The sequence below is a fragment of the Salvelinus namaycush genome, chromosome 2 (genome assembly GCF_016432855.1).
Source record: "Salvelinus namaycush isolate Seneca chromosome 2, SaNama_1.0, whole genome shotgun sequence".
Classification (NCBI taxonomy): domain Eukaryota; kingdom Metazoa; phylum Chordata; class Actinopteri; order Salmoniformes; family Salmonidae; genus Salvelinus; species Salvelinus namaycush.
Window position 1 is genome coordinate 50,550,260 of NC_052308.1, and position 72,089 is coordinate 50,622,348.

General features: G+C 44.5%; 1 protein-coding gene across 1 annotated transcript; it reads left to right on the top strand.

The window, feature by feature from the left end:
- Positions 1 to 333: 333 nt before the first annotated feature.
- Positions 334 to 52,416, top strand: LOC120026495 (protein CBFA2T2-like). Its single transcript, XM_038971379.1, has 11 exons — positions 334 to 502; positions 40,005 to 40,157; positions 41,007 to 41,248; positions 41,975 to 42,064; positions 44,688 to 44,878; positions 45,145 to 45,398; positions 48,054 to 48,139; positions 48,778 to 48,985; positions 49,974 to 50,042; positions 50,284 to 50,474; positions 50,955 to 52,416. The coding sequence occupies exons 1-11, from the start codon at positions 475 to 477 to the stop codon at positions 51,273 to 51,275; spliced, it is 1,833 nt and encodes a 610-aa protein (XP_038827307.1). The 5' UTR covers positions 334 to 474; the 3' UTR covers positions 51,276 to 52,416.
- The last annotated feature ends 19,673 nt before the right edge of the window (positions 52,417 to 72,089 follow it).

Below are 72,089 nucleotides of genomic sequence, written 5' to 3' on the forward strand. Positions count from 1 at the left end.
CATGGATAAAATGTTGACAAGTAGCCTAATGACATTAAGACTACAGTATATGACCTATATGCATTGCCAAAAACCTAATTGATATCTTGATTTAAAAGAAATGGCTCCAAGCAAAAAAACATTTGGTCTAAACCGTGGATATGTGAGCATATTGTCGTGACTCGCGTTAATCATTTCCAAAACACTGGTGTCCGTATTTCCCTGCTGTTACGACAGTGTAATAACGCAGCAGTGTATTTGCTTTTTGGCGAAAGGATTACAAATAGTCCCGCCCACTCAAATATTCAGTGCAATCTTGCTACAGTAGCAGCCTATGCCCGGTGATACCTGATGCAGTGTTACGAATCACAGCGGGCTTTTATCTTTATTGAGAAACAACAAGTCAATGCGAGATATCAATCGACGAGCATATCATTTTAATTACAGTTGGCTGTACCTTGAAACGTGCACACTGTCATTCAAAGTGCGAAGAGCATGGTCGGGATTCCGGGTGCTTTTCAATGTAAGTAGCCTAACTAAACTAGTATCTATGTAGGCTAATGCTGTGGGGTGGTATGTTTTGGTGTTGTAAAATACACGCAACACGTGTTTGTGGGCGTTTTGGGTATTATTATTTGGATTATTTGTATATTATGCTATGACAATTTGTGTGGATCAGATGCGCTAAAATCAAAGATGGTGGATAAATGAAGATATATTACTCAGGTCGTTTACCATTGAATATAATTGTTCAGTTCCGGTCTACTTAACTGGGTCTGTCTCCCATAGACACCAATGCAATAGTAGCTCGGTCTGGTCTACGTAAATTTAAGGCAATGAACTAACCAGGAAAAAAAGGAAAACAAACAGGGGAGTGGGGTGTCTGGCTTCCTCTTCCGTCTCTGCTAATTTAAAGTGGCAGTCAGACTCATTTTCACCTCATTTAACACCTGATTTACTTAACAAAAGGCACATCTCAATAGGTGGTTAGGTGGTCCAGGTAAGTCAAGTGGGGGGGGCTTTCCTCTTTTGTTATCTATTGTTCCTCAAGCAAGGGGGAGGCCGATGACATCACAACTTCCCATCAAACCAACTTATCTAATGCTCTACTCCTTGAAGTTTGCAGTTGTGTCTCAAAAACACGATTTTTCTCAAAACATATTTTTTGACCCTTTAGTGTGCGTACTTTACTATATTTATACTTGGGATATCACTTTTCAACAGGAAAAGTGCAAAAATCACATAAACCTACGTCACCTACACCTGAGTCTCGCACACTCAGGACCAATGCGGAAACAGTCTTTTGTCCAGGGTGTTTTGTAGCCTAATGTAATGTTATGATGTTCAGCATGCAGACATTTTTCAGTTTCACCTCAATATTTTGACTGAAAGTGCAAACGTTCAATGGGACCAACATTTACCAAAATATTCACACATTCGGTGTCAATGCTAATGTGTCTCATTATTTCACCAAATACATTGTTTTATTACCTCATAACTTTCATCGTAAGTAAACATAATCAACCAGTTTCATTCATGTCATGGTTAGATAATTACATTTTTGTAGCCTAACATTAGGCTATTAGAACATGCATTTCCTTCTGTTGTGAGCTTTGCCCTCATATAGCTCATACTATCCTGCTATTATGCTCCAATTTGATTCAATAGCATGGCCGCCACTCTAAATGTGCCTTTTCATTGGAGGATTTGGAATTAATCCACCAGGCAAAGTTTTGCACCATCTGGAGTTTACAGCTTTTCAAGACAATAACACCAGGCGGTCGAAAGACTGCCAATCGAGAACTCCCACTTGTCTACTTAGCCTGTGGGACAAAGGCACAGTCATGCAATGCAAGTGGGGTCGCCAGTTCTAGCCAGAGCCTCAGGGCACAACTGTATCATTGTTTGACCCGGGGGCACCAATTCGTCTCCCTTTTTTCCCTAACGTCATAATAACAAACGATGGCCTGACAAAGACAAGACAGTAATGATGATGATAATGATGCTCATATTTTGTTACAGTAACCAGCAGGGAGCAGCAGAGGTCCTCTGGCAGCCATGTTAGAACTGTAATCGTTTTACGGTTCTTGGTGTTCTGGGATTTTGGTCCAAAATGTTGACCTGAATACATGTTAAATGACATCTAGGTAGTACGTAGTTGTTTTTTTGTAATGAAATTAACGGTTTTAGAGTATGGATGGGAGAGTTGTCTTTGCTGGGAGATAGTGTGCGATAACAAACGTGTCAAAGAGAGTACACCATCACTCATGTTCTTTCTCAATCATTCCCCCAAATTGTTGCTGTTTAGTCTCTTGATTAAATTAAATCCACTTGAAAACATGTGGCCAAGTTGGACGCTTCTACAATTTCCCCCTTTTTCCTTCTTTCTTTCTCGCTTGTTTTTTTTTGTGTGTGTGTGAGCGAGTCAGATTCCAATCCCCTGACTTTTAAAAGGGAAATAAATTACAAAGCCCTGCAGGTTTGCATTAGGCTCCTAATTGAGTTTGGCTCGAGTGGCTCGTCCGGGTTGCCAGATCTGGCCCCTTTGTGTTGTCGTGTGGGACAATTTCCCTGGCGCTGTGGAGAGAGAGCTGCCTGTAGCGGGAGTGAGTCAGCCCAGCATCCTCATTTCCTCTCATGTGCTGCTCTCTCTGGTCTCCGAGTGGGTCTTTTCCACCAGTAACACCTGTTAATGCTTTACTGGGCCCCACGGTATTGCTCTGGCTGGGGGCTCATCCAGCTCCGTCGTCAGGCACATCAGATTGGAGGAGGTTTGCTCTAAGTCTGGCTCCCATTAACTATCAGAGTATGAATCTATGTTTGATTCAGAAATGCGGGTGATTTGAGCGGGGTGGAATTGAAATGGGTTTGAGGTTTGACTCATCACTGATGGGTGATGACATTTTGTTCAATGTGTGTGCACAGGCAGATCATTCTTAGACATTTGTGAAGTGTTGTTATGAGTGGAAACAACTTGAGCACACTTTCATGCTTAGTGTTGAGTAATATCAGGGTGCCTCGCTATTCCATAACCTCATCAATTAGAGCCACAACAAAAACAATTATTCTGTTCCAAAGTCTTCTATTCAGTAATGAGGGTCATAATCTACTAAACTACTAAATACCAACTCCAAAAGTCAAATGAGAACCAACCTTTCACCCAAAATAAATCAATCTATTCCCTCACATCCATTTTGAAGTTGACCCATGTTTTGACAGTCATGACATCTACCCTAAATCTCCTCCACAAGGCTAAACACGACTCACTGACTCAATGGATCTCCCTTGACAGACCCTCATGTTACGTGTTTTCATGAGATAGTCGCCGTCCATCCATGCTCCTTATTGACTGCTCCTTATTTCACAAACCCCTATTACTTCAGCCTGTGAGGCAACCTAAAGTGAAGGAGAGAGAGAGACAGAAAGAGAGAGTGAGGGAGGAAGAGAAAAAAAGGGAGAGGAACGGATTAACTGTCAGGAGAATGTGAAGCTAATTGACGCCAGGTTCGCACAGCTGTTTCTTGTTGCTGCGCGCTGCACGGACCGGGTGGGAGGATTGGATCCAGATGTGGGCCCTGCTCTTCGGATCGCCCGCCAATAACAATCCTCTGGAATGCCAGTCTACAGGAGACGAGACCTATTAGCGGGACTGCGCTGGGGCGTGCTCCGCTCCTCTCTCCGCTCCTCTCTCCGCTCTCCGCTCCTCTCTCCATGTCAAACCCTTGGTTTGTTTTTCAGCAGACCGTCTTAAGATGATTACTTCTCAGGGTCTTTTTGTTATGGCGTTGAGTTGACTACAGGGCTCTCTTCGCAGAGCTGTTAACACTGTCATTTTGTTTGACTAACTAGCCTCATAATGTAGGTAGTGTCATTGTAGCCGCGTTACACATTGATATTATATGACACATTCAAGGGTTTGAAACCAGCTATGGGGTTCGGAATATGTTTAGCATATTTCTTAGGGGCTTTTGAAAGTTCCCCAAAATGGATTTGTGTCCTTTGTGTCCTGCTGTGAAAAGTGTTTCTTTCAAAACCGTCATTGGAAATGCATGTATCCTTTCTACCCAGCTGTATTTTCGGGCATTTGACTGGTGGGACGTGGGGGCCTTATTATATGCAGGCATTTATTTAGTCTCCTACATTAAGAGGAGGACATTGACCGAGAACAAAAGTACTAGTCACCCAGTAGTAAATTAGAGCGTTCACAGTGTAAAAAGGGAACTGAAAGGAACTTATCACCACATTATGCTTTTTTAATACCCGTTCTTCCCTCTTCCAGCCCAGACAAAGCCTAGTTAGGATTGGTTCCCCCTATTCTCCACGGCTTTCGGGGATATTCTACCCCTCTCGCTTACTCTCTCTCCTGGTCAATGGGGTTGGGGCTCAGCTGCAGTGGGCTTGTCAGCACCCAGAGGAGAGTTAAAATCCATGCTTGTATGAGTTTCCCATTGAAGACTGATTGTACAATATGGACTGGTTTTCAAATGAGAAACTCAAGTTTGGACAACGTTGCTGCGAACCTTCTCTCGCAAAGCATTCTTTACATTGTCATAATCGGGATATTGACGTGACACATCATTGGCTGTAAAAGAAAACATCAGCTCATGACAAAGAATGCGTAACACTGTCCAAGTCTGTCTTGTTATGTGCTTTAGAGCTCATGCTAACCTTTTCTGGCTAACCGGCTGACCTAAATCAAGGCTTGCGTCATGAAGGCGGATGATGAAAGATTCAGGAAAAGTCTCCCTTACAACTCTTCCCATGTGTCTCTGTTGTACGAGTGCTTTATGACTCCTCATGCTATCTCATCAAACTGCACCCCATCCGTCTCTGTTCTGTTTCCAGTCCTGCTGAGCCTCAGAGCCGCTCATGGATGGAGGTCTGTTCAGGGTCTGTAATCATAAAGTCCTGATCTAGGATCAGTCTTTTAGATCATACTGAATGCAGTTCTTATTTTACTGACTTTGTCCCCGCGGGGAAATTTTGTTGCGGTGTCACATACACTTTTAAAGTGGCGTTTAAATATAAAACAAATTGACAATATAACTTTCATAACAGTTACATACCAATAAAATGAGATTAGCCTGCTGGCCTTACTGGGTCGAGAGGAACATTAGCCCGAGCTATTTAGGAGGGATGTGACACATGGCACAAATGATTGTCTAGTTCTGTTTTTCCTGCCGAGGGGTGCCCTATACCTGCGCCCAGAGGAGTAGTTCAAAGTCCGGGGGTGGCTTGGGTCTAAACCCCCCTTGAAGCGGGGTTCTGACCTTAAAGATCTCATCCAGGCCTGTCTGTTTGACTCCAAGCACCTTGCTTGCCTTGGTGATAATCCTTCTTGGCGTATTTCTCTGGCTGACAGTGGCATTGCCAAACCAACAAACAACCACTCTACTGTTGTTCCGTTATTCATGTATCTCCAATTTACCAGACCAACTTGCTCTCAGTATGTTTTGTTGGAATGTGATCTATTCAGACCTATACTATATATACAAAAGTATGTGGACACCCCTTCAAATTAGTGGATTTGGTTATTTCAGCCACACCCATTTCTGACATGTGTATAAAATCGAGTATACAGCCATACAATCTCTATAGGCAAACACGGGCAGTAGAATGGCCTTACTGAAGAGCTCAGCGACTTTCAACGTGGCGCCGTCATAGGCTGCCACCTTTCCAACAAGTCAGTTCATCAAATTTCTGCCCTGCTAGAGCTGCCCCGGTCAACTGTAAGTGCTGTTATTGTGAAGTGGAAATGTCTAGGAGCAATAACGGCTCAGCCGCGAAGTGGTAGACCACAAGCTCACAGAATGGGAGCGCCGAGTGCTGAAGTGCGTGGTGCGTAAAATCGTCTGTCCTCGGTTGCAACACTCACTACCGAGTTCCAAACTGCCTCTGAAGCAATTTCAGTACAATAACTTTTCGTCTGGAGCTTCATGAAATGGGTTTCCATGGCCGAGCAGCCACACACAAGCCTAAGCTCACCATGCGCAATGCCAAGCGTTGGCTGGAGTGGTGTAAAGCTCGACACCATTGGACTCTGGAGCAGTGGAAACGCGTTCTCTGGAGGGATGAATTATGCTTCACCATCTAGCAGTCCGACGGACAAATCTGGTGTTGGCGGATGCCAGAAGAACATGCATAGTGCCAACTGTAAAGTTTGGTGAAGGAGGATTAATGGTCTGGGTCTGTTTTCATGGTTCGAGGTAGGCCCCTTAGTTCCAGTAAAGGGAAATCTTAACGCGACAGCATACAATGACATTCTAGACGATTCTGAGCTTCCAACTTTGTGGCAACAGTTTGGGGAAGGCCCTTTCCTGTTTCAGCATGACCATGCCTCCGTGCACAAAGCGAGGTCCATACAGAAATGGTTTGTCGAGAAGAACTGTCAGTGTGGAAGAACTTAACTGTCCTGCACAGAGCCCTGACCTCAACCCCATCAAACACCTTTGGGATGAATTGGAATGCAGACTGCAAGCCAGGCCTAATCTCCCAACATCAGTGCCCGATATCACTAATGCTCTTGTGGTTGAATGAAAGCAAGTCCCCGCAGCGATATTCAAACATCTAGTGGAAAGCCTTCCCAGAAGAGTGGAGGCTGTTATAGCAGCAAAGGGGGGACCAACTCCATATTAATGGCCATGATTTTAGAATGAGACGTTCGACGAGCAGGTGTCCACATACTTTTGGTCATGTAGTGTATGTGATGTTTATGTCTCTTTCCTCTAGTAGTGTTTTTTGTTCGTTTTACTCTTATAGTCACAAAGCCGAGGCAGGTGGGCTCATCATCCTCAGTCTGGGGGGTTTGGTTCTCTCTCTCTCTTTTACACACACACACACCTTGGAGGGGAGCGCACCTTCGATAAGTCTAAACATCCCTGCGACTGAACCTTGAGTGAGGCATGTCTGTGTGTGTGTGTGTGTGTGTGTGTGTGTGTGTGTGTGTGTGTGTGTGTGTGTGTGTGTGTTTGGGCTATGCCCCAGAGTCCTTATCTAGCCAAGCTGTAATTGAGCCCTTCACAAATCCCCCCCGCAGGCTCTATCTCTGCTTGGCCAGGTGTTTCCAATGTAACCCTCCAGATGAGCCACCTGCAAAACACACCACACAGGTGTGGCCGTCGCCAGGCAAGAGCACAACACAGCTGCTCCGGCCCGAGGGATAACTAGAAGGTTATTATGGGATCAACTGCAGGTGGAGGAAGAAACACACACACACATACAAAATAACTACACACACACACACACACACACAGTAACCGAACACCCCAATGAGATGAGAGTTCTTTGGCTGGCGATGTCAAAGCACGCCTTTGAATCCAAAAGATGAGGACTTTCTCTTTCCTGGGCCCCCGTGTTGACGTACGTTTCATTTCACCTGTCTATTGTTTCGTCTCTGACATGACAGGAACAATAAAGTTCTTTGTAGGGCTGAAAGTGGCACTATTGTCAGGTCCTTCCTGCAAGCACAATGGACGACAAACCACCATCTTGGAATGAAGCTCAGGTTAAACCATTTAATATTAAGAGGAATGCGGTTCGTGCTTATTTTTTTTTACTTGCCCTACTGCCATGTGAAATGTCTGTTCCCTATAAAAAGCAGTAGCAAAGTCACCATTGTTTTACAAGGGAGCTGTTAAGTACATTAATGCACTGTGCTTATGTTAACCGTAGACTTCAAATGACTTATATCACTGTAGGTGTAGACTATAAGAAACTAAGAACGTAGTATGCATATTGTATATGTTACTAGGCTATACTATAGAAAGAAGGCTTTATGCCTGCATACTGTAGGTATGAACGCAACAGTATCATCATAGAAAGCATGCACATTGCACTCCGACTGTCGGTCTGGCATTTATTTTTGCTTCTAAGCAGTTGTTTATGTGCTGAGATTTTGGTAATGTTGGCAGAGCAGGCCAAACTTCAAGAGATCTTTCGCTGCCTTGTACACTTTAATGATTAGAATACTGTAAGTAAGGGCATGTAAGGCTTTAGCTATATATGGAGTCAGCCACGGATAGCCCGGTTGGTTTATCTGGTGCACGGTTTAACTGGAGAGAAAAGGAGAAGGTGGTTATTGAATATCGTTTAACAGAGTTATTGGAGAAAAGGTTTGGCGTCTGTCCCACACTTGGCCTTCCTCTGTGGAAACTTAGGGAAGATGCAGCCAAGTGAGCGTGTGACCCACCTCTCATAAATTCTTAGCGTGTGCTCACACACACACACGCTCTCTCACAACCACACACACACACTCGCACATTAACACACCACATGCACAGTTGCACACACAGGCACTCGAAAGCACAGTCCTCCCTTCTCCAACCAAAGTGTAACAAGAGATCTGACGGTTTTCCATGGGTGAGTAGGCGGGTCAGGCCTTACTTAAACTAATCGCTCCCAGCAGTGTTGAATAGCCAGACACTCTGGAGCCGTGGGCTGAGGTTTTGGAATGCCACTGCCGGCTCAATGCCTGCCTTTCATCGAGAGCAAGGGAGAGAAGGAGAGAGGGAACAAGAAAGGGGGGGGGGGGGTGAGTGAGAGAGAGAAAGAAAAAAAGGGACCCATTTGTTATTGGTGATATAGGAGTGTCTGAAAAGGAGGGTACAATAGCTCATGGGGAGGGTAAGGTGGAGCTTGGGGGTAATGGAGGGGAGGGGAGTAAATGGAGGGGGGGGGGGGGGGGGGGTAAAGTAGCAGTCAATGGATTTTCTTGTGTTTTCGCTAGGAGCGCCCCCCCCACCCACCCACCCATTTGTTTTTAATATCCCCAGGATGATATGCGAACGAGCCTTTGAGTGAATCGATAGCTTTGAATTGAGTTGCTGCAAAGAGGGGGGAGACGAGGCCAAGAAGAGAACACCCATAGGACTTCACATGGCCTGTTCTGATTTGATATCATTATTGTGCTGAGTATGCAGCGAATAAAATAGTCCCCTAGATTTAGCGTGTGACCATACCACTGCCAAGCATCTTATTTATTTTGCATGTTTTTCCTTCACTGCTAATGACCCTACCAGACATGGAGAAAATGATTATGTCTCCCGTCAAGTTGTCCCTACAGCAGATGTAATGGAAAATATGGCATTAAAAGATCAGACGGGACTGCGGTTTCCTCCTCCAAAAATCTAAGGCGGGAGTCTTGAAAATAAAAGCAGAAGATAGAGAGTGAGAGTCAGAGATGCAGGTGCATTGTGCTTTCATTGATTCCAAAGGAACTCCTGTGGGCTGAGATATGGTGAGTGGGAGGCAAGCCAAAGGAGTGAGTTGTTTTGGCTGGCTCTCAAGCCTGTGAATGACGAAAGACAAGCCATGGCCTCCAGACGTACACAATAACACACACACACACACACACACAAACACTCACAAGTGTCTATTTAAAACAATGTGTGGGGGAGAATAGGTACTTTACTGCTGAAAGAAAGACACTTTGCAGCATCCCAGTGTTGTTGTTGTTGACTTCCTGCATGGATCTCAATTTGGCGTTAGCATGCTTGCGCAGCATTGCAAATAAAGTTAATGAATCGTTTAAGTCGCGTGGCTTATAGAAAATGCATTTGCAAACACTCAAGCTGCCTTGTTTGTTTAATTCCTGAGTAGGCTACCTTGTTTGTCTGCCATTAGCATGTTTACTAAGCATTACCGTTCATGACGCCATTATCACCAATGTAATTTAAGTAAATGCTGCTGCCTTCCCCCCTGCATGGTTCTCAAACTTTTGTTATCTAAAACTTTCTTGAATGGCTTCGTATGCTAATACAGCACGACACTTGACTGAAGCCGTCACAGATGTAAACCAAACGTAGCGCTAATGCTAATACATTAGCCGTTGATTGCATTCAGATCATTCGTGTGTCGCCTTAGCACAATTGGGCTCCTGGGGCTCCTGTTGCGTTGTGGTGCTTGGTAGCTTTCTCTCGCACGGATAAGAGCAGGCCTAAAGTGCTGTTGGGCTAGCCCCAGCTTTGTTGCCCTTGGGGGCATGTTAAAAGCCTAGAGATAATTGCCCATTTAAGAAGCAAGGTTCTTCTACTCCAGCCCCCCCTTTGAGATGGAGCCTCCCATCAGCGCTACCACAGCCATTCATGAGGCTACATGGCCACCTTTTGTGATGATAATGACACCTTTCAGTAGTCACCTCAGCTGACCGGGGTTGGCTGTGTTTTCCTAGCACAAGGTGGTGCGAGTGTAAATTGTGTGTAAAGGCTTTTGGGTTCGCTCCAAGAGGGGAGCATAACTGTTTGTGTCTAGGTCTTTCACTGAATGAGGATGGTTTTTGATTGAGACCACACGACATATTCCATCCCTGATAAGTACATTTGGGTAATGTGACTATGGTCATGATGGGGTATTGATTGTCTCTGCTCGGGATTCATATTTTCCTGAAAATCTAACAAGTTTCAATTCCCAGGAATAATTCATATTTATCCCCCGAGTCTTGGGAAATACCGCAAAAAATGTAAGTGCCCATTTAAAGCATTTAAATCCAAGATATGGTCACTATGCCAGGGTTCTCCCAAAATGAGCGGGGCGCTGGGCCACATTGCTGTCTTGGCTGCTCCACTATGTAAAGATTTAACAGCAGATGAAACTGATATTTAGTAATGATAGAGTAACTTTGATCGCCAATGACATTGTTGTGAATTTCGAAACAGGCCGTTCACAAATTCTGAGCGTTATGTTCCTCAATTAATTCAGTGCATTTTACCAGTAAACCTAGGGTATCTCGACACAGAGCGCGCTCAGGACGCTGCCCGAGTAGGCTATAGAGTTGTCGAATCATACAAACTTTGTAACGGCAGTCAAACAAAAGTAAAATGACCAAAGTTACTAAACTTGCTAGATAACCTCAAAAAATGACATATCTCATCAGCTCATTAAAAAAAATCCATATCTAGTCGCATCCCATTTGTTGATCACACATTCTCTACCGAAGCTCTCTTATGGGCAGCAATACAAGACAGCGCAGAGAGGCGGGGGGAAATGTTTTAGCTGTATTTTGAAATGCATAGGCGAAACGTGCTTTGATAATGCAACCTATGGATTACAGAATAAAGTTAGGAATTTTCATGCAAGACGGGAGTCAGGATTTTGGGTTTCAGTGGGATTGGGATGATAGGAAAATAGCAGAGTTGTGGACTCAAGTTTGATGACTTGAGACTCAACTTGATAGAAAATAACTTGGACTTGGAGCCTCAAGACTCGACTTTGACTTGAGACTGATGACTTGTAATTGTCTGGACACGTTTTGTCATATTTTGTCAGTCATTTTGTGGCACAGAATCTACCCGGATTACTCTACATGCAGCCAGAGACAGTAGTCACAGTTTTGCCCTTGCAAAAAAACCTGCAACAGATTGGCTAGTGAAACGCACACCCGGCCGTCTGATTGGACTGTCAATCAACACAGGTTAGGTGAGCTAGCAACAGATTGCTGATTTGCAGTATAGCTATGGGATCGGGTGCAGCGCAAACATCAAATTGTAGTGAGAGAGGATTGCCATAATAAATAAATATGCAGCAATTTTTTTAATTTTATTTTTAAAATGGTGATCAAGAATATTATTAACTGTTTACTTTGCAAGCTCACCAGCAATGTGGCAACAATTACTAGCAAAGGTATGTACAAATTGCTTGAAATTGATCATTAACGTATGAAGCTTGCAGGTAGAAGTTCTGTTTACTCAATGTATGGCTTCCTTCGTTCATATTTCCCAGGTTATGTCGGAGTTCGACGTGTCTGTGTCGCTGACATTTTTGTTCGCGCGTAATAGGAGCGCGCGTGCCTCGGTGCGCATAGAAATAGGCTACGTGGCCTGCGCTCCATGCTTTGGAGTCTGAACTTTGAATAGTAGAAAAGGATTGTTCCATGTATGCATGGTGTTGAAATATCAATAATCATTAAGTCTGATTAAGACAAATGTAACAATGGATGTGGAAATTGCCTTTTACAATGTAGAACCAGTGGTTGTAATTGCCAAATGGGTAATTGTATGGTCCTGGGAGCCAAGTGCTTATATTATGTACCTGTTTGAGCTCCTGCTGGACAGATTTGATTTGGGTTCTCAAGGGGAGGCTATGCTGTCTTGTCCTCCACCAGTGTCTGTTCATTTAGGACAGGTTAAGCCTGATACGGAGGCTATTTCTTTTGGGCTATTATATTTGGTAAATCTACTTGTATGTTTTGTATGATATGGTGCTTTCACCATTGGATCACCAAGACCTGCAAATAAATCTACACTGAGCACGTCAAGCTGCCTTGCCTTCTGCTGATTTCATGCCCTTACCACTGCTACAAGGTCCCTATTTTATAATTACATAGAATAATCTATATGTGTTGTAGATAGAAGAATGAAAATGTCTGTCTGGTAGCCTTAATAAATAGACCAAGATATGGAGTTGAACAAGTAGTTGCATGTATAGATTTTTTTGACTTGCCTTGAGACTTGACTTGAAAAGAACTTGGTACTCGATATAGGCTACTACTACGTGAGTCAATAGATATATAATACACTTGATTCGGGCTACATTATTGCATGCTAAATTGTTTTTCTGATCAGTGATAGATGAGCGAATGAATAAATGAGCTTGCCACCTCCACTTCTAGCCAGAGATCCGTTAACCAAATATAGAGGCAGAGATTCAGTGAAGAAAAAAAAAATCACATTTACTAATTATCAGACAAGTCACGGGTTTTTGGTCGGGGGTAGGACGGGAGTGAAAAGCAAAAATCCACTCGTACGACATGCTTAGCAAAATGTTCCTGATCATCTAATAGACGAGCAAACTAGAATAAAGATTATCATTAGCCCTCACGTCAACTTTCCCCAGCCTAATTGTTACCAAATATCCAAACGGAGATACAGTGAAAACAAACAAAAATCTGATAATGATTGAATTACCTAGATGAGTCTCCCACGCTCGTCTCAAAGCCGTGCGATGGCGCTATCCCAATCAAAACGGCGCTGGGAAATATAATCTAGGTGACCACATACATTTAACTTAGTATAACCGGTTGGATATGACTTTGGGAGTTTCAGTATAAACAAGAATTTGATACATGCCTTCAATTGCATTATCCTACTTTATTCCAATATTTTCATCATTCAGTTGATCATAACTAAGGTGAGTTATGAGTTATGGCTGTTTCCTTGTCTCCTCACTCCGCTGCCGCCCGCCTCTGCCCCTTTGTTCTCAACACCAGTTTAAATCAATATATCCTTTTTTCGGGCTCATTTCATTTCTGTGATCTCGTACCAGGCCTGGGCTCAGGCTTCAGGTCACCGGGCTTGAGTCGGACCGGGATGTAATTTTCAGATCTGATTAGAACTCTTAACTGCATTCGGGTCTAGTGTGCAGTCCGTCTAGTGTGCAGTCCGGCAGTGTCAATCATTCATGTGCTTTGATTTTATGGTGACTTTGTGTAAATACACTATTCTAAAGGTTTCTATGCAACAACCTGTTTGGATGTGCTGTTAATGTGCTTTTTTAAATTTTTTGGGACAATCTGCTGCTGCGCATCTTGTGTATTTTGTGTAATTGCATGAGTGCAACATTGGGGGGGAAATGTTGTAGGCTAATTTCCCGGGTCTTGTCATCAAAAATTTCAGGAAATGTAAAGAGTGGTCCCGGGAGTGTCCCTAGTCTCTGCTCAATAGTGAAGGGAATTGTGTCATTTTCACTGATATTGGGTCCTCCAAAAAATTATCACTTACCGAGGTGTGACCACAATGTCCCCTTTTCCCTCTCCCACCTGGACAAGAGGAACACCTACTGTACGTGATAATGCTGTTCATTGACTATAGCTCAGTGTTCAACACCATAGTACCCTCATCACTAAGCTCAGGACCCTAGGACTGAACACCTCCCTCTGCAACTGGATCCTGCACTTCTTGACGGACCACCTCCAGATGGTGAGGGTAGGCAACAACACATCCGCCATACTGACCCTCAACACGGAGGCCCCTCAGGGGTGAGTGCTTAGTCCCCTCCTGTACTCCCTGTTCACCCACAACTGCGTGGCCAAGCACGACTCCAACACCATCATTAATGCTGACGACACAACGGTGGTTGGCCTGACCACCGATGACGATGAGAAAGCCTATTAGGGAGGAGGTCAGTGACCTGGCTGTGTGGTGCCAGGACAACAACCTCTCCCTCAACAAGACAAAGGATTGATTGTGATTGCTGATTGTGGATTCCAGGAAACGGAGGGCCGAGCACACCCCGATCCACATTGATGGGGCTGTAGTGGAGCGGGTCTAGAGCTTCAAGTTCCTCGGTGTCCGCATCACTTAGGAATTAACATTGTCTGCACACACCAACACAGTCGCGAAGAAGGCACGACAACGCCTGTTCCCCCTTAGGAGGCTGAAAAGATTCAGCATGGACTCTCAGATCCTAAAAGAGTTATAAAGCTGCACCACTGAGAACATCTTGACTGGCTGCATCACTGCTTGGTATGGCAACTGCTTAGCATCCGACCGCAAGGCGCTATAGAGGGTAGTGCATACGACCTGGTACATCACTGGGGCCAAGCTCCCTGCCATCCAGGACCTCTATACCAGGTGGTGTCAGAGGAAGGCCCTAAAAATGGTCAAAAACGCCAGACACCCAAGTCATACTGTTCTCTCTGCTACCGCACAGCAAGCGGTACCAATCCACCAAGTCTGGAACCAACAGGACCCTGAACAGCTTCTACCCCCAAGCCATAAGACTGCTAGTTAGTTAAATAGTTAACCAATAGCGACCCGGAATATCTGCATTGACCCTTTTTGCACTAACTCATTTGACTCATCACATACGCTGCTGCTACTGTTTATTATCTATCCTGTTGCCTAGTCACTTTATCCCTACCTATGTGTACATATCTACCTCAATTACCTCGTACCCCTGCACATCGATTCGGTAGTGGTACCCCGTGTATATCGCAAAGTTATTGTTACTTATTGTGTATTTATTCCCTGTGTTATTATTTTCTCTGCATTGTTGTGAAGGGCCCGTAGGTAAGCACCTCACTGTTAGTCTACACCTTTTGTTTTACGAAGCAGGTGACACACACACACTCACACACACAGTCACACACGCTCCAAATGGTCAAGGTATTGGCCCTACACATCTGTATCTATTCGACCCATAGCTGTATTGTATGAGCTCATTGTGGACTCAAGGCCACAATCCTCCTTCTATTCCCCTCACTCACACAACAAGCTATCCATCACAAGGCGTAATTAGTGAGTGGGTGAGGTAATGATTATATATTTCTCTCTCTACCCTTTAGACCCTCCAAACATCCAAACTCCCCAAACTCCTCGTTCCTCCCACCGCTGGACTACAGGAGAGTGCCGGTGCTGTCGTTTAAGCACTCTGTTTATTTTTCTAAAAGTAGATGTTCGGAGAGAGAGAGTGTGTGAACAGAAACAGATGCTCGAGGTTCACTGGGGTGTCTCATTTTGTGGGCAGCTAGCAACGTCCCCTTTTCCTTTTTTTCCCCAGTCTCGGCCACATAGCCTAGCACAATGGTTAACAGCTGTGGGAGACTGCATGAAGGAGCTAAAGCAATTCCATACCGCATTCAATATTGACTTTCCCCCTTAAAAAAACTACATAAGTGTATGCTTTGCTTTCTCCCTCTATGCAGCGATTATTGGCAAAACATAGACAGTTCAGACGGTATGCGTGGCAGAGAAAGCTAAAGGCTAAGTAAGAATGGTTGGTTGGTGTGTGTTATCTGAATTAAGTGCTAGCTAGCATGGACACACTGACCTGTAGGGCTAGCGAGCGTAGCGTCTGGGCTTATCATCTGCAGAGCACCCGCAGTCAGTGCTGCACCTCCTGTTCCTTCTGCCACGGCCACCTGGCCCTCTCTCCCTTGGCCAGATGCACTCTCTAAATGTATCAGTCCAAGGATATCAAATAAAGCTGTGCTGTGCGTGTGCGTGTGCGTGTGCGTGTGTGTGTGTGTGTGTGTGTATCTGCGCTTGGCTCAGTTGCCTCGTTTTAACCTGCAGTATCAGCTGAACCTTGGGAGGCAATTAGGATGTGTGTGTGTGTGTGTGTGTGTGTGTGTGTGTGTGTGTGTGTGTGTGTGTGTGTGTGTGTGTGTGTGTGTGTGTGTGTGTGTGTGTGTGTGTGCAAGGACGGGTTATATCACGTCTTAATGAACTGTTAGTGTTTGTCTTGGACTGCTGTTTGTTTGTTTGTTTGAGCACTTGTGTGCTATTTAGAGTACTCCTGTCTGGAGCCTTGAAATGCCTTGATTATATGTACGTGGTTTGCCAGTTGTCAATTATAGAGCCTAATCATTGACTCACCACAGAATTAGAAGGAACCCAGTCTTGACAATCTAAAATCTGCATTATAATTATATTTTTTTAGAGGTTTCATTCCCCCCAAAAATGTTGGCGAAAAGCAAAACCATCCACTTTCTACGATTTGTATCCGTCTTTCTCTCTTTCTCTCTTGTACTGCCGATAAATCAGTTGCTGGCTTAAATTTAACTCAGTGAAGCTTGAGGACAAGAGGTTGCATTCATCTCCCCTCAAGTGTGCACACACTGGATTCAATGGCCTACCAGACTGCATTAAGGTGGTGAAACAAAAAGAGAGCCAAAGAAAGAAAAAGGGCTACAGAGTGGGTATAGAACATTGTGAGAGCCCCACTCTTGAAGGGGGGGGGTATAGAGGAAAGTAATGCCCCCCCCCCCCCTTACTTGTCACAGCCTTTGTTTAGCCTGAAGGTGCCAGTACAATTAGTTATGTTAATCACGAGGTCCGTCGGTAAATACATTAAATAGGGGGGACGTGGCCTTGTCGGTGACATCAGCCCAGCAGACTGTCCCTGGAAAAAGAGGAGAGAGTCTGTGGGAAAAGGGGGGAGGAGTCAGAGAGACAGACAGACAGACAGACAGACAGAGGGAGGGCGAGAGAGAGAGCGAGAGCGAGAGGTTCACACAGCAGAGCGAGAGGTAGAGAGAGAACACACAGTGTGTGTGACAGAGAGAGAGAGAGCAGTGACAAAGAGAGAGCAAGAGAACAGGCACAGAGCGAGAGAGAACGAACAGAGCAAGAGAGAGCGAGAACGCACAGTGCTGGACTGCCTGGATATCCTCTTCCATCTGGGAGCCATCTGTGTTTCTTTGGCTCTGGACTCGGCCACACTGGGGCTCACATATGTGGGAACGCAAACACATGCCTGACATATGAAGGCGTGGAGAGGGAGAGAAGATAAAGATAAGAAAGCAAAGGCACCCCAGCTGAATTAGGACCGACAAGAGCCGACTCTACTAGGGTGGAGGTAAAAACATATTCCTTCACTTTTCCTCGTGTGCGCCAAGTGCATATTCTATTTTTGTTGTATTTAATCTGTCTCTGTGTATGCGCTTCAGTGAGTTCAGTGTGTGATTGAGCGAAGGAGAGTGTGTGTGTGTGCTTTGTCTAGCCCAATTAGCCTCTGTACAGATGGTGCATCATCCCCCCCTTTTCTTATCTTCTCCTCATCTCTTTATCATTGTCTGCCAAGGGAAGAGAGGGATGCACATGGCTAAGAGTTAGCTTAGCACCAACAAAACCGCAGCCTTTTGAGACCAATTCTGTCAGCTCAGTATTTATTGCAAATGACTGTTTGTTATGGCATTGGGTCTGGTTTTGAATTGGAACCGACACTGTAAATGCAGGACTACTTACTACTCGGAGGTTGCTTAGTCGTTTAGATCTTTTTCAGTTGTTTTGAGTGACAAGTGATCATTTGCTTGTGGGCTGTACTGCCAGGCTATTCCATGCTTTTAAGGTAAACAAAATGAACGCTTATGTTGAGGTGAGGCTATGACGAGTCAGTGACGATTTAAGGAAGGATATTGCGATCTTTCATGCTTTCCTTATGCCTAAAAGTTTACCTGGCAACACGTTGTTAAGAGTAATATCCAGAGCAGGGCACTCCATCCCTGTTCCTAGAGAGCTACCGTCCTGTATGTTTTCAATCCAACACCAGTTGTAACTAACCTGATTCAGCTTATCAACCAGCTAATTATTAGAATCAGAGAGCTACCTACAGGATGGTAGCTCTCCAGGAACAGGGTTGGAGAGCCATGATCCAGAGAATACTCTTGTTGCTAACACTGTGTGCAAGCCTCACACTTTTCCATAGCTAATAATTAATTGAAAATGTTAGCAACTCAAGTACATGTATTATAGTGTAGGGCAAGCTATATATTTTTCAAGAAGAGCTCTGCTGCATCAAAGGGTGATGCCTGGGCATGTTTTGAGGTAAAACAATGAAGGGGAAGGCTAGTCTTATTGGTACAGTGAATGGACTCGTCTCTGTGTATTTATGTTTGCTGGGGTGGAGTGGATGGAGAGAGAGGAATGGAGGGAGAGAGAGAGCGAGACAGACAGAGAGGGGACCTGGCAAGTCTCAGCCAAGTAGAGCAGGACTCTATGCCTGTAGGGAGATAGGACTGGGCAGGCTCAAACCATGAAGTCTCGCGTCTGGGGGCCGGCTGGACATTGTCACACCCCTGACAGCAGGAGCCGTGTGTGTGTGTGTGTGTGTGAGAGAGAAAGATATGGGCCCCCATTTTCTTCCGTCTCCACACGTGCATTTTCAACAGTTTCAAAGTCGAATCATTTGTCATTTGGTTTATATAGAAATATTAGGATATTGTGATACTTTTACAATACAGTTTTGAAAAATCCATTCAAACACTCATCCACCTACGTTCTCTTACCTATGAAGTATGAATGTATACCTAGTCTATACCAATTATTAGTGATTAATTGCTGAGATGAATGAGAAAGATCAGACTTTCATGAAGTCATCGACACCATTAACCTTTGTCCACTCAGCATTAAAATCCTTAGAATGCTACATTTATTTTCCCCTCCCTCTTTCCATCGCTCTCTTTGGTCCACACACACACACACACACACACACACACACACACACACACACACACACACACACACACACACACACAGACAGACACACACAGAAGTTCCAAGCAGCTGCTTCAAACATTGCGGAGCAGGAAGCTCTTGAATAGTTCCAGTGATTAGGCCTGTGATATCTAGCCTGGGGGAGGAAGAGGGGTGAGGTGGGGATGACGATGACCTGTCATCTTGTGCTCAGAAGAGGCCCCAACCACAACAATTTGCTCTCTCTAAATGTCCATTTAGAGCAAACTGTCTATATGTATATGAGGAGTTAGTGTGTGTGTGTGTGTATGAGAGAGAGTGCTTGTGTGTGTGGTGTGGGGGGGAAGATATTGCCTGTGTTTAAGTGTATGAGCGTGTACGTTCATGAGTGTGTGTGAATGCCCCCCCCCCCCCCCCCAACCAGTTCTCCATTGAGGTCCTATGAGGGCCCCCTTCTTTTGAGAAGTGTCAGAGTCATAGGTCTGGCTTGGAGCCTATGGCTCTGGTGGGGACTGCTCAGGGTAATGCCTTGTGCCCCAGCCCAGTGACCCAGAACCGCAGGCCTTTGTTCACTGTACTGGTTTGAAGAGATATGTTTCCCGTCTTGGGGAGGGGGGGGGTCTTGGGGGAGTGACGGCGCTAAACGGCATGTTGAGCCCCTGAGAAATGGCCCTTAGTGTCAGTGGTGGTTGGTGAACCCTATCGTCTGTGGTCCTTTGAGTGTTGTGTGTAAGAAAAAGTAGTGTGTGTGTGTGTAAGAGAAAGTACGTATGTGTGATTTGTATATATTAGGTTCTGTGTGTGTAGGGAGTACAAATCAAATTGTATTTGTCACATGTGTCGAATACAACAGGTGTAGTAGACCTTACAGTGAAATGCCTACTTACAAGCCCTTAACCAGCAATGCTTTAAGAAGTTAAGAAGAAAAAACGTGTTAAGTACAAAATAGATAAGTAAAATGTAAAAGAAGTTACAAATAATTAAACAGCAGCAGTAAAATAACAATAGCAACAGTGAGACTATATACAGGGGGTACCAGTACAGAGTCAATGTGCGGGGGCACCGGTTAGTCGAGGTAATTGAGGTAATATGTACATGTAGGTAGAGTTAAAGTGACCATAAATAGATAATAAACAGAGAGTAGCAGCAGCATAAAAGAGGGGTCTGGGTAGCCCTTTGATTAGCTGTTCAGAAGTCGTATGGCTTGAGGGTAGAAGCTGTTAAGAAGTCTTTTGGACCTAGACTTGGCGCTCCGGTACCACTTGCCGTGCGGTAGCAGAGAGAACAGTCTATGACTAGGGTGGCTGGAGTCTTTGACCATTTTTAAGGCCTTCCTCTGACACCGCCTGGTATAGAGGTCCTGGATGGCGGGAAGCTTGGCCCCAGTGATGTACTGGCCGTACGCACTACACTCTGTGGTGCCTTGCGGTCGAAGGCTGAGCAGTTGCCATAACAGGGAGTGATGCAACCCGTCAGGATGCTCTCGATGGTGCAGCTGTAGAACCTTTTTAGGATCTGAGGACCCATGCCAATTCTTTTCAGTCCTGAGGGGGAGTAGGCTTTGTCGTGCACTGTTTTGTCGCGGTGTGTGTAAGTGAGAGGTTGATTCGTAGATAGAAGCTGTGTTAAAGGGAGATTTAGGGTGTTTATCTACTTACCAAGTCAGGCGCAATGTTGTATCTGTCTAGGCCCCTGCTTTTGAGAGGAGCCGGCTACTGTAACGGGATACTTTATGGGACGGCAGGTAGCCTAGTGGTTAGAGCGTTGGACTAGTAACCGAAAGGTTGCAAGATCAAATCCCCGAGCTGACAAGGTAAAAATCTGTCGTTCCGCCCCTGAACATGGCAGTTAACCCACTGTTCCTAGGCCGTCTTAGCTGACATGCCGATTTTAAATAAAGGTGGAATACTTCCAGCTATTGTGCTAGGCTAACGATAAGCTAACTTCAATAAACTGCACAAAGAGACAAAAATGGTCTTCATGAGTTTATCTGAGTAGATAAACAGCCTACATCACGCAGTATGCCTTTAAAGGAGATTGTTTGGGGTGTCCTTTTCCCTTTCCCTATGCATGACCTCAATCAGAACCATGCTCAGGGCCCACAGACACCCAGAGGTACACCTCTCTCTCTCTCTCTTTATATCTGTTTTTCTCTCTCCCTCTCTCTGTGATCTATCTATCATCCGTGACCTCTACAGAGTGTGTGTGTGTGTGTGTTGGCTCAGGCCCACCTCACAGGCTGTACGACAGCCACCATCCAACACAAACACTTCTGTCTCTCCTCCCCCTTTTTCTCCCTTACCCTCTCTACACTATCCACTCTCCTCTCACTCCCCTTTTGTTGAACCCCCCGCTCTCTTTTTCATATGTTTCGTACTGTAGCCCCGTTTTCTGTCTTTCTTACTATTGCTCTCTCCATACTCTATCCTCTCATTTCTCACGGTTCTCTCTCTCTTCCTCTTTCTTTCCCTTCCTATTGATCCCTCTCCTTTCTCTCTTCCTCCTTTACCTTCCTCACTCTCCTTCCCTCCCTCCTACTCTCCCAAGTCAGCACATGCCTCCCTTCCAAAGGAGGCTGGTGGGAGGAACTATAAGAGGGCGGGTTCATTGTAACGGCTGGAATGGAATTAATGGAACGGAGTCAAACATGTGGTTGCCATTTGTTTGATGTGCTTGATTTTTGTTCCATTTATTCCATTCCAGCCGTCCCAATGAGCATGTCCTCCCATAGCTCCTGCCGCTAGCCTCCTCTGTTCCACTCCCAGGTTTCTGTTTCACATTACCAAGTATGTATTTAATTATGGCGCGCAAACAAACTCTCTGCGGTCTTCTCTGTCCTATTGTCTATTTTCCTCTCCTAAGCCGTGAGGTATGGACCTGCGACTGACTGTACAGAGAAGCGAGACGCACCCCCGCTTTGGGCCCCCGAATGTAGGTAGTATAGAGCATAGAAAAACAGTATTGCACTCCCCACACACCCAAGTAGGAACACACAATCTTGCGCACAGACACGCTCTTAGAAACGCACAATCATGTGCACACACACAAAAACATGCACACACACTGTGTGGAACACCCACACACCATCAAGGCCGGGACGATACCAGTATCGCGATACTCGTTAGTAGCATGGCAAGGAAACAAAATAAGAAGCGGATATAACTACTTTAGGAAAACATCATTATGTTGTCATCCAGAGTCACATTTGATTTATTTATCAAGCTATAGCACACAATATTTTACATACAGCATAAAGGACCAAAGTTTGATCTGCTAAGTGTTTTCATTTTTGCTATTAAAAAAATATTGCGATACTGGTATCTTCACAGCCGCAACACAACTGCACTGAAACACACAAATGCATATACACCCCCCCCCCAGCCCCCCCCCCCCCCCACACACACACAAATTTTCTCCATTGTTCTAAGCACAGCTGGTCCCTTTGTTGTCCTTATCTCTCTCTCTGGCAGAGGCAGTGGAGCTCCAACATTAGGACTGACTAAAGCCCGTCGCATGCTATCCAGTCGAAACTTGGCGTGCCTGTTCGCACATACTGTATATTATGATGACATTTTGTGATGTTTTAGTTTGTTTTGGAGTTCGGCAGAGATTTTTTCCGGCTGTTTGTTTACACTACATTTTTGCTTGAGGCAAGTAGAAGTTAGTTTGCACCAAACATCTTAGCCTGATGAATAATGAAGCGACAAAGGCCTCCCTGGCAAAAACGACAAAATGAATTACAGATTTCTTGATTTATCTTAAATTAATTCAGACTATTTTGAGGAATGGCGCCGAAGGAGATGGCTGCTGTTTTACGATCCCGTAACCAATTGTGCAATTCTGTATGTTTTTTCGCGTTATTTGTAAGTTATTTTGCACATAATGTTTCTGCCACTGTGTCTTATGACCGGAAATAGCTTCTAGATGTCAGGACAGCGATTACTCACCCCATACTGGAGGAATACTTTTTCTTCAACGAGTCAGACGGGAAGGATTTACTTCAGACGCCTGACAAGGCCGTCATCACCGTCATCTGCAGGAGAAAGAGACGGAGGTATCGTGGACGAAGATCCGGGTGCTTTGTTAGGATCCGTTGCCAAGAGGGTAATCTACCTTTACCATAGGGTCCTATTAGCCAACATACAATCAATTGATAATAAAATAGATGAACTACGATCACATATATCCTACCAACGGGATATTAAAAACGAATATCTTATATTTCACCGAGTCGTGGCTGAACGAACGACATGAATAACATACAGCTGGCGGGATAGAACAGCGGCCTCTGGTAAGACAAGGGGTGGCGGTCTATGTATATTTCTCAACAACAGCTGGTGCACGAAATATAAGGAAGTCTCAAGGTTTTGCTTGCCTGAGGTAGGGTATCTCATGATATGCTGTAGACCACACTATTTACCAAGAGTTTTCATCTGTATTTTTCGTAGCTGTCTACATACCACCACAAACCGATGCTGGCACTAGGGCCGCACTCAATGAGCTATATACGGCCATAAGTAAACAGGAAAATGCTCATCCAGAGGCGGCGCTCCTAGTGGCCGGGGACTTGAATGCAGGAAAACTCAAATCCGTTTGATATATTTTCTACCAGCATGTTAAATGTGCAACCAGAGGGAAAAAAACTCTAGATCACCTTTTCTCCAAACACAGAGACGCATACAAAGCTCTCCCTCGCCCTCCATTTGGTAAATCTGACCATAATTCTAACCTCCTGATTCCTGCTGACAAACAAACTAAAGCAGGAAGCACCAGTGATTCGGTCAATAAGAAAATGGTCAGAGGAAGCAGATGCTAAGCTACAGGCCTGTTTTGCTAGCACAGACTGGAATATGTTCCGGGCTCCCGAGTGGCGCAGCGGTCTAAGGCACTGCATCTCAGTGCAAGAGGGGTCACTGCAGTCCCTGGTTCGGATCCAGGCTGCATCACATCCGGCTGTGATTGGGAGTCCCATAGGGTGGTGTACAATTTTCCCAGCGTTGTCCGGGTTTGGCCGGGGTAGGCTGTCATTGTAAATAAGAATTTGTTCTTAACTGACTTGCCTAGTTAAATAAAGGTTAAATAAAAAAAAGATTCTGACATTGAGGGGTACACCACATTGGTCACTGGCTTCATAAGTGCATCGATGACATCGTCCCCCCTGCTATGCCCTCCGGCGAACCAAAAACAGGCAAAGCGTCAATACAGGACTAAAATTGAATCGTACTACACCGGCTCCGACGCTTATCGGATGTGGCAGGGCTTGCAAACTATTAGACTACAAAGGAAAGCACAGCTGCGAGCTGCCCAGTGACACGAGCCTACCAGACGAGCTAAATTACTTCTATGCTCGCTTGAGAGCATCAGCTGTTCCCGGACGACTGTGATCACTCCCGTAGCCGATGTGAGTAAGACCTCTAAACAGGTCAACTTTCACAAGGCAGACGTGTACTCCGAGCACGCGCTGACCAACTGGCAAGTGTCTTCACTGACATTTTCAAACTGTCCCTGACTGAGCCTGTAATAGCAACATGTTTCAAACAGACCACCACGGTCCCTGTGCCCAAGAACACTAAGGTAACCTGCCTAAATGACTACCGACACATAGCATTCACATCTGTAGCCGTGCTTTGAAAGGCTGGTCATGGCTCACATCAATACCATTATCCCAGACACCCTAGACCCACTCCAATTTGCATACCGCCCCAACAGATCCACAGCTGATGCAATCTCTGTTGCACTCCACACTGCCCTATCCCTCCTGGACAAAATTAATACCTATGTGAGAATGCTATTCATCGACTACAGCTCAGCGTTCAACACCATAGTGCCCTCAAAGCTCATCACTAAGATAGGGACCCTGGGACTAAACACCTCCCTCTGCAACTGGATCCTGGACTTCCTGATGGGCCGCCCCCAAGTGGTAAGGATAGGTAACAACACATCCGCCATGCTGATCCTCAACACAGGGGGCCCTCAGGGGTGGGTGCTCAGTCCCCTCTTGTACTCCCTGTTCACTCATGACTGCATGGCCAGGCATGACTCCAACACCTTCATCAAGTTTGCCGATGACACCAACAGCGATGAGACAGCCTATATGGAGGAGTTCAGAGACCTGGCCGTTTGGTTCCAGGATAACAACCTCTCCCTCAACGTGATTAAGACAAAGGAGATGATTGTAGGTGACAGGAAAAGGAGGACCTAGCACGCCCCCATTCTCATCAACGGGGCTGCAATGGAGCAGGTTGAGAGCTTCAAGTTCCTTGGTGTCCACATCACCAACAAACTATCATGGTCCAAACACACTAAGAGTGTGTGCCTATTCCCCCCTCAGGAGATTGAAAAGATTTGGCATGGGTACAGTTGCACCATCGAGAGCATCCTGCCTGGTTGCATCACTGCCTGGTATGGCAACTGCTCGGTCTTCGACAGCAAGGCACTACAGAGGGTAGTGCGTACGGTCAGTACATCACTGGGGCCAAGCTTCCCGCCATCCAGGACCTCTATAACAGGTGGTGTCAGAGGAAGGCCTTAAAAATTGTCAAAGACTCCAGCCACCGTAGTCATAGACTGTTCTCTCTGCTATCGCACGGCAAGTGGTACCGGAGCACCAAGTCTTGGTCCAAAAGGCTTCTTAACAGCTTCTACCCCCAAGCCATAAGAATCCTGAACAGATAATCAAAGGGCTACCCAGACCCCTCTTTTACTGCTGCTACTCTCTGTTTATCATCCATGCGTGGTCACTTTAACTCTACCTACATGTACATATTACCTCGACTAACCGGTGCCCCCGCACATTGACTCTATACTGGTACCCCCTTTATATACCCTCGCTATTGTTATTTTACTGCTGCTGTTTAATTATTTTACTTATATTTTTTACTTAATATGTTTTTCTTCTGAAAGCATTGTTGGTTAAGGGCTTGTAAGTACGCATTTCACTGTAAGGGCTACACCTGTTGAATTCGGCGCGTGTAACAAATCAAATTTGATTTGAACTGTACTGTGGCTATTTTGTTGCTACGGTGTCTCGAGGGACAAACAAGTCATTTTTTTCTCATTTTGCATGCGAAGGTCTTATCGGGAGTATGCGAGCACAGACGTTCGGTTACGCCTAGCCGAGTTCTGCTAGACGCAAACAGAACGTAGTATGAGGAAGCCTTAACCCATAGCTCAACCCCAGTGGATTAGTACATACATGGGCCTACTCTGGCACACACCTGGGAAATGGGCACATATGGCTGGCTGATGATTAATGGGGCATTGCATGAATGTGGAAATAGTTATGTCTCCATGTGTGTATTTTTATTCACTCCACCCTCATTCCTTAGGTCACGGGTTTCATGTTGAAGTTGCAGAGAGAATATTAGGCTATTAGTGGACTCTCTTGAAAGCTAATTCATGAATCAAGTAAATTGGCAAATAAATTGGGTAAGGATAAGCCTACATTGCATGTGAAGAGGCCTGTAGGCTCCACGTCAATGCAAGACGGTAGGTTATAAGTCCAACATTACACTGCAATGCTTTACACACATACTCCAGGGCCATTCTCCTGGCTTTCTCCCAACCATTTAAGAACTTAGAACATTTTGAGTTCAGGGGGTATACTCCGAACATTTCCCATATCTGACTATTTATCACTTTTATTACTCATCTTTTGTTGTTTTCCCTCTGTCTACGTGCAAGTATTCCACCGTCATAATCTGCATCGTGAAAACCAAGGCTTATTAATGCGTTAAACACGGCCTGTGGCGTATTGAACATCTGGCTTTGATTGACCTCCTGTTTGCCTTGGTGGAGCTGTGCATATTAATCCTCCCTCCTTGCACCTGGTCTCAAACACGCTTGTCTTACTAGCCTCTCTCGTTCCTGTTGAAAGCCTGCATCCAATTGTATGGACAACACTGCCTTAGTTTGTTCAATCAGGCTGTAATACACAATGAATTGGTATGTACACATCCTGAAACTAATGCCTGCAAAATCATGGAAATGGTCCCTATACAAGCCAGATTTAAACGTACTCTTATTTTAGACATAACTACAGGAATGTATTAATGAAAATGGTATGTTCAAGTTTTCAATCTTCAAAAACATCTAAAGATATACATATATATATTTTTTAAGGTATGGATTGTTCTCCATATTCCCCTGACTCAGAATATTTTCATTGTCATGGCATGCTTGGTTCAATAGCTATTGATGAGAGAACCAAATAGGCCTATCCAATATAAAACTAACCTTGGTGCCAAAGCAAACCATATAAGCTACCTACCGACTCTCTAAGTGGGGTTAACATTACTATCCTGTGGATATTTTTGACTCAAATTATGAGCAGCTGAAGGACAAACCGCACAGACAACCGAGGAAAGCTAGAAGCATGGTCAATATGGAGTCTTCATTGGCCGTACAGCATTTACTGCAATGCGGCCTCTTCAGAAGTCAGGGCATTCATACTTATTGTACTTCAGGGAGCAGAGTAGAGCCACAGATAGAACAATGAGACAGATATTCCACTAGATGTATAAATGTGAAGCATCCGGTTGGCGTTTCCTCTTACTACCAAATATGGTAGTGAGAGGAAGCCCACTGGCGGGCAGTGGGAGAAGATGGAACGAGATGGATTTTGGCCTACATTCTGCAAATTTTATCATCGATTCAACATTTGTTCCCAAAACTAGAATCTGTTATGAACAGAGTGCACCAAGTTTTGTAGACTTTACCCTTTGCAAAAAAATTATTATTATTATTTTTTTTTAAATCGCGCTGTTTGGAAGGAGTGCAAAAGGCAATTTGAGTTATTGCACACAAGCACTTCACAGAGCAGGTTTATACAGAACGTACCGCCCCTTCCGTCTTCCGTTATCCAATCCTGTCAACTTCGGAGCTATACCGAGCCTATGCAATGTAAAAACCAAATGCTGTATGGTACTTGATTTGGCCTCTGCAGACCTCTGGAAGCTTCACAACTGTGAAGCTTCACACCCTCTATGCGGAGCCTCCGAACCACATTGCCGCTTTAAGTTTAAATGTAGCCGATTTAAACTCCGCTCCACCATTTACGATAGAGTTGAGCGGCGACGATGTGTGTGCAGACTTGAGTAATTACACACAACGTTGTTCTGTGTCATTGCAGGCTATTCATTGGGTTCTGAAATAAGCTGTTTCTGATAATTTAATTTTATGTAACGTTTGGGCTCCAGTCCACTGGGCACACTAGTGGACACTCAACTCAGACGCCAAGTTTAGTCGCCTACTTTACATGTAATTTTATTAAACATTCTGGCTTGTAAGGATACTTTCCAGGATTTTGCAGTCATTAGTTTCAGGCTGTATATACCAACTAATTTGGTTTTACAGGCTGCTTAATCAGACTAACGCTGCCTGTGCCTGCTATAGTAGACTAGTGTCACACGCTTTTGCCTCGGAGCTGCCTCTCTGACTGTCCATGTCCGACATGATAAAAAACGAGTGCTGTCCAGGCCAGCAGGTTAAGTGGAATGTCAGGCGGTTCGTAATGAATAGGAGCCGGTTTGTCTGACCCTTCCAAAGACGGAAGAACTCAAAAGCACCCACCACTCTCTGATTTACGACCGTGCGCAGTGTCAAGGGAGTTTTATCGGTGTGTTTTTTGCGAGCCGGATCGTCAATCAAAAGTGGCGGCAGAAAGTTGAGGTAAAATCCGAATGGACGACAACACTACTCGCGCTGCTTCCCCGTTTTTTTTAATGTGTCGTGTAATTGTCGGCGGTCGTTTTTCATGGGCGCAGCTGGAGTTGAAAGAGACATCAGGGTGGTGGGGACTCGGATGATCGTTTGCAAGCAAATCAATTTGGCACGGAGAGGTGAAGGGCTGTAACCCTATAAGCAGATCATCTACAGGGCAATGAGAAGGAGTGCTGCTGGTATGGGGATGGATGAAGGATGGGAATAGGGGTTATGTCACTTCATCCGGTGTGTGTGATTTTTTGGCTTTTGGACAAGCATTTGTTTTGCACAGGTGTGTTCACTGAATTTTGTATGAGTTTCCCACTCACGTGGTGACTGACCCCACACCTGGTACTAGCCTCTACAGACAGACAGACACATTGCACCCAGCGGCACTCAGTGACACAGGTGTGTTGTGCCACTCTGAAATGGATGATACTCCCAGTCAAAAAGTGACAATCGAGCCATTGGTTGCAGACTGTGTGTGTGTGGCTCTGTTTCAGAGTCCAACATACTAGTATATCAGAAGACTTCCCTATTACGTGTTTTGTTAAATGAAGATGCAGTCCACAGAGATTTTAAAATGACCTTATTCAATCAAATCCGTTAACCAGGTTTCTAGAGGTTGACCGAAGCCATTTGGATTCATACATTCATCAAATGCAACAATACTCTGTGTGGAACGGAAACACACCCGAAATGCACAATATGAAGGCAAACCCCCATTGTCTCTGTGAAATAGAAGAATGTCACAGCCATTCTTAACAATTGGGATTGAGTAGTGTCCAGGGGGGGTGTAAAGGCACCGTATTTCCTATATAGTGCCCTACTTTGACCAGAGCCTTATGGGATGCACCCTGTCGCACACGTGGAGGGCCATTTAAACCCAGAGTTCTGATCTCATCTCCACGTGGAAGCCGTTCCCTTCCCACTGGCCCTACAGTATTTATGAGTCCTCTCTCCCAATCGCCCCGTTCTTTCCCTGCTTTTTGAATTCAATGTCACTTTTTTTTTGTCATGGGGCCACTTTTTTTAAAAATAGCTGGCGTTTGTCCACCGTACAGTCCTATGCTTTTGCTCTCTCGTTTTTCATTCTCCTCTCTCTCTGCTGTGTCTGTCGTTCAGTGCCAGTAAGTGCTATTCCATCCCCGCAGTCATTTTTTACAGGCACCAGACAGGACAGCCGTTTTGTGTTTTTGTAATTACTGCTGAGAGACGAGGTTATAGACTGGATTTTTTTGGGGGGGTTGGGGCCAAAGTGTGCTCCCACCCTGATCGGTCAGGAGAAGCCCCCCCCCTCCTCTTTTCTCCCATCCCTCCGTCTCTGAGAAACACGATGGGCCCACGTCGACGACACATCTGTTACTTACTCACACGCACTCGGACACACACACGCGGACACACACACAAACACACACAAAGGTACCCTGTTGACGTGGGGCCTGGGTCCATCTATGTAGTTTGCTGCGGGCTGGAGATGTAAGGCGAGCCAAGACAAACACACAGCCGGGCCGTTTCGAGGCCTTTTCCCCCTCCGTGGCGCCTCTAACGCGTAGACCAATTTCTTTTCCCCGACGTTGCTTGTCCAACAGACTTGAGGTACGTCCCAAATGGCTGCCCATTCCCTTAATAGTGCACTCGTTTTGATCAGAGGCCATAGGGCTCCACTATATAGGGAATAGGCAGCCATTTGTGATACAGTTTGGATGTCTGAAATGTTAGGCAGGACTTAATTTGAGTCTTTCTTGGATCAAGGCCCCACAGAATATTCTAGATTTTATTTACCTGTCCATAGGTAGTAAATTAATAATTTTAACAGCCCCAGTTGATTGGACACTAGGTAGGTTACTATAAAATGTTCCATTGGCAGATTGGAGTTGTCGCCGTCGAGAGGCAAAGTCTTCTTCAAATGAGCTGAATGGAGCTATCAGCGTATGCCTCCCGCATATCAGAAAGCTGACACCACACACACACACACAGACAGACACAGACAGACACAGACAGACACAGACAGACAGACACAGACAGACACAGACAGACACAGACAGACACAGACAGACACAGACAGACACAGACAGACAGACAGACAGACAGATCCCCAATTTAGGAGCAAGCCCTAAGCTTTTATTTACCCAGTTGTCATGGGGGAAGTTGTTCAAACCTGTTGCTTAGCTGTGGAGGACACGAGGATGGCTCGGCCCGACCGCAGGTGTTTGTGTGAAATGTCTGTGTTATTTTGCGTGTGTGCTTTTGTGTGTTTGTGCTGTGTGTTTTTTGCGCATGTGTTTGTGTGTGTATGGGCGACAGACCGAGCTAGAGAAAGGCAGAGAGGGTAACAGATGTGAGCTGTATTGTCAGTGCGTGTGGACGGGCAGAGACCAGGTGCAGGCTTTGTTTCCAGCCTTAAGTCCACTCTCACCCCGCTGCATTCAGTGCCTCGTGTCTTTACCCCTCCTCCCTCTATCCCTCTCTCCCTCCTCCTTCCCTTGGAACACAGTATTGTGTCTCTCCCCTTGGCTGGGGGAGCTGAGGCCCTTCTGTCTCCTCTTTCTCCATCACAGGTGACTGTTGGGGGTCCCAGCTGGCCAGCCTCTTGCCCGATTAGATCCATATGGCGGGGGGGGGGGGGGGGGGGGGGGGGACCGGGGTTGGAGGGATTGAGGCAGCAATGATAGCGGTGGTGGTGCTAAGGGGGCGACAGCTTAACCCTTTGGTGTCCTTGGCTTTGCGGGCAGCCTTCTCTTCTTGTCCTCTTTTTGACTAACTCTTTCTCTCGCTATCTCTTTTTTTCATTCTATCTCTCTTTCTCTCTATGTATATATCTATCTCCTGAGAGTTTTGTCGGTTGGAGTGCGAGGGCGGTAGTTAGGTGGGTGCAATGGTCCTTTTTTGGGGGGTTTTGTAATTTCTTTTATATGGATTTCTAAGCATTCAGAGCGTAGAACTACCGAGGCCTTTTGATGGAAATGTATTTTTCTAAAAACACAAGTAGAATTAGTCATTTAGAAGCGCTCTACGTGACTCGCTTGTGAAGCGAAAGGCGAGTCATTTTGACTATTTACTCAAATGCAGAAGCTCTTTTCCGTTTGTTGTTTGAGACATTGGTGTCGTCGTTGTGGGACTGTCACATTGTCTGTCAGGTGTCCTTGATTTACAACATAACGTTTGGCTATGTGTGGGTCGGAATGGCCACACGCCAGGAAATATCCCCGAGTTGTGACTTGATGTGTTGTGCACTGAATGTTGCAGCATGGGTACTGACCAAGACAAGACGGAGAGCAGACATTACACCGGATTTAAAGTCTCTGCACTGGCTGCTTGTGAGTTGATTTAACCTGTCTGGCTCTGGCGTTCCGCTAGCGGAACTCCTCCCACATTCCACTGAAAAGGCAGAGCGCGAAATTCAAAAGATATTTTTTAGAAATATTTAACTTTCACACATTAACAAGTCCAATACAGCAAATGAAAGATACACATCTTGTGAATCCAGTCAACATGTCCGATTTTTAAAATGTTTTACAGCGAAAACACCACATATATTTATGTTAGCTCACCACCAAATACAAAAAAGGACAGACATTTTTCACAGCACAGGTAGCATGCACAAAGCCAACCTAACTAACCAAGAACCAACCAAACTAACCAAGAAACAACTTCATCAGATGACAGTCTTATAACATGTTATACAATAAATCTATGTTTTGTTCGAAAAATGTGCATATTTGAGGTATAAATCAGTTTTACATCGCAGCTACCGTCAGAAATAGAACCGAAGCAGCCAGAGTAATTACAGACACCAACGTCAAATACCTAAATACTCATCATAAAACATTTCTGAAAAATCGATGGTGTACAGCAAATTAAAGACAAACATATTGTGAATCCAGCCAATATTTCCGATTTTTTTAAAGTGTTTTACAGCGAAAACACAATATAGCATTATATTAGCTTACTACAATAGCCTACCACACTACCGTATTCATTCATCAAGGCACGTTAGCGATAGCAATAGGCACGTTAGCGATAGGGAATAAACCAGCAAAAGATATTAATTTTCACTAACCTTCATAAACCTTCATCAGATGACAGTCCTATAACATCAGGTTATACATACACTTATGTTTTGTTCGAAAATGTGCATATTTAGAGCTGAAATCAGTGGTTATACATTGTGCTAACGTAGCATCTTTTTCCCAGAATGTGCGGATATTTTTATGACACCAACTATTCTGACCAAATAACTATTCATAAACGTTACTAGAAAATACATGTTGTATAGGAAATGATAGATACACTAGTTCTTAATGCAATCACCGTGTTAGAATTCTAAAAATAACTTCATTACGACATCCAGCTTAGGTATAGCGAGAGAGTGCCCAAACTCTGGGCGCAAACGACTATTTCACATGTTCGACAGATATATGAAATAGCATCATAAAATGGGTCCTACTTTTGATGATCTTTCATCAGAATGTTGTACAAGGGGTCCTTTGTCGGGAACAATCGTTGTTTGGATTTAGAATGTCCTCTTCTCCAGTCAATTAGCACGGAAAGCTAGCAAAGTGGCGCTAAGCTCTCCTTCCTGAACAAAGGCACACAACGCAACACGCCTAACGTCCCGAATAAATTTCAATAATCTAATAAAACTATATTGAAAAAACATACTTTACGATGATATTGTCACATGTATCAAATAAAATCAAAGCCGGAGATATTAGTCGTCCATAACGACAGCTTATCAGAAGGCAAATCCAGGTCCCTTCACGCGCTCTCCAGAAAACAGGAAACTGGTGACACGTCATGCCGAGAGCTATTATTCGACCCCAGATCAAGTTACACACTCCATTTCTTCTCTCACTGCCTGTCGACATCTAGTGGAAGACGTATGAGGTGCATCTATACTAATAAATATGAAGGACATTAATAGGCAGGCCCTAGAACAGTGCATCGATTTCAGATTTTCCACTTCCTGTCAGGAAGTTTGCTGCAAAAGGAGTTCTGTTTTACTCACAGATATAATTCAAACGGTTTTAGAAACTAGAGAGTGTTTTCTATCCAATAGTAATAATAATATGCATATTGTACGAGCAAGAATTGAGTACGAGGCCGTTTAAATTGGGCACGATTTTCCCCCAAAGTGAAAACAGCGCCCTCTGTCCTCAACAGGTAAAAAAAAAAAAAAACATTTTAAGATTCTTCTATTGCTTTTTAAATCAAGCTATGATTGTGCACCCCAATACATGTCAGACATGACTATGAGTTGTCGATCCATAAATATACATTTTGACCAATGGGTAAAATATGTTAATGATGTATATAATCCTATAAAAAAAATCAATGGTCCAAACCTCTTGTCTCTATCATCATCTGTTCAAAAGTTATTGGAGTTTTTACCCTTGTAGGATGGTCAGAATTAGGATAACTAAATCAATGGAGGCCAGAGAGAAATTCTGTGCAAGAATTAAGGCTCACTTTCCCCAACTCATCTTTCTTCTCGAATCTGCAGGACATAAAACAATATAGAGGTAAGCTCGATCTCAATTTTAGTATACTAATGATTAATTCCTCTTTCTACTATTTCTCACAAAAATAAGCATATTTCTGTGAAATATCAATGGAGCACTGGACCAAGCATTTTAATTTCATTGCCTTTTACTTTTAATTCGGCTCATGTCATGCTAATTTAGCTTTTTGCGACCCACGGAAATACCTCGGAAGACGACGATAAAATCCTCAAAAGTTGTGACAAGAAACATGTCAACAGAGCTCGGTGCTTATTATCAGATGTATTAGGTTACAAATCAAGTTTTTTGGGATATAATGATATGTTAAAGACCCCACTGAACGATTCAGAACATAAATAATTATATTTGTCTTGGTAAGATGTACAATGAACAAAAATATAAACACAACATGTAAAGTGTTTGGTTTCATGAGCTGAAATGAAAGATCCCAGAAATGTTCCATACGCACAAAAAAGCTTATTTCTCTCAAATGTTATGCACAAATGTGTTTACATCTCTGTTAGTGAGCATTTCTCCTTTGCCAAGATAATTTATCCACCTGACAGGTGTGGCATATCAAGAAGCTGATTAAACAGCATGATCATTGTACAGGTGCACCTTGTGCTGGGGAAAATAAAAGGCCACTCTAAAATGTGCAGTTGTCGTCACACAACACAATGCCACAGATGTCTCCAATTTTGAGGGAGCGTGCAATTGGCATGCTGACTGCAGAATTGTCCACCAGAGTTACATTTTCATTTCTCTACCATAAGCCATCTCCAATGTCGTTTTAGAGAATTTGGCAGTGCGTCCAACCGGCCTCACAACCTCTGACCACGTGTATGGCATTGTGTGGGCTAGCAGTTTGCTGATGTCAACGTTGGGAACCGAGTGCCCCATGGTGGCTGTGGGGTTATGGTATGGGCAGGCATAAGCTATGGAAAACAAACACAATTGCATTATATCGATGGAAATTTGAATGCACAGAGATACCTTGTCAAGATCCTGAGGCCCATTGTCGTGCCAATCATCTGCCGCCATCACCTCATGTTTCAGCATGATAACGCACGGACCCATGTCGCAAGGATCTGTAAACAGTTCCCGGAAGATGAAAATGTCCCAGTTCTTCCATGGCCTGTATACTCACCAGACATGTCACCCATTGAGCATGTTTGGGATGCTCTGGATCGACGTGCACGACAGCGTGTTCCAGTTCCCGCCAATATCCAGCAACTTTGCACAACCATTGTAGACGAGTGGGACAACATTCCACAGGCCACAATCAACAGCCTGTTCAACTCTATGCGAATAAGATGTGTCGCGCTGCATGAGGCAAATGGTCACACCAGATAGTGACTGGTTTTTCTGGTCCACGCCCTACCTTTCTTTTTTTGGGGTATCTGTGACCAACAGATGCATATCTGTATCCCCATAAATTAGGGCCTAATGAATTTTTCAATTAACCGATTTCCTTATGACATGTAACTCAGTAAAATCATTCATTGTTGCATGTTCATTTTTTTGATTTTCGTTTAGTATATTTTATAACATAAGGATGTTAAATTTCATCACCAAAGCATGTTTTCAATCCACTCGGGGCACCCTATAACGGGTATTCAACTCTTACCCTACGAGGTCAGGAGTCTGCTGGTTTTCTGTTCTACTTGATAATTAATTGTACACACCTGGTGTCTCAGGTCTAAATCAGTCCCTGATTAGAGGGGAACAATGAAGCCAGGTTTTTTTCAAGGTCCAGAGTGGAGGTTGGAGACTCTATAGTATGTATCTTTATTTCCTTCCTTGTATCCTTGTTTCCTTTCCTTCATCCCAGTATGAGACTCAGAGCTTTCGTATCTGATGACATATAATTGACATTTCTGTACCACACTCCTATCTCAGTCACTCTTATCAATTAAACATGCTTCAACTTTCTTCTTTCATCTGCATTTGTCATCTGATTACCCACTCAAATATAACACAATTACCCTCAAGACACACACGTGTCACATTTGATCTAGTTATTAAATGCAGTGACTCTTTTACGGGCCATGAGGGAATAGACCACAGCAAGGAGGATGTCGGCCATTCCAGTTCACTGCTTCATCTGTTTCTCAAAACCTATCTACCCCCCCTGAGTGACAGTCTCTCCACAGCTGTTAGATTGCTTATTAGAGTGGGTGATTGGAGACACCTGGTGCACAGGAGATATCTATCTATATAGAATAAGAAAATAACATGAACGATTTAAGAGGTAGGCTGTGTCCAAATACGCGTACTTCCGTCCTACGTAGTAGGCCGTTGAAGGTTGTAATTCTTTTTCAGTTTTAGTCGGCCTAAATAATATTTTGATAAATGAGTATTTTAAATGCCCAGATGTCATACTCATTTCGGCTTTTCATCTAGTAGAATTTGCTGCACACTCTCGAGGAAGATAATTGTCTTTTCACACCCACGTGTGTTCGACAGCTGATAATCAGAATAGAGGAACAATTCTCGACAAAAATCAGCGATTTGGCTCTGAACAAGTGCGATTCCGAATTCGATGACGCCTTCACAGTATGGATGAGTAGTAATGTTGATATTTGTTTCATATGGCATACGTTTGTACTAAACAGGATGTAGTACGATTAGTAGTAATACACAGTATGCAGATTAAAGGACCAATGCAGCCGTTATCTCAATATCAAGTAATTTCATGGTAACAATTAAGTACCTTACTGTGATTTGTTTTCAATTACAATAGTCAAAAATAATCAAAAATGGCTTCTTAGCAAAGAGCAATTTCTCAAGCAATAATGTTGCTAGGACTGCCTGGGAGTGTTCTGATTAGGGAGGGGAAAATTTAAAAGCCATCTATTCCAGTGTATTCTAATCTATTGTATTATCCTTTGCATGAAAAATAATGTGTAAATAAACCAGGTCTTTGAAACAACTTCAGGGAATGTGCACATTCCCATAAAAATAGAAGCTATGGAATGGGCCTCCAAAGTCTAGCCATTCTAGATTGTATTTCTATGTACACTACAGCATTACTTTTCATTTTCTCTCTATGGTCATCCTTTTTTTTGTTGTTCATCCATATCAGGGATATGGTGACAGGTGGCACTCAGGCCAGCTAGACAAACTTCTGGCACAAGGCAAATATTGACTGGTAAACACAGGTGTCTTTCCGAGCTACCGCTGGACCATATTCTTTATACCCTAATAGTGTGTGTGTGTTTGGGCTGACGTGCCAGCTGCTTGACGTGTCCTTCAGACTGACAGTAGTAGGGGTCTCAGGTGCTAGGCAAAAAAAAAATGACGTCATCCGGCTGTGGCCCACTAATGTAAACATTGCGTTAAATGATCTGTAACGGTGCCATGCAATGTCTTCTCGATGACCTTTGTCATAGCCAAGGTTTCCCAATTTTTGATTTGACTAGTGCGTGATGCTAGAGCTGTGTGGGGTACTGTAGTAAATCATGCTACAAAATTGGCTTCCTAAGAAAGCGTTCTTGTAATACACCGTCTGCTCAAGTACTGGCCATGTCCGAATACCCATACTTAAGTCCTTAATATTAAGCATTTTAAGTTTTAGTAGGTAAGACCGAGGCCGTGTCCGAAATCTGTCTCCCTTTTTATGTCCTGGTAGAAATGTTATTTAAAAAATCCTGGAAAATGACCTCTTGAAAAGAGCGTGAACCCCGACAGCGTTGTCTTCTGACCTGAGGCGGATGTACTCAAGCGAAGCACAAATCAAATTGTACTTGTCACATGCTTTGTAAACAACAGGTGTAGACTAACAGTGAAATGCTTACTTACGAGTCCTTATCCAACAATGCAGAGTTAAGATAAAGATATATATTTTTTAAACATATAGAGAGAAATAGTGATACGAGGAATAAATACACAGTGATTAACAATAAAGAGTAAACGTAACATGGCTATATACATGGCGTACCAGTACATAGAGGTCGGGGATCAACTGAAATAAAAATGAATATTTTGAAAGCAATGGAGGGTTGGGTTGCATATCAGTTCTGAATAGAATGCATAATGCATACTAATTGTGTTGGCACAGATATTATTGTTATTATTAAGTTATACGCCCCGTGGATTGTGCTATTGAGACGTCATCCTCATTTCCTGACCATAAGGATTGTGTGGAGCGTTGGAACCAGGGAGTGAGTGTGCGCCATGCGGCTCCCTGTGACGTGCTGGCACGGAGTGTGTGTGTGCATGCGTTTGTGTGTGTGTGTGTGTGACGGAAGCACAAATGGCTGTGTATAGCCCTCCTTCCTGCCCCCTGCTCTAGTGAACAGGTGGAACGATAGCAGGCAGGCCACGGGATGTGGAGGGAGAGGGATGGAGAGAGAGAGGAGGACAAGAAGAGGGAGAAAGGGAGGGTAGAGTCAAAGTGGGGCTCGGGGGCAGAAGGAGTTGTCAAATCGTGGGGTGCAGCGGTTGCAAGCCTGACAGTTCAAGTCAACCCTCGCTGTTGTGTGGGAATGTGTGTGTACACGCTTGTGTGCTGGCTTTGATAATTCAAAAAGAGAAGTAACTACTACAAAGCAAGCATATACCTTTTTTTGTTTCTTTTCCCTTTTCTGAGGGTTACGTCTACGAGCCAATGAGTCGCGAGGCTTATTGTTTATTTCCACATGCCAAATAACTCCACATTGGAGCCACATCGAAAGTGTTCTGTCTTTTGATTTCACTCTAGTTCTTACCCACATTTCTGTGGTCACACGCTTGCAAATGAAATGCAATATCGCTTTCCATCGGGGATTCATACGCACTTAAACGTCACTGAAGTGCCGGCTATTGCATTCATATGTTTTTGTACGACGAGACAGACACTCAGTTCATAGCATCAAAAGAGCACAATAGTCCCACCCTAAAGCCACGGAACTCCATTGAAAAGAGCCGTTTCACCCAACCTTTGACCCTTTAAAACCCTGCTTGTCTATTAATCGTCCGTCTAAAAGCAGTTGGAAGCGTCTGATCCACTCCAAATGGAGACAAGATGCAGCCTTCATGGGATCTGCCCCAACAAAGACGCCCTCTGATCCAAAGATTATTACCATCTTTCTCTCTCTCCCTCTCTCTCTCTCTCTCTCTCTTCCCATCCCCTGATCTGGTGGTCCCATTCATTTCATTCATTGGCCGTGGCATATTGAGAAGTATGCGTTTAACATTCAAAAGCTTTTGCGATCTTGTTAGTAAAGCGTGAAATAGCTCCCGGACCCCACTTTTTTTTTTTTCTTTTTTTTTTTTCCTCTCTCTCTTCGGCCCCTGTCCCTCTGTCTCAATGAAAAGCCATTCTTCTCCATGAACACAATGGTTTTTCTTCATTAGCACTTCTGCCATGGATCTCAATGGAGGGGTGGAGGATCGCAAGGCTAGACCCCAAGACATCTGGGTTTCTCTAGTAGGGGCAAACGGGGGTGGGTGTGGAGGCGGGAAGTTCTCTTGCTGTTTATTATTTTATTTATTTTCTCTGACAAAGGCAGGGACTTGAAGAGTCTGCATTGACAAGATTGAGCTGGATCTGAAAATGTTGGATTGCTTTTCATAGCACGCATGCACACCGAGGCTTAGGATAGTGTGTGTGTGTGTCTTTAACTTGAGTGGCTGATGATCAAAACTAGACTTCAAACCTACTTCCATTAAATGTTTTTGTCATTTAGCAGACGCTCGTATCCAGAGTGACTTAGTTCATGTGAGTTCATACATTTTCATACTTTTTTTTGCATACTGGTCCCCCCGTGGGATTTGAACCCACAACTCTGGCGTTGCAAGCGCCATGCTCTACCAACTAAGGTGTGTGTGTGTACATACACCTCGACCACGTAATGACCACTCCCCACATGCACCTATTGACCACGCCTCCTCTCTCTCTCTCCCCCCTCCCCTCTTTCTCCCCCTTCAGACAGTGGAGAGAAGAAGACCCCTGCCATGCCCGGCTCTCCTGTGGATGTCAAGACTCATTCCAAACCAGCCCCCAGCAGCAGCGCCACCATGCCCCCCCTGCCCTCCATCAACCCCAGCGGGCCCCGGCCAGCCTCCTTCTCCTCCACCACACGTGAGTACCGAGTGCCCGGGGTAAAGTTTCCCTTAGGTGCAGATTTTAAGATCACGTTCTCCTCCCCCAATCCCAAACTCAAACATTAGTGGGGGAAATACAAAACTGTCCCATGATGAGCTTCTAGGGGCAACTTGACCATACAGGCCACTCTACATAGTCTCGCTGCCACCATGACAGCGCCCACCGCCACTAGCTCCCCCTAGAGGAGCCTCCAGGGACCTGCACGCTTTGGGGTGAATCGTAACTGCATGTGACATCAAGTGAAAATTGTGACTTAAATGGAAGTTATGATTGAACCCTTTAATAGCAACCAGCAGATTTGAGCTGTGTGATCCATAAATTGATTAGGGCACAATTGTCAAACTCATATAAATGAGTACCAAAATATGAATATACCAAAATCATGTACCACAATCCCCTAATCCAAGGGTGGCAAACTCATTCCACGGAGGGCCGAGTGTCTGCGGGTTTCCGCTCCATCCTTGTACTTGATTGATGAATTAAGGTCACTAATTAGTAAGGAACTCCCCTCACCTGGTTGTCTAGATCTTAATTGAAAGGAGAAAACAAAAACTTGCAGCTCATGAAACATGGGACCACTCTGCCATCCGTGGAATGAGTTTGACACCCCTGGATTAGTGGATCGTGGTACATGATTTTGCTATATTTGTCTTCATTTCTTTGTCGGCCTTAATTAATGGCCTTAAATCTTCAACATGATAAAAGATGTGAGGATTCCAGTACGAAAGATTGTGTCAACCCATTCAGTCTATCAACTCCTCTGATAACTTCTTTGACCTCTCATTGGCTCTTCTCCCTCCCCATCCCACCTCTTCCCTCCCCCAGTGACCAATGGGATCCACCACTCCCCACCCATGCTGAACGCCGTGCCCTCGCCGCCCCAGCGCTACAGCAATGGGCCTAGCTCCTCTTCTTCCTCCTCGCTGGCCAATCAGCAGCTCCCGGCCACGTGCGGCGCCAGGCAGCTCAGCAAGCTCAAACGCTTCCTGACGACGCTGCAGCAGTTCGGCAACGACATCTCGCCCGAAATCGGAGAGAGCGTCCGCAACCTGGTGCTGGCCCTCGTGGTAAGTGGTTGATATAACGTTTTAGGAACGATGGATGGAGACGTCGATGTGTTGCATTTGATTTGAGAAGCGATATGATCATTTACCCTCGGGATGAATAAACTGAATTGAGTTTAACAGAATTGTATTTAATCGAATGAGATATTTCAACATAAATGTTGATTTCAATACAAATATCTGCCAAACATATATATATATATATATATATATATATACTGAACAAAAATATAAACGCAGCATGCAACAATTTCACCGATTTTTACTTAGTTACAGTTCATATAAGTAAATCAAAAATACCCCTCAGTTTCATCAGCTGTCCGGGTGCACATTTTCGAGTGGCCTATTATTGTCCCGTGAACCTGTGAAATGACCATGCTGTTTAATCAGCTACTTGATATGCCACACTTGTCAGTTGGATGGATTACCTTGGCAAAGGAGAAATGCTCACAAATTTGGATGTTAACCCAATCTACGCACAACCATTTGAGAAATAAGCATTTGTGCTTATAGAACGTTTCTGGGAGCTTTTCTTTCAGCTCATGAAACATGGGACCACTTTATATGTTGCATTTCTAATTTTGTTCAGTATAAAAATATGTTTATTTATGTAGGCTTATATGCCCGTATATTCGCTATATGTGGCTTAAGTGGAGACTAGCTCAGTGTTGGAGACTTTAAACCTTGAGGGGGGAACTGTGATTGGCTGATCTCTCCCCTGTGTCCCAGAATTCAACGGTCACCATCGAGGAGTTCCACTCGCGGCTCCAAGAGGCCACCAACTTCCCCCTGAGACCATTCGTCATTCCCTTCCTCAAGGTAGCACCTACCTCCTCTCTCTCTCTCTAGGTCTGTCTCCCTTCTCTCTATTTCTCTGTTACTCTCCATTTCCCCTCTCTCTCGTTCTGTCTCTATCTCTCTCTTTCTGTCTATCTATCCCTCCCTATGTCTTGTTCTCTCCCTATATGGCGGAAATATTGATGAACTGAATCCAGGCCTGTGCTGTGTGGATGACAGCGTTCCTCTTTGTCCTCTTCAAAAGGTGTTTGATGTTCGAGGGAGGTTTACAATGACTCAAGGACTGCATATAATTAGTCATGAAATCAGGAGTGGGGGGAAAAAGCAGATGTTTTGTATTGAAGGTAACAGCTAGGGTGTGCCCCAAATGCCATCCTCCCCCTCAGCAGCCTCCACTGATAGATTATCTGTCTGTCTCAACGGAGGCTGCTGAGAGGCGCACGGCTCATACATGGCTGGAACGGCGCAATGGAATGGCATCAAACACACGGAAGCCATGCGTGACGTATTTGATACCATTCCACCAACTCCGCTCCAGCCATTACCACGAGCCCGTCCTCCCCAATTAAGTTCCCACCAACCTCCTGTGATATCTATGCTAGCTCTGGTCAAAAGTAGTGCACTATATAGGGGATAGGGTACCGTTTGAGACGCGACCCTATTTCTTTCATGAAGCGTAGAGGAGCTTCTGGCACAGAATACGCAAATCACACTTCTCTCAAATCTTGAACTAATAATAATGCAAATATGGTCATAAATAATGAAAAACCGCAAGTAGACGGTAGCATAATACAAAATTAGGAAAACATGAAAATCATTTCTCTAATTGAATTTTCAACAGCAAGACGGTTGTCGTATAAACAGAGAATTGGGGTTGTGAATGTATTTATTGCCTTTCGGTCATTCCCAAGTAACAATATAGTTCTATGCGTTGACTAAACGAGCGACAGGGGTTGGGCAAGTTTAATTGGGCCTTTGAGTAACTTTGCAGCATGGGGGCCTGAAATAGAATACTTTTTAAGAGCTACCCTCATGAGAACCGAACATAAATCTTCCAACCAGTCAAATTGTTCGGTGTTATTGCTCCATTCTTCAGACGGTGAAAATCGGCTCTTTTTTCCATGGGTTACCTCTCCTTCACCTTTCAGAACCCCGACTCTGAAAGAATAAAATGAAAAAAAGAATGGTTTCCCTTTTTCTTAATTTACGAGGCTCCCCAACTTCTCTCCCTCCCTCCCTCCCTAGCACCGGATAGCTCAAAAAGAAAGCGAGGGAGAGACAGAGCTCGGAAGTGTGAAACATGACTGTAAACCATTCCCTCCCTTCTTTTATGGGGCTCAGCAGCGCACCATATGGACTCTGTGTCGCATTAAAAGAAAGCAGTCATTCAGGCTTGCCCGGCGCCGCCAATTTCGCATCCGCCCCGCAGAAAAAGAGAACGGCGCTTAACTGACAGACAACATATGTGGCGGACTGATGTAGTGGTGGCCCTGGCTAGGGGGGGGTAAGGGTCTTAAGTGGAGAACGGGGGAACGAGGAAGTCTGTAATTATAAGCACACTTGGGCCTGTTGCTCATTAAGAGATGGAAGGAGAAATGGAGAGAGGGAGGGAGGAGCCTGCATCCTCTCATCAGGCTTGGTGGTCATCCTGTTCTGCCTCTGCTCGTCACTCTTTTGCTCTCTTTCCCTTGTCCCGCTCTCTTTACCCCCTACGAGGGTGCCTGCGTTCTGATTGCACCGTGTGATGTTTGTCTTCCGCTTCTGTATCATTCTCTCCCTCTTTTCTCTCTCTGTCTGTCTCATTTGACCTCCACAGACTCTCTCATTCCGCTCGGCCTTGCTTCTTCGACGACACACACATCCTAACACGAAGCCCCATTTTTCTCCTATGTACACGGCTCTAATCTTCTCTGCTTCTCTTGTGTTTGCGGTTCGTCCAAAGTGAGCGGTGGACTATGTGTTTGGGTTTTGCGGTGATTTACTGAAAGGTGGGCTGCAGAAACAGTCACGGGGCTTACACTAGGCAGACAGAGACGGCGGACATTTTTAACCCCCTGCGGGGGTGTGATTCTCTGGCCTCTCAAGGAGAGATCTGCTGTATGTCTCTCCCTCTGGTCCTCCTCAGTGACACGTATCTGCCTAATGTCTCTGCTGTGTTGCCATGACACAGAGGCTTCACGGCCATACCGCGACATGCAAATAAGTCATTAATTTTTTTCTCACTCGAACTTCACTTCATGAAGTTCGTGTTTTGACGTTTTCACCCCCCAAAAAATGACATGTACTGGTATTTTGTGGACATGTCAGTTGGATTTAATGGGAAATTCACTTTTGAATTTGCGCAAGATCGTTGGGTCAGTAAAGGTGTAGAGAATGAAGATATTCCCAACTAGTTTTGTCAACTAAGAAATAGAAGCCAGCTCTTTTATGGCGACAGTATGGCATCTATACTGTCTCCATGGTGCCACTGCGTCTACGCGGCGTCTACGTGGTGTTTCCTTGACAGCCGCGATCCCTGTAGTTAGATTTTTAAGGCTTTGAGAAAACGTCATTACAGTAGCCGTATTCTTGTATCTCGCTCTCGTTCTTGCCTTTTTTCAAATGACACTCACCTCCCTTTCTCCCTCTACCTCCCTCTCCCCAGGCCAACCTGCCACTGTTGCAGAGGGAGTTGCTCCACTGTGCGCGTGCAGCCAAGCAGACCCCGGCCCAGTACCTGTCCCAACACGAGCACCTCCTGCTCAGCACCACACTGGCCTCGCCCCCCGACTCCTCAGAACTGCTGCTGGAGCCTAGCGAGAGAGACATGGCCACCAAGAGACACAGCCCTAACAGGTAGGAGACAGACAGACAGACAAAATGTACACACACACACACACACACCAAGAGAGACACAGTCCCAACAGGTAGGGGACAGATTGTCATATACACATACTGTAGACGCGCGCGCGCACACACACACACACACACACACACATCTATGTGTAGTTTGCAAGCAGCCCCAAACGATGATGCACAACAGACTGCCATCCCCAATATCATACGTACACATTTCCACTCTCTCTCTCATGCCTTCCCTCTCCTCCCCTCCATCTTTCCAGGGCCAAAGAGAATGGCTTCCACGAGCGCCCACCCGCCCCCCTGGAGCCACCAACCAAGCGCATCTGCACCATCAGCCCTGCGCCCCGCCACAGCCCGGCCCACCCCCTGCCCCTCAGCGCTCAGCTGCATCCCACGCCGCCCCCACTGCAACACTACGCCCTCGAGGACATCAGCGCCCCCCACCTACTGCACCGCGAGAGCAGTCACCGGATACTGGAGCTCCGCGAGCTCAAGGACAGGCCTAGACTACCAGGTAGATTCATCCACACATGTTTACTGTACACACCTACAGGTGGTCATTTGCGGCTCAGTCGGTAACGCACAGTGCTTGCAAGGCCAAGGGATTGTGGGTTTGATTCCGGCTGGGGCCATCCATACAAAATAATTGGAGAGAGACACACACACCCACACACAACATGCAACCCAGACGCATACACAAACTCACGAGGGTTTAGCCTGACATTAACAGATGCAGGCGCCCTTTGTTCTCTCACATTGGTCCCTCTGCTGTTTTCCACAACAGTCGTAAGGGACGACGCGAGCAACACCGAGATTCCGTCATAAAACAGCACTCTTTCTCACTCACACACAACCACAGCCTTTAGGTGTGGTCGATATGAAAGCTGCTAATGGGTGGTCTGTGTGGGTGTCCATGCGAGCAAAAGTGTGTGTGCGTGGACATGCACAGCAAATGGCATAGAAGTTCTCCGAAGACCATAAATCCATGGACCCCGCATGTGCTTGGAGTGTGCCAAACTACCCGGGAAGTAGTGTACCTTTTTGAGAGAAGATTGTATCTAGTTCGTTGTAAATCTGCGTGCCATCTGATCCCTGTCAGTGTCAATGGCCAGATGGGATGTAGATATTCACCGAAGTAGACACGCACTCCCATAAACACAGCGGCGAACAGCGAAACGCACACGGCGCCCTAAGGAAACGGCAGTAGTTCATGCCCGAGGCACACCTCTCAGAGAGACGAAGCATGGGGGCCGGTGTTGTTTACGAGCGTTACGTCCCAAGGTACAGTAAGCCATCCAGCCTGTTCACCGCTACATCTCAGAGCTTTGAACTGGGGAGCGCTGATGAGAAACAGCAGCGGGGGTGGAGACGGGAGAAGGAGAGAGGAGGGTGGGTGGGGTTGATAGATAGATTGTGTGTGTTTATCATTTTTTTGCCGTTCATGTATGTATTTGTGTCTTTGAATGCTGTGTTGTATGTTTGTCTATTCATCTTTGTTTGCCTCTCTTTGTTTGCGCGTGTGTGTGTGTGCTATCCCTTCCCTGCGCTCCTCCAAACCAGAGCGGGTGTTAGCGCTGCTTAGCCAGGGGGCAGATGTGTATAGAAGTGGGCCTGCGCCACGCAGCCTTTACAGCTCCAGCGCTGGAATACTGCTAGGTTCAGATCATGGGGAGGGGATGCCCACTACTCCCTGATAGTTACCCAGCCGTGGGGGCAGAAATGGGGAGGAGATGGGGGTGGGGGATGGTGTTGGTGTTTTTTTTTACGGACAGCTGACCTCCAGATGTGGGGGAGTCCCAGCGCTGCTGCATGCCGTGACTGGGCTCGGGGTCTGGTTCTCATCAAAAGACATCGCTCTGTCCCTCTCTCCCTCTCTCTTTCAACCGCTCGCTCTCTCTCTCTCTCTTATCTCTGTTCTATCTTTTAATCTCTTTTTTTTTACTCTTTCTTTGTTTTTACATCTCTCACTCTGATATACACTGAGTGTACAAAAATATTAGGAACACCTTAACAGGGGCGCAACTTTAGTTTTAGAAGTGGGGGGGACATAAAAAAAAATATAAAAAAATATCCAGTTGGATAAACACTCCAAACAGCCTACACGACCGCTCGGCGATGTCCGCATGGTCCTAAAGCACACCCGTTGCCTTTGTGTTGTATGATATTCGAATGATAAAACTAGGGGGGGGACAGAAATGTAATTTCAGCATATGGGGGGGGCATTTCCCTAGTGAAAGTTACACCCCTGCTTCCTAATATTGGTCGCACCTGCTTTTGCCCTCAGAACAGCCTCAATTCGTCGGGGCATGGACTCTACAAGGTGTTGAAAGCGTTCCACAGGGATGCTGGCCCATGTTGTCTCCATTGCTTCCCACAGTTGTGTCAAGTTGGTTGGATGTCCTTTTGGTGGTGGACCATTCTTGATACACACGGCAACTGTTGAGCGTGAAAAAACCCAGCAGCGTTGCGGCTCTTGACACACAAACCGGTGCGCCTGGCACCTACTACCATACCTAGTTCAAAGGCACTTCAAGCTTTTGTCTGGCCCATTCTCCCCCTCTGAATGGCACACATACGCAATTGACGTCCTTCTTTAACCTGCCTCCTCCCCTTCATCTACACTGAAGAGAAGTGGATTTAACGTGACATAAATAAGGGGTCATACCATTCACCTGGTCAGTCTTTCATGGAAAGAGTAGGTGTTCCTAATGTTTTTTTTTTATACTCAGTATTGCCCTTGTCTTTGTTAGACGATATCTCCTTTTCTAGCTTTCTCTCTCTCTATAGCTTTGTCTCTGTAACTCTGTCTTTTATTTTCTCTCTTCTGTCCTTAACTCTTTTGAGTAGGCCACTCTTCGTCTTTCACTCCTCCTCTTCATCTCTCTTGTGTACGAGGAAGTGAAACAGTGACGACGGTAACGAGACACTAAAGCACGGCTTGTCACTAAGCTACGGCCATGACATGGAATGTTGTTGTGAAATAAGACCATCTAAATGTCATTGTGTCACTGCCTCATTGTGCTACTGACTAATATGATTAATGGACACCACTTTCGCCCCCCTTCCCTCCACCTCTCTTCCTGACATTCATTTGTAGTGACGGCCGTGTTCCCTTTTTTTTTTTTAAATCACCGCTTTAAGCTTTCAATTGTCTCGTCTTTCTAATCAGGCACTAACGGGGGCTACCGCGAGGAGCCCGTGGACCACAGGCTGACAGACAGAGAGTGGGCCGACGAGTGGAGGCATCTGGATCATGTAAGTGCCACTGCTGACAGTAGACGCCGCCGCCACTGGAACTATAAGTGGCGCAGCACTTCTCAGTGCCTGGTGGAGCCATCAAGGCTATGTCAGACTGGGTGTCCCGTTCACAGTGGTGGGCTTGTGCTAAAGCCATCTGCTGTCTACATCCGAGAGCCATGCGCTCCAGTAGTGATCGACTGCCCAAAGCAGGAGTCCTACCCAATGAAATGATATTTTGTTTTTATCTCACAAACATAATTCTGGAATAGTAGTCCTGTGTATTGAGACTCATTATGTAACACTACTGTATTTACCTATTACTTACCCCCCACATTATGACATATACCACAGGAGGTTGGTGCCACCTTAATTGGGGAGGATGGGCTCATTGTAATGGCTGGAGTAGAATGGTATCAAATACACGGTTTCCATGTGTTTGATGCCATACCATTCGCTCTGACCCGTCCTCCCCTCGGCACCCTCCACTGACATATACAGTATCTGCAGAGGTTGACCATATTCTCTGCAGTAGTGTAGATATAGGACGTATTTTGTGGTTGGGCATTTGTAAAAAAAAAAATAATAATACTACATTTTTTAAATTCAAGACTCTAATGGTCCCCTCTTTCTATCTCCGCCGCTCACGCCTCCAGGTGTTGAACTGCATCGTGGACATGGTGGAGAAGACGCGGCGCTCGGTGGCCGTGCTCCGCCGCTGCCAGGAGTCGGATCGCGAGGAGCTCAACTACTGGCGGCGGCGCTCCAGCGAGCAGGAGGACCCCCGCAAGGGAGGGGCCACCACCATGCCCGCCCCCTTCTCCAAGACCCACAGCCCCCACACGGCCGAGGGACTCACCAATGGTGGGTGGTCCTCTTGTCTTTTTACGTTATAACTAACTCGTACGGTCTCAAATCCATGGGTGCGAAGTTACGTTCATTTCTACCCTTAGGGTTGGTCCTTTTTCAATGAATCGATACACACCCGATCGACAGATCTATATGTAATGCATCTTGTCAGGTGGGATTCCTGGTAAGGGATTAAAAATGAGTGGTCCCCTTGATGGTGAGCTGCTGAAGCAACCTGCCAGCTACTGAGCTCCTACAGTCACCACATAGACCCACTGCCCTCTGGTGTTCATCTACAGAACTACACCCATCAACACACTACTGACACATTTTGAACCTACACATATAGCCTGCGTTCCAAATGGCATCGTATTCCGTATATTGGTAAGGAATAAGGTGCCATTTGGAACGCACTCTCAGTCTTGCTGGCAGTGTTTGTCTCTCAGTGCTCGTCTGCTCCTCTCTCCGGGGCCCATGCTGCTCCATGGCCCCCAGACAGGTGCCAACGCTGCCCCCGTCCAGATCTGCCACAGAAGGCCCTGGCAGTGCCAGCCTGTCGTCCTTTAAGACCCAGAGCTGGCTGCCCGCCGCCCGGCCCGAGTACCATCTGTGTGCCCAGCAGTGTGTCTGGGCACAGTGTACACAGTCCAAACCCAGCCCGGGCACCACAGAGCTTGGGCATGGGTCTGGATTGAGAGGAGCAGCTCAGAAAGAGAGGAGAAGGGAAGGGGGAAAAAAAGAGCTAGAGAGAGAAGACGGGGATAAAGAGAGCGATAACAAACAGAATGTAGCTACAGCTTGGTTGTCAGCTCCTCTGCCCTAGCCAATGTACTCCCTCTTCAAGCTGCCCGGCTATTCGGTTAATTTGGCCAACTGGGGAAGGTTGAATTGGTGTGGTTAGTGAGGGGATTGTATATCCCAAGTAAGTAGAGCGGATGATGCTATTTCACACAAGTCTGCCGGGTGCTAACTTTTTTTTTTTTTTTGTCTTTCTGTGCCACAGAATCCCAGAGAGACTTTGCGCCGCGGCCTGGCTCGGGCTATGTGCCGGATGAGATCTGGAGAAAAGCTGGTAAGGGCTAGTACAACAGTGTTCAATGTCCCATGTGTGTGGGCATTCAACATTTATTTGTGTTATTCTTCCCTTTCCCCTTTTATCCCTCTTCTTCTCTCGCTCATTAAAATATATATTATTGAAAAACATTTGATATAAAGGAGTCCCCTCATCCATCTATTATAACCACTATGTATCACAGAACCACAACGTGGTCTAAAACCTGCCCCCCCCCCCATGTCCCCTCTCTCCCGCGCAGAAGAGGCGGTGAATGAAGTGAAGCGTCAGGCCATGGACGAGGTGCAGAAGGCTGTGGCCGAGGCGGAGCAGAAGGCCTTTGAGATGATCACGGCTGAGCGCGCCAAGATGGAGAAGACTCTGTCCGAGGCCAAGAGGAAGGCCACCGAGGACGCCATCCAGGTCATCAACGAGCAGGAGGACTCCAGCGAGGTTAGGAGGATATATTACTCTGCGTAACTTTATACACTCTTAGAAAGAAAGGTGCTATCTAGAACCTTTTTTAAGGGCTCTTCGGCTGTCCCCATAGGAGAACCCTTTGAAGAACCCCTTTTGGTTCCAGGTAGAACCTTTTCCACAGAGGGTTCTATATGGAACCCAAAAGTGTTCTGCCTGAAACAAAAAAGTGTTTTCCTATGGGGACAGCTGAAGAACCCTTTTTTCTAAGAGTGTGTACACATACTGTGAAGTGAGTCATAGTGAGCACATAGGAATAATAGTCAAAGCTGCAGGATTTGTAGATGTGGTATTTACCTACTACTTGCCTAGTATACTTTGTCCATTTCTCCATAAATATATAGTGTACTCTTCCTCTCCCCCTGCACGTAGTCTACACCACAGGTACACAGCCATTCACAGCTTTAATATATTATTTATCTCCATACTCAACTCATCCTTTCTCTCTCCCTGCAGTGCTGCTGGAACTGTGGGCGCAAGGCCAGCGAGACGTGCAGCGGTTGCAATGCGGCGCGCTACTGCGGCTCCTTCTGCCAACACAAGGACTGGGAGCGCCACCACCTCATCTGCAGCCCTGGCCTGCAAGCCCAGCCCAAGCCCGTGTCCGCCATCACCGCAGCCAGGGCCGCTGCAGCCGCTGCAGATGTTACCACAGGGGTCAAGGCCCCCGAGAGTGTCCCAACCGCTGCCAGCCCTGGGGGGGAGAAGGGGTCGATTGCCTCTCGTTCCTCCACCCCGTCCACTCCTGCATCCGTGTCAGAGAGCAACGGGCACTAAGACTAGGACCATGGAGGGTGGTAGTGATACTGGGTCGCACTCAAGATTGCCTCCGTTCCCCTTTTCCTTCAATTCTGTTGTTCGTGACTGTTCATAATGGACACTAGGACCGGGCGCCCCCAAAAATGGCTTCCTTCCTTTGTCTCCCGTTCCTATCGAACCGCTGACAGGTGAAAGGTGCTAGTGTCCATTGTTCCATCGTTTGGCTTTTACCTGACGAATGACTTCAGGTCAGCGGTTGTGAGGGAGAGGAGACGAGGAAAGGAAGCTGTTTCGAAGACCTACGATGACCCTCCGCTCTGGACACCAACCCCTAATCTAGCCAAGGAAGTGATGTCACAGACAGGAAGTGATGTCACAGACATTGAGTGAACGGAGGAGGAAATGAGGTCACTGATGTCACAAGTCATGTTACACAAAGAAAGAGGAGAAACTGTGGGGGAGGGTTGCTTTGGCAATGGTGGGCAGAAGACAGACTCATCTGCTTTGGGACTCTGAGGATCCATCTTCAACAGTTGGACAAACAGACAATCCACCTCACAGATGGACACTTGTTTCACTTCATCCAAAAAACAATCCCAAACAGATCTGAGACGACTAAGGACTGACTTCAGACAATGTTTTTGTTATTTTTGTTTTAAGAGGACTGAGGGGGGGATGTATGAGTTTTGGAATGGTCATTTATACCCAAGGGTGAAAGTGATGGTCGAAGTACTCACTGCATATATCCTAGTTTCCTGTTGTGTGTGTATATAAAGCTAAGAGGGTTATGGGTCTGAATGACAGTACCAGCTCTAGAGTTCCTCTCCCACTCTGGAAATACATTTTGGAGGTGACACGATAGCGAAATCACCTCCGGAATCCTGTTTGTATGTACAGTATAGCTGTTCTACTTTTCTTGCTCGCACAAGTTATTCGTCTGGTTCCTTTTTTTTTGTGTGTGTGTGTGTACGTACACGTGTGTCAAAACGGTTGTGCCGTCGGTGGATATTGTAAACTAAAACATTACTACGAATTTTCAGAGCAATATAAAAATACAAAGTGTTCAGGTATTCACATGCTGTTATGCATCACCAAAGTTTTCAATTGTTAAACAAGTGTCATTGCCTGTAACTGTCTATTGTTGTACACAGAATAAATATACAGAAACACTGTTTCTTGCCTTGTTCTATGACGCGTATAGTTATCTATTGTCATGATCACCCATTCGTCCACACCGAGCTTATAGGATAAATAAGATGGTACAATAGAAAGTAGTACCAGAACTAGAACTGCAAACCTCTAGAAGTTTAGCGTTATCTACCACAGTTGCTTATTGCTTAGCTTCGTGTCACCTGTTGTACAATTCTGGGTCAGATGTCTTCTGATTTTAAGTTTGCACCGGTTTTCCATCAGGAATATAAGGTAAGGGAGTATACAGAAGATCGCCCTATTTGGTAAAAGACCCAAGTCCATATTATGGCAAGAACAGCTCAAATAACCAAAGAGAAATGACAGTCCATAATTACTTTAAGACCTGAAGGTCAGTCAATACGGAAAATGTGAAGAACTTTGAACGTTTCTTCAAGTGCAGTCACAAAAACCATCAAGCGCTATGATGAAACTGGCTCATGAGAACCGCCACAGGAAAGGAAGACCCAGAGTTACCTCTGCTGCAGAGGATATGTTCATTAGAGTTACCAGCCTCAGGAATTGCAGCCCAAATAAATGCTTCAGAGTTCAAGTAACAGACACATCTCATCTGCTGTTCAAGGGGGGACCTCGTGAATCAGGCCTTCATGGTTGAAATGCTGCAAAGAAACTACTACTGAAGGAAACCAATAAGAAGAAAGACTTGCTTGGGCCAAGAAACACAAGCAATGGATATTAGACCGGTGGAAATTTAGCCTTTGGTCTGGAGTCCAAATTGGAGATTTTTGGTTCCAACCGCCATGTCTTTGTGAGACGCGGTGTGGGTGAACGGATGATCTCCGCATGAGTGGTTCCCACCGTAAAGCATGGAGGAGGAGGTGTTATGTTGTGGGGGTGCTTTGCTGGTGACACTGTCTGTAATTTATTTAGAATTCAAGGCACACTTAACCAGCATGGCTACCACAGCATTCTGCAGCGATACGCCATCCCATCTGGTTTAGGGCTTAGTGGGATTATCATTTGTTTTTCAACAGGACAATGACCCAACACACCTCCAGGCTGTGTAAGGGCTATTTGACCAAGAAGAAGAGTGAGGGATTGCTGCATCAGATGACCTGGCCTCCACAATCCCCCGACCTCAACCAAATTGAGCTGGTTTGGGATGAGTCGGACCGCAGAGTGAAGGAAAAGCAGCCAACGAGTGCTCAGCATATTTGGGAACTCCTTCAAGACTGTTGGAAAAGCATTCCAGGTGAAGCTGGTTGAGAGAATGCCATGAGTGTGCAAAGCTGTCATCAAGACAAAGGGTGGCTATTTGAAGAATCTAAAATATATTTTGGGGTTACTGCATGAGTCCATATGTGTTATTTCATAGTTTTAATGGCTTCACTGTTATTCTACAATGTAGACAATATAACAAATAAAGAAAACCCCTTGAATGAGTAGGTGTTCTAAATTTTTCGACCGGTAGTGTATATTAAAAATATAACAGTGCCTTCTGATAGTATTCAGACCCCTTGACTTTTTCCACATTTTGTTACAATACAGCCTTATTCTAAAATTGATTAAATAAATACAAAATCCTCAGCAATCTACACACAATACCTCATAATGACAAAGTGAAAACAGTTTTTTATTTTATTTTTGCAAATGTATTAAAAATAAAAACACTGTATAAGTTTTCAGACCCATTGCTAAAAGATTCGAAATTAAGCTCAGGTGTAGCCTGTTTCCATTGATCATCCTTGAGATGTTTCTATGACGGAGTCCACCTTTGGTAAATTCAATTGATTGCACATGATTTGGAAAGGCACACATTTGTCTATATAAGGTCCCACAGTTGACAGTGCAGGTCAGAGAAAAAACCAAGCCATGCGGTCAAAGGAATTGTCCGTAGAACTCCGAGACTGGATTGTATCAAGGCACAGATCTGCAGCATTGAAGGTCCCCAAGAACACAGTGGCCTCCATCATTCTTAAATGGAAGAAGTTTGGAACCACCAAGACTCTTTCTAGAGATAACTGCCCGGCCAAACTGAGCAATCGGGGGAGAAGGGCCTTGGTCAGGGAGGTGACTCTGGTCACTCTGACACAAATCCAGAGTTACTTAGTGGAGATGGGAGAACCTTCCAGAAGGACAAGCATCTATGCAGCATTCCACCAATCAGGCCTTTATAGTAGAGTGGCCAGACAGAAAAGGCACATGACAGCCCACTTGGGGTTTGCCTGAAGACACTTAAAGACTCAGACCATGACAAACAAGATTCTCTGGTCTGATGAAACCAAGATTGAACTCTTTGGCCTGAATGCCAAACGTCACGTCTGAAGGAAACCTGGGACGATCCCTACGGCGAAGCATGGTGGTGACAGCATCATGCTGTGGGGATGTTTTTCAGCAGCAGGGACTGGGAGACTATGAAAATCTGCTCCAGAGTGCTCAGGACCTCAGACCGGGGCGAAGGTTCACCTTCCAACAGGACCAAGACCAAAAGCTCACAGCCAAGACAATGCAGGAATGGCTTCGGGACAAGTCTCAGAATGTCTTTGAGTGGCCCAGCCAGAGCCAGGACTTGAACCCGATTGAACATCTCTGGAGAGACCTGAAAATAGCTGTGCAGCAACGCTCACCGTTCAACCTGACAGAGCTTGAGAGGATCTGCAGAGAAGAATGGGTTAAACTCCCCAAATACAGGTGTGCCAAGCTTGTAGTGTCATACTCAAGAAGTCTCAAGGCTGTAATCGCTGCAAAAGGTGCTTCAACAAAGTACTGAGTAAAGGGTCTGAATACTTATATAAATGTGATATTTATTTTTATAAATTAGTACAAATGCATTAAAACCTGTTTTTGCTTTGTCATTATGGGGTATTGTATGTAGACTGATGAGGGGTAAAAACTATTTAATACATTTTAGAATAAGGCTGTAACGTAACAGAATGTGGAAAAAGTCAAGGGGTCTGAATACTTTCCGAAGTCAATGTATATCAGAAGGAATGCCTTTATTTTGTGAGCAATGTTTCCCTTCTTAAACATATCTTGTTATGAGACATAACTTCATACGAAAAGAAATCGTATGAAGTAGAATATCAAAGTAAAGACGACATTACTCAAATATTTACTCTAGTCTTTCATCATCCATTATATGCGTATAATTTAATCTTAAAGCTGCAATATGTAACTTTTTTGGCGATCTGACCAAATTCACATAGAAATGCGTTTATAGATCTGGCATTCTCATTGAAAGTCTAAAAAGCAGTAAATCTGTTCTATGTGTGCTATTTCTATGCTTCCCATTCTTAAGTTTCATTTTTGCATCTTTAACTGTGAGTTTTGTACACTAGCTTCAAAGAGCTGAACATTTTTGGTTATGGGAAAGATATTTCACAGCGGTTTAGATGGTACAATGATTCCACCTTCTTAGATATACTGAACATGAGCTGAAATATAAGATTCCAGAAATGTTCGATACGCACAAAAAGCTTATTTCTCTAAAATGTTGTGCACATATTTGTTTGCATTTCTCCTTTGCTAAGGTAATCCATCCACCTGACAGGTGTGGCATATCAAGAAGCTGATTAAACAGCATGATCATTACACAGGTGCACCTTGTGCTAGGGACAAAAGGCCACTCTAAAATGTGCAGTTTTGTCACACACCACTATGCCACAGATGTCTCAAGATTTGAGGGAGTGTGCAATTGGCAGGCTGACTGCAGGAATGTCCACCAGCCCTGTTGCCAGATAATTTAATGATCTTTCCCTACCATAAGCCACATCCAACGTCATTTTAAAGAATTTGGCAGTACATCCAACCAGCCTCACAACTGCAGACCACATGTAACCACGACAGCCCAGGATTGCCACATCCGGCTTCTTCACCTGTGGGATCGTCTGAGACCAGCCACACAGACAGCTGATGAAACCGAGGAGTATTTCTGTCTGTAATAAAGCCATTTTATGGAGGAAAAAACTAATTTCGATTGGCTGGGCCTGGCTTCCCAGTGGGTAGGCCTGGCTCCCAAGTGGGTGGACCTATGCCTGCACCCCTGCCCAGTCATGTGAAATCCATAGATTAGGGCCAAATGAATTTATTTAAATTGACTGATTTTCTTATATGAACTGTAACTCAATAAAGTCGTTGAAATTATAGCATGTTGCGTTTATATTTTTATTCAGTATATATGATCACGGTCACAGTTAGTGCAGAACTAACACACACACACAAATTCTTAACCATGTATTCATATTAAAAGTTTGCACTATTATTTTCAAAAGAAACAAGCTTAACCTACCAAGGTTATGCTTTGTTGACAAATGCAAAAACCAAGGGCCCGATTCAAACCATATGGCGCCTGAAGTTCTCGCATTATAGTGCGATTGAAATTTAAAGGCAATGTTCCTAAGTTCTCGTTGATTGCAATGACGGTAAACACTGCATATGTCGGTCTAATCGGAAATGATCTTTACATTTAAATTGCGCTAACATGCAGAACTTCCGCGATACAGATTTAATCGAGCCCCAAAAGTAGTTTCAAGCATTCCCTGAAAGAAGGGATAGTATTGAGCGATTTCAATACCAACAGAAATTGTATTTGAAATCTATAATTTTGAATTTATATTAGTGTATTGAATTTGAATTTGATATTTTAGAATTTGTAATGCAAAAATATCATAATTGAATTCAGAAATTGAACGTGGTTTTCATGATTTGAAACTGAATTGACATTGAACATTGCGTTCAGATAGAAAATTATATTTAAATCTAATTGAATATTCAAGTTCAATATTTATATATTCAGTTTCAATATGGTAGATATTGCATTAATGGTTTGTGTAGGAAGTTTACAAACTATAATTTAAAGTTTATCAAAGTTTCATATATTCAACATCAAATTCAGTTCTCTGAATTCCGATTCAAAACCAGAGACAACATCCTGGTACTTTGCCAGCCAGGAAAGGTAGAGGAGAACAGACAGAATCAAACGCTCACTGTGATAAACAGAAACTTCTGGCAGGTTTCTGAAGCCAATGTGGCATGTTGAATTTATTTTCTTCCAATGAATTTGGCTCTAGCATTTGAACCGTTTTGGCTATGAGCTATTATGAACCCATTCCTGAAAGCTAAGACACTCTGGAGCATAGATGTGCTCCCCTCTATGATGATCACAGGCTGCGTTAGAAGGAAGTTTGGCCCCCATAAGAATATAGTTGAAATACCCTGTCATAGCCCATCTAAGGATAGCATTTCCACTCCCTCTGTTAATCTTGCTCTTGTGACTGACTGGGTTCGGACCAGGTCTCCTGCATGTCATAAAACTGTGTTAGCTCACTTAGCTAAAACCTGTAGGGATAAGTTCAGGAAGTTCATGTAAAGGACAACACACTGCTTGTTTTACAAGGACCACTTCCCCCTGATTCAGTTCATACTGAGACTTGAACTCAGGACATCTGCCTTACAAACAGGCAGACTGCCCTCCTGAAGCATTGCAACCCACCGCGCTATTGAAAAAGTCCTTCTGCAACTACGCAAGGAGAGACACTTCAGGCTGATGAGTGAGTTTAACAGATCCCCCATCTGCTACACAAATACAAGTCTTCAAGATCCAGAACGGTTACTCATGTGGTTTGGTGATCCATGCTTATTACATTTACATTTAAGTCATTTAGCAGACGCTCTTATCCAGAGCGACTTACAAATTGGTGCATTCACCTTATGATATCCAGTGGAACAACCACTTTACAATAGTGCATCTAACTCTTTTAAGGGGGAGGGGGGGGTTAGAAGGATTACTTTATCCTATCCTAGGTATTCCTTAAAGAGGTGGGGTTTCAGGTGTCTCCGGAAGGTGGTGATTGACTCCGCTGACCTGGCGTCGTGAGGGAGTTTGTTCCACCATTGGGGTGCCAGAGCAGCGAACAGTTTTGACTGGGCTGAGCGGGAACTGTACTTCCTCAGAGGTAGGGAGGCGAGCAGGCCAGAGGTGGATGAACGCAGTGCCCTTGTTTGGGTGTAGGGCCTGATCAGAGCCTGAAGGTACGGAGGTGCTTATGTGATGAGAACCTTGCCTGAGACCTGAAGACATGTTAGTTTGACGTGTTATTTTGTGTTTGACATAGTCTAGTTTCAAGCAGGAGCGGACAATGACTCCACCTTCCTAGATATACTGAACAAAAATATAAACACAACATGTAAAGTGTTGGTTTCATGACCTGAAATATAAGATCCCAGAAATGTTCCATATGCACAAAAAGCTTATTTCTCTCAAATTTGAATGTGTTTAAATGTGTTTACATCCCTGTTAGTGAGCATTTCTCCTTTTCTAAAATAATCCATCCACCTGACAGGAGTGACAAATCAATAAGCTGAATAAACAGCATGATCATTACACAGGTGCACCTTGTGCTGGGGACAATAAAAGGCCACTATAAAATGTGCAGTTTTGTCACACAACACAAGGCCACACGTCTCAAGTTGAGGGAGCGTGCAATTGGCATGCTGACTGCAGGAATGTCCACCAGAGCTGTTGCCAAAGAATTGAATGTTAATTTCTCTACCATACCATACCAGAAGTCTCCAACATCATTTTAGAGAATTTAGCAGTGCGTCCAACTGGCCTTACAACCACAGACCACATGTAACCGTGCCAGTCCAGGACCTCCTCATCCGGCTTCTTCAGTACATCTTTGTTAAACAACTTTGTTGCTAGGCAATTGGAAGGACATAAGTATCGGCTGAATATTTACATTCACGTTTGATATTTTAGTCATTTAGCAGACGCTCTTATCCAGAACAACCACATATCACAGGCATAGAAAGTACATTTTTCCTCAATAAAGTAGTGTCAGAGCTAGAAAGGAGGGGTGGTGGGTGTCAAGTGCAAGTTCTGGTTCCTAGATTTTTAAAGACATTTTATGGGGGGTGGGGTGGGTGGGTGGGGGGGGGGGGGGGGGGGGTCGAGGTGAGGATGAGGATTATTTAAGATACTGTTTGAAGACGTAGGGTTTCAGATGTTTTCGGAATATGGGCAGGACGCTGCTGTCCTAGCTTCAGGGGGAAGCTGGTTCCACCATTGGGGTGCCAGGACAGAGAAAAGCTTGGACTGAGCTGAGCTGAGCAGGAGGGCCAAGAGACCTGAGGTGGCAGAACGGAGTGCTCGGGTTGGAGTGTAGGGTTTGACCATAGCCTGAAGGTAGGTAGGAGCAGTTCTCCTCTTACTGTTCCACAGGTAAGTACCATGGTCTTGTAGTGGATGCGAGCTTCAACTGGAAGCAAGTTGAGTGTGCGGAGGAGCGGGGGGACATGAGAGAACTTGAGAAGGTTGAAAACCAGGCAGGCTGCAGCATTCTGGATAAGTTGCAGGGGTTTGATGGCACAAGCGGGGAGCCCAGCCAACAGCGAGTTGCAGTAGTCCAGGCGGGAGAGGACAAGTGCATGGATTCGGACCTGCACCACTTCCTGTGTGAGGTTAGGGTCCTACTCTACGGATGTGGTAGAGCATGTCACTGCTTTGATGTTTGCAGAGAACAACAGGGTGTTGCCCAGGGTCACGCCAATTTTCTTTGCACTCTGGCAAGGCGACAGTGTGGAGTTGTCAACCGTGATGGAGAGATATTCTGCCCGCTCAAAGAACAGCTCCGTCTTGTGAGGATATGACGGCATGTGAGGATATGATGGAAAAGAGTGACTTGGTGTACAGAGAGAAGAGGAGAGGGCACAAGGTTGGCTTCAGTGTATCTTTACTCCATCAAAGCCGTTGGGTTATATGCAGTATTCATGTCTATTTGAACTTATTTGTCTTGTTAATGCAGTGAACCATTGATCCACTCTCTATGAAATATGCAAGATGCACCTTTGGCGTAAAGGTACAAAACGGTGTGGAAAGGATCGAGGCCATTTCTCCTGAGAATCAATTATTCCAAATCAAATCAAATTGTATTGGTCACACACATATTTAGCGGATGTTATTGTGGGTGTAGCAAAATGCTTGTGTTCCTAGCTCCAACAGTGCAGTAGTATCTAACAATTCACAACAATACACAGAAATCTAAAAGTAAAAGAATTAAGAAATATATAAATATTAGGACGAGCAATGTCGGAGTGGCATTGACTAAAATACAGTAGAATAGAATACAGTATATACAATTGAAGTCGGAAGTTTACATACACCTAGGTTGGAGTCATTAAAACTCATTTTTTCAACCACTCCACAAATGTCTTGAAAACAAACTATAGTTTTGGCAAGTCGGTTAGGACATCTACATCTACATGACACAAGTCATTTTTCCAACAATTGTTTACAGACAGATTATTTCACTTATAATTCACTGTATCACAATTCCAGTGGGTCAGAGGTTTACATACATTAAGTTGACTGTGCCTTTAAACAACTTGGAAAATTCCAGAAAATTATGTCATGGCTTTGAAAGCTTCTGATAGGGTAATTGACATCATTTGAGTCAATTGGAGGTGTACCTGTGGATGTATTTCAAGGCCTACCTTCAAACTCAGTGCCTCTTTGCTTGACATCATGGGAAAATCAAAAGAAATCAGCCAAGACCTCAGAAAAAGAATTGTAGACCTCCACAAGTCTGGTTCATCCTTGGGAGCAATTTCCAAATGCCTGAAGGTACCACGTTCATCTTTACAAACAATAGCATGCAAGTATAAACACCATGGGACCACGCAGCAGTCATACCGCTCAGGAAGAAGACACGTACTGTCTCCTAGAGATGAATGTACTTTGGTGCAAAAAGTGTAAATCAATCCCAGAGCAACAGCAAAGGACCTCGTGAAGATGCTGGAGGAAACAGGTATCAAAGTACCTATATCCACAGTAAAACGAGTCCTATATCGACATAACCTGAAAGGCCACTCAGCAAGGAAGAAGCCACTGCTCCAAAACCACCATACAAAAGCCAGACTACGGTTTGCAACTGCACATCGGAACAAAGAACATCGTTTTTGGAGAAACATCCTCTGGTCTGATGAAACAAAAATAGAACTGTTTGTCCATAATGACCATCATTATGTTTGGAGGAAAAAGGGGGTTGCTTGCAAGCCGAAGAACACCATCTCAACCGTGAAGCACGGGGGTGGCAGCATCATGTTGTGGGGGTGCTTTGCTGCAGGAGGGACTGGTGCACTTCACAAAATAGATGGCATCATAAGGAAAGAAAATAGTGGATATATTGAAGCAACATCTCAAGACATCAGTCAAGAAGTTAAAGCTTGGTTGCAAATGGGTCTTCCAAATGGACAATGACCACAAGCATACTTCCAAAGTTGTGGCAAAATGGCTTAAGGACAACAAAGTCAAGGTATTGGAGTGGCCATCACAAAGCCCTGACCTCAATCCTATAGAACATTTGTGGGCAGAACTGAAAAAGCGTGTGCGAGCAAGGAGGCCTACAAACCTGGCTCAGTTACACCAGCTCTGTCAGGAGGAATGGGCCAAAATTCACCCAACTTATTGTGGAAGCTTGTGGAAGGCTACCTGAAACGTTTGACCCAAGTTAAACAATTTAAAGGCAATGCTACCAAATACTAATTGAGTGTATGTCATCTTCTGACACACTGGGAATGTGATGAAATTTATAAAAGCTGAAATAAATCATTCTCTCTACTGTTATTCTGACATTTCACATTCTTAAAATAAAGTGGGGATCCTAACTGACCTAAGACTGGGAATTTTTACTAAGATTAAATGTCAGGAATTGTGAAAAACTGAGTTCAAAGGTTTTTGGCTAAGGTGTATGTAAACTTCCGACTTCAACTGTAATCCTCTTGTCCAGATGGGATAAGGCAATGTGCAGTGCGATGGAGATTGAATCGTCTGTGGGTCTATTGGGGCGGTAAGTAAATTGAGGTTGGTCTAAGGTGTCAAGTAAGGTAGAGGTGATATGATCCTTAACTAGCCTCTCAAAGCACTTCATGATGACAGAAGTGAGGGCTATGGTAATTTAGTTCAGTTACATTACATTTACATTTTAGTCATTTAGCAGACGCTCTTATCCAGAGCGACTTACAGTAGAGTGCATACATTTTACATACTGAGACAAGGATATCCCTACCGGCCAAACCCTCCCTAACCCGGACGACGCTATGCCAATTGTGCGTCGCCCCACGGACCTCCCGGTTGCGACAGAGCCTGGGCGCGAACCCAGCCCAGCCTGGGCGCGAACCCAGAGACTCTGGTGGCGCAGCTAGCACTGCAATGCAGTGCCCTAGACCACTGCGCCACCCGGGAGACGGGTACCTTTGCTTTCTTGGGTACAGGAGATGTTCTTTCTTATCATATTCTGCTATGAATAATGCAGTCTACTTTGCATCTCTGCTGCCCATAAATATTTACTAGTCCTTGAAATTGATTGTGATCAGGTATTCATATGCAAAGGATGAGATCAACAGGTTGGTAGGGGGACTTAATGGTAATACCATAGTACACCAGTAGGTGGGGGTACAACACTTCCACACAATTCAATCCCCCACAAGAGGGGTTGGGCCAATTCCATTTCAACACAGTTTCAGGTAATGAATGAAAATTCGCATCATGGTATGAAGATACTGACAATTGTTTTCAATTATGATTTGGCTTTTGTTGAAAAATGATATCCCTCATTACTTACAGTAATATAGTACGGTAATATAGTGTAAACATATGCATGAAAATGCATAAAGTTGATCTCTTAGGGATAGTTGGAGATTGATTGATGTAATTCCTCTTTAACGCATGTGGCTCATGTTACTACAGCCCAGCTTCATAATATTGATATTTGAAGATCACCACTATATTTCTTCTGAGTCAATTAACAACAGCCAAGAAAAGTACAAAATCCTTTTATCCTATGTACCTTTTACATTTTTAAGGGAACTATCCCTTTAAGACTGTAGCTTCCCTGTATGTGAGTGTATTAAGATGTCCTGCTAAGAGGTCTGGAACTTTATGGGCACAGGTGGAAGTGCACTCCCCCTGGAAACAAGTTGGCTGTTACAAGCCCCACTGGCTGTTCCCCTTCAGTCACTAGTACACTAGCTTTTCCTGTCAGGAACTAAGAACATAGGACAGTATATCATATTGTTGAAGAAAGATAAAAGGATCATCTCAAAACCCCCCCTAAACTCACCATCCATCTAATTTATAGAATTACAGAAATACAATTAGCATCAAGGATATCGTCAATAAGATGTGACAATGACAGTAAATAATACAAAATACAGTTTTTTTTTATTGTTACACTTTTTATTATTTATATTTTATATAGGAACAATTGGAGCTCAGAGTCCAGATATCATTTTGATTTAGATATAATAGTGTGTGTGGTGTTCCCCCTCACATAGGGAAGAGCAGGAAACCACTGAATATGTTGTGTTTATCACTATTATATTTAGAGGGGAGGTGCATGGAGACCAAGCTCTAGTCTCTCCATTGGATACGTTCTCAGCATTTCCGTGATCATTGTGCTGTTCTGGCCTCATTATACCCTGGTCATTCTTGAACAAGGGTACGACCACATACTGCGATGAGCTGTTGTCCATGGCACTGAATCTGAACCAGTAGACTTCTCTCACTGGTGCTGTGAAGATAATGTACCTGCATCAGATGAAAAACAGAGAGTGATACACTGTACGTCTATCATCACTGTACGTCTATGACACTGGAGCAGCCTGTTAGTGATATTGGACTCATTGCCTATAGCTGGTGTTGGCAATTTATGTAATTCTTCAATAACACAAACTCCAAAGCAAATCAGGGGGAGGAAAATAGGTTTATTCAAAGAGGACAAATCATACGGGGAGGTAGATGGTCATTCTCCCCTGTCCTCAGTGATGCTCTCTAGTGATTCTCTCCTGTGGTTCTCTCCAGTGGTTCTCTCCCCAGAACAAAGGGACAGCATGCAGTTTTATAACCCAGCCCTAGCCTGTGGTTGACCAATTAGAATTCCTTGCAATAAAACTAGCCAAATAACAAGTATCCTATTTCAGAAGACATATTCCTTCCATGTCTCTGAACCATTCATCAATAATTCCCTATTACAGAAAAAACACTATTTCCCTTAATCGTTATTACTCTATGGACTTCTCGTCCTTTTGACCTCTCGTCCTCTGTCTCTGCGCTGTGTATTTATCTTCGACATATTCTTACACTGGCCTCTGTGGACACGTGTGGTTTATTTTGTAGATTGGTATGTGAGCAGTACGTGAAATTGGGCAGTAGGCGTGGATAGTGTTGGTGATGACTTTGGGGTAGACCACAGTGGTTATTGAAGGGTCCCACTATTTGACCTAAACCAGCAGAGAATGCCACCTTTGGTCTCGCTGTGAATGCATGGGAAGGACACAGATGTTTGATATTATGCACATTATTGTACGGACGCAGGTAGCCTAGCGTTTAGAGCGTTGGGCCAGTAACCGAAAGGTTACCCTGAGCAAGGCACTTAACCCTACTTTGCTCCAGGGGCGCCATACTACCACGGCTGACCCTGTAAAACAAACACATGCCACTGCAACTTTCCAGTGTTCGTGACAACAAAACATCTTATTCTTTATTTTGCACAAATGACTTTACCACTGGTGATTAAAGACCATATTCAATATTGGATTTTTTTTGGAACTATACTACATGGAATAAAAATGTTTTAATTGCTCCTCCACCTAGCTCTCACTGGCTGTCACTGTATCACCCATGGCTGGCATGTTGATGTTTTATTGTCATGAGTCTTGCCCTGGAGGCAGAACTGAGTGGTTTCCGTACATTTTGTTACGTTACAGCCTAAAATGGATTCAATTGTTTCCCCCCCTCATCAATCTACACACAAAACCCCATAATGGCAAAGTAAAAACAGGTTAAGAAATGATTGCACAAAAAAAATTAAATATCACATTTACCTAAGTATTCAGACTTTTTTACTCAGTACTTTGTTGAAGCACCTTTGTCAGCAATTACAGGATCAAGTCTTCTTGGGTATGACGCTACAAGCTTGGCACACCTTATCTTCTCTGCAGATCCTCTCAAGCTCTGTCAGGTTGGATGGGGAGTGTCGCTGCACAGCTATTTTCAGGTCTCTCCAGAGATGTTTGATCGGGTTCAAGTCAGAGCTCTGGCTGGGCCACTCAAGGACATTCAGAGACTTGTCCCAAAGCCACTCCTGTCTTGGCTGTGTGTGGTTAGGGTCATTGTCCTGTTGGAAGGTGAACCTTAACCCCAGTCTGAGGTCCTGAGCGCTTTGGAGCAAGTTTTCATCAAGGATCTCTCTGTACTTTGCTCCACTCATCTTTCCCTCACTCCTGACTAGCCTCCCAGTCCCTGCCGCTGAAAAACATCCTCACTACATGATGCTGCCACCACCATGCTTCACCGTAGGGATGGTGCCAGGTTTCCTCCAGACGTGACGCTTGGTATTCAGGTCAAAGAGTTCAATCTTGGTTTCATCAGACCAGAGAATTTTGTTCCTCATGGTCTGAGAGTCCTTTAGGTGCCTTTTGGTAAACTCCAAGCAGGGAGTGGCTTCCGTCTGGCCACTCTACCATAAAGGCCTGATTGGTGGAGTGCTGCAGACATAGTTGTCCTTCTGGAAGGTATATTATGTTGAGCTTTTTCAGGATTTGGCTGCACTTAGTTCTCCCATCTCCACTAAGGAACTCTGGATTTGTGTCAGTGTGACCATCGGGTTCTTGGTCACTTCTCTGACCAAGGCCATTCTCCCCCGATTGCTCAGTCTGGCCGGGTGGCCAGCTCTAGGAAGAGACTTGGTGGATCCAAACTTCTTCTATTTAAGAATGATGGAGTCCACTGTGTTCTTGGGGACCTTCAATGCTGCAGCCATTTTTTGGTACCCTTCTCCAGATCTGTGCCTCGACACAATCCTGTCTCCTGAGCTATACGGACAATTCCTTTGACCTCATGGCTTGGTTTTTGCTCTGACATGCACTGTGTCGTGTCTCTGACTTGTCATTAAATGTGAAGACTGTTATTTCATCAAATCAATTCTCTGTAATTATTATTACGTGATTAAACGAATCATGTAAATTTAATTAACTAGGAAGTCGGGGCACCACGGAAAATGTTGGTTTACAGAGTCATAATTTTCTGAATATAACTCTTCAGATATTTTAATATCTGATCAATTAATAATAATAATTATTATTACCTACCGTCAGTCTCATCTGAATGTCGTAAAATTCTTGGTTATCTGCACGAGCCCAGCCTCTACTATGAATCATCCATACACCAATTGGCCCAAATATTTACTTACTAACTAATTAAACAATTACAGAATATACAAAAGATAATAACATTATACAGTAAATACCGTCCCTAGTGGACTAATCAAAAACTGTTTGGTTATAACACGATAGATTCAGAGAGGAAAAGGGGGGGGGGGGGGTTGGAAGGAAGACTAAGGAATGGGTCTCTATCGGACATGGGAAGCTATTCTCACAAAAATACATATGACACTAACAATCGCTCATTCGGAGAAAGGTAATGCATTGTATTTTTGTGAAGCTGGCTTCGATAGTTGAGCTGGTGGTGTGAGGCTCTGGTTTTCCCAGTCGCCATTGTCCTTTGTAGATTCTTCCGAGTCGTCGTGTGAGAGGTTCATCTCACTCTGGAGATGATTCCGCGTCGGTCAGTGTTCTCATACTAGATTTGCGCATATGTTCAGCTGCAGTCTGATATATGCCAGTTTAGTATGCACTTCTTCTTTAGGTGATCAATAGTTCAGATTTCATACCATTTCACGTGTGAAGCAAGCTCTCACGTTTCCTGGCCTGTATAGTTGAAATTAGCCCTTTCCAACATGGAGGACAAGACCTCTCATTATTTGGAACTGAGTTGACTTTTAGTCACGGAGGCTTTTATTCAAGAGTGGAAAAGGGGTTGGTTCATCATTTCCAACCAATGTCTATTCACTTAGGCGTGGCTACTGACTTTGCTAAACCTTACATGGAAGGCCAATTCTCTAATTTTAAAGGTTAAATTCACATTACATAAATTTGCAAACAGTTTCATCTTTACTTATTCATTTTATACAAGAATTAGATGCAAGCCTCATAACTGAGGAACCTGTATAAACATTGTTAGGGTAATGCAGCTGTATTGTCTTTCATGAGGTCACGAACATGAAACAAAATGGACCGGGTCGTAGCTGACTTCTCCACCGACCGTTTACACATTCTCCAAAATAGGAATATTGTTCAATTCTCAAATTCTGGGATGTAGTAAAACTTGGAGGGAGAGTTCCTTTGTTCTACTGTGACCCTCTCTCTCCCATACGACATGGTCAGGGAGACAAGAGTCTCTGCAAGGAAGTTACGATGTGGATGTAAAGTCGTAAAACTGCCCCACCCAGAGATGTGTTGTTCACATCTCTGCTAGCCAATTCACTGAAAGGGCTAGCGTCATGAAAACTGTCAACTGTGGGACCTTCTATAGATACGTGTGTGCCTTTCCAAATCATGTCCAATCAATTGAATTTACCACAGGTGGACTCCAATCAAGTTGTAGAAACATCTCAAGGATGATCAATGGAGACAGGATGCACCTGAGCTCAATTTTGAGCTTAATAGCAAAGGGTCTGAATACTTATGTAAATAAGGTATTTCATTTTTTTTATTTCCAAGAACCTGTTTTCGCTTTGTCATTATGGGGCATTGTGTTTAGATTGATGAGAAAAACAAACATTTAATCAATTTTAAAATAAGGCTGTAATGTAACAAAATGTGGAAAAAGTCAACGGGTCTGAATACTTTCTGAATGCACACATATTTAACCCCTTTTTGAGTAGGCACAAAACTACCTTCATACTTCCATAAAAAATGTTAAACCGGCACCGGTTACCTTCAGACATGTCCTGTGACACTTGTGGGGGTCAGTGCAAAACGTAGAACACCATCGTGTTCCACAGGGGGGTCACATGAGTTTGTAGCCCAAATGGTTCGGACGCTACAAACAGAAGTTGGCACATCGACTTCACCAACTTCAGACGAGTTCCCTGACAATTGACCACCAGCGTATTTGTGAGAGTCTCCCCTTTCCGTAGAGTAGTCATAATAGTTTGTCAAACCGTTCGGACGCTACAGACGTTTTCGTTAGAAGACTGATTGTTTGGGATGTCTCATGGTCTGACAAACACCGGTCTAGCTCTGCCACCTTTTACCGCAGATGCGGATGTGCGATATCAGCGGATGCGGTGGATTGAGACGCATCCAATGGAAAAAATAACATTTATTTATATCTTAATCTGAAGGATTATGATGTGGATTTTTTTATGATGTTAATTCGGTTGATGCAATGGTGTGTCAATCGACTCTAGGGGGTTAATGGGTTAAACCTAGTCTAAGCGTATGTATTAGGCTGTTTGAGAGAAGGTTTGAATCCTAATGAACCCATCAAACATGAGTACATCTGTTGTTGAAGGACAGTAGATCAATAAAGCTACAGTACTCTAGCAGTAGTCAAGCTGCTTATGCTGAAAAGCCTTGTTTGTGCATGATTCAAATCAGCTTTTGAATTTCCTGTCAAAAGCTAATATTTCACTTAAAAACATAGTTTCCCCGTAAGGTCTGATAATAACAGAAGTCCTGCCACCAAACATTATTACTGTGCATTATAACTATTTGAGATGACAAAAACAACATGGCTGTCAATGGCAGCCTAGTGGTTGGTTTTGTAAATGGTCCAGCTCTTTAACAGTTTAAGCTACAGACATTAGCTAGAACAACAGTAAAAATGTCTAGTTTATGAACTATATAATGTGAAAGGAATACATTTACCACAGTACCTAACTTCCCCCATGATGGATTTTCAGATTTGTATTTTATTTTTTGAAAAGCCGTTAAACTGCCCTTTCTCCACAACCACATGCTTTACAAAGCCTGGTATACAGATCTATGGACAAGGATTTCAAACTCAAATGGTCTATCACTTACAGGATTGTAGCTCAAACAAGATGGCCACTATGAACCAATCAATGTTTATAGGGATGCAGCTTGTAAAATAAATCCTTATAATTTATAAACTAATTGATTTATCACCACATAAATTGATATGCAGATTCAGGTCTATTTCTGGTGTCAACCCCTACAGCCTTACCAATATCCACCACATGAATGACTACTGACCTGTAGCACTCACTTCCATCATCATGAAGAGCTTCGAGAGGCTAGTCAAAGACCTCATCACCTCCTCCCCGACACACTCGACCCTCTCCAATTCGTCTACCGCCCTGACAGATCAACGGACAACACAATCGCCATTGCACTGCACACTGCCCTCACCCACCTGGACAAAAGGAATGCATATGTGAGGATGCTTTTCATCAACTAAAGGTCGGCCTTCAAAACCATAGTGCCCTCTAAACTCACCACAAAGCTCACGCCACTGGGAAGGAACTCCTTCCTATGCAACTGGGTCCTGGACTTCCTGACGGGGCTCCCCCAGGTGGTGAAGGTCGGCAACATTACATCCTCGACAATGATCCAAGAAAGGGGGCCCCATAAGGGTGCGTCCTCAGTCCCCTCCTGTACTCACTGTAAACCCACGACTGCATGGCCTCACACAGTTCCTATTCCATCATCATGTTCACTGACAACACGACAGTAGTAGACCTGATTACCAACAACGACGAGACGGCCTACAGGGAGGAGGTAGGCACTTTGACTGTGTGGTGCCAGGTAAACCACCTCTCCCTCAACGTCATAAAAACAAAGGAGCTGATTGTGGACTTCAGAAGGAACCAGGCTGGGCATGCCCCCATGGAGTCTATCTTTGACCAATCACAGGACGAGGAGAGGAAGAGAATCAGCAATGATCCACAATAGACGTCAGCAACAATGAGAAGTAGACTACACCTGCAATCAGACTGTTACTAGGAGGGTGTGTGGATGTGGGTGGTCTTTATCTCATCTCTCACTTATAATTTCTGTCATGTCCTGATCTCTTATTCACCCTCTCTCTCCCTCCCCTTTCTATGGTCCAACAATGCGACCATTATTAGAGACTGCTGAAGGGTAATATACTGGACCGGCCTGCCTTGTTCTTTCAATAAAACCTCTCCTTCAGGAGTGGGCGCCAGAAAAGAAAAGCAAAAAAGGGAACAATGAGGTAGAAGCACAACAAGGTACAATAGAGAGGAGGTGAACATGGCCGTGTCCAAATACCTGTACTTGCATTCTTAATAGTAGGCATTTTCAATACGTGGAAAAAAAATAATGTTGTATGCTTTAAATGAAATGCCGGGATGTCATACACATTTTGGCGTTTGATCTAGTAGAAGTCGTTGCACATTATTGAGGAAGAGAATCGTCTTTTAGGACAACAGCTGACAATGAGAAATTGACACGCTGTACCAAAATGAACGAATGGCGGGAGTTAACACTATCGCGCATCAGATGAAGCATTCTGAATACGGAGGAGCTTAGTATGCTGACATTTCTCTCGCTTACTGCATTCCTTTTTTACGAAACAGCACATTCTAAATAGTATGTACTATGATACAGTAAGTACACACTAAGCATTTTAAGTAGTTGGTAGGCAAGACAGATTTCGGACACGGCCAATGTCTCCATCTGTCTTTATTATCACCCCGTGCTACTGTACAACTACCTCAGTGATTCTAAGTAGTTGAAGTCATTCAGTACTCACTTCCCATCTCACTATGATGAATCATCAATTCCTAATTACTGATTGGTTTGTTCATTGTAGTTGGTGTTAGTGTATGGGTGACTTACACTTCCTCTCATCTCTCCGCCTCTCTCTCTCTCCTTGTCTCTGTGAGCTGTATTATGAGGAAAAACGAACGTGGACCGAGGAGTCCAAATATTGTACAAAACATTTGAGCCGAGAGCATTAAAGCGTGTGTGTGGTTGCATTCACAGACACAGCGATCAGCTCGTTGGAGGTGAACTGGGAGCACAGTGCTGTAGGAGGTGGGATAAAGGAGACAGCAAACAGAGAGGGCTTCGTCCTGGTGACAGACACACACATGGTGAAATGGACATACACACACTAACCTCCATTCCCTTGTATCTCTCTCTGTTAGTCTAATCTTGGCTGGGATTCTAGTGAGATGTTGAAGTTCAATGATGAGACATATGGAGTCAAGTCTTCCTATCACTCCAACCTCCATGTATATAAAGTGTGCACGTGTATCATCCTTTCAGCTCCATATTCTGTGTTAAAACTTCTTACGGCTGAAATCCCGTTAACGGGATCATTTGACAACAGCCAGTGAAAGTGCAGGGCGCCAAATTCAAACAACAGAAATCTCATAATTAAAATTCCTCAAACATCCAAGTATTATACACCATTTTAAAGATACACTTGTTGTTAATCCCACCACAGTGTCCGATTTCAAAAAGGCTTTACGACGAAAGCATACCATGCGATTATGTTAGGTCAGCACAGAAAAACACAGCCATTTTTCCAGCCAAAGAGAGGAGTCACAAAAAGCAGAAATGGAGATAAAATGAATCACTAACCTTTGATGATCTTAATCAGATGACACTCATAGGACTTCATGTTACACAATACATGTATGTTTTGTTCGATAAAGTTCATATTTATATCCAAAAATCTCAGTTTACAGTGGCGCGTTATGGTGAGTAATGTTTTGCTTCCAAAACATCCAGTGATTTTGCAGAGAGCCACATCAATTTACAGAAATACTCATCATAAATGTTGATGAA

What these genes read in the sequence shown, in the direction of transcription:
- LOC120026495 (XM_038971379.1), top strand. Translation starts at nt 475, where the DNA reads ATGGTCGGGATTCCGGGTGCTTTTCAAT. An exon ending in GATTCCGGGTGCTTTTCAAT is followed by an intron (nt 503 to 40,004) that starts GTAAGTAGCCTA and finishes CTCCCCCTTCAG; the next exon opens with ACAGTGGAGAGAAGAAGACC. An exon ending in TGAGATCTGGAGAAAAGCTG is followed by an intron (nt 50,043 to 50,283) that starts GTAAGGGCTAGT and finishes TCTCCCGCGCAG; the next exon opens with AAGAGGCGGTGAATGAAGTG.